This window comes from Bombina bombina, unplaced genomic scaffold (assembly GCF_027579735.1).
Source record: "Bombina bombina isolate aBomBom1 unplaced genomic scaffold, aBomBom1.pri scaffold_568, whole genome shotgun sequence".
Classification (NCBI taxonomy): Eukaryota; Metazoa; Chordata; class Amphibia; order Anura; family Bombinatoridae; genus Bombina; species Bombina bombina.
The window spans coordinates 230-72,318 of NW_026511100.1; the positions used below are offsets into that span (position 1 = coordinate 230).

At 38.3% G+C, this 72,089-nt stretch overlaps 1 long non-coding RNA gene across 1 annotated transcript; it reads left to right on the forward strand.

Annotated features, from left to right (window-relative positions):
* The first annotated feature begins 892 nt into the window (after positions 1-892).
* On the forward strand, positions 893-44,718 carry LOC128643602 (uncharacterized). Its single transcript, XR_008399843.1, has 4 exons — positions 893-1,080; positions 6,033-6,058; positions 10,030-10,071; positions 44,642-44,718. It is a non-coding gene; the product is annotated as an uncharacterized LOC128643602 (long non-coding RNA).
* The last annotated feature ends 27,371 nt before the right edge of the window (positions 44,719-72,089 follow it).

A 72,089-nucleotide genomic window follows, 5' to 3' on the forward strand; every position in this document is an offset into this window, starting at 1 on the left:
AAAACAAAATTAAAACCTAAGCTTAAACTAAAAAAAAAAACATTACTTAATTAATATTTAATTAATAATAAAAAAAAACCCTACCCTAACAAAAGGAAAAAAACTACCCTTACAAAATAAATAAAAAATTATCCAAAAAAATTACAAAAAACACCCCAAATTAAAAAAAAAACCCCTAATCTACAAATGAACTACCAATAGCCCTAACAAGTGCCTTTTTGTAGGGCATTGCTCTAAAGCTAACAGCTCTTTTGCATAAAAATACATCAATTAACCCCTAATATTACAACCTTCCCCCAACCCCACAAAATAAAAAAAATCCTAACTAAAAAATCCCTAATCTACCCATTGCCCCAAAAAGGGCATTTGAATGGGCATTGCCCTTAAAAGGGCATTCAGCTCTTGTTGTGCCCATTAAAAAAAAAACTAATCTTAAAAAAAAAAACACTAACACCCAAAATTGGTACTCACCAATGATGAAGGGCGGCACTCCATCTTCATCCATCATGGGGCCATCTTCTTCAAACTTCATCACAGCCGCGGTCCATCTTCTATCTTCAGCCAGGCGACACGGAAGTCCTCTTCATGCGATCTCCAACCGCGCACTGAAGATTGAATGCAAGGTACCCCTTTTATATAGGGGTACCCTTGCATTCCTATTTGCTGATTTGATTCTTCAAATGCAAGTCAGCCACTAGGATGAAAGCTTTTTTCTTTTAATCCGGGCCACAGTGTGTACTGTCCCTTTAACACCATTTGCATAGCGGCATTATATAATAGTGATTATTATAGCATTATCTTTATTACTCCTGTAGCTTTTATCTAATGTAGATTTGCTGACCTCATATACTCATATACTTTTAGATAAAGAAACCTGCTGGAATATCTCAAATCAAGTACAAAACCGAAGTGCAAATGAGCAATTCAGTCAACAGATCAATTCAACGCCCTGCTCCTGTAGAGAACTAAGACCTGTAATGATCAGTGTGTCATTGGCTATTATAACTGTGGTTACCATGGGAATAATTGTATATGGCAAACAATGTCACTTAGTGTCTACAAAAAGCCAACAAGCAGTGGGTAAGTACATTTTAAAACTTAAAATAAACCAGCAAGCAGTTGTTAATTACCCTAAAGACATTTTTTAATGTTGTTATTTATCCTTTAGCTGCAGAATTGACACGTGGTCTGTAGTAAAACATTGTAGCTTTTTTGGCAGTTAAAGGGTTAATAAGCAGTGTAATTCTTCAGTTTCTCATGGAAAATATATCACAAATATAAGAATAATATATTAGCTAAACAGTTATTGAATAGTCTTGTTTTCTTAAATAGACACTACACACAAACACACACATATATATATATAACACACATGACTCTAGACTATGAGATCCAAAACTTAAAGGGACAAAATACTATGATAAATACCGTAAAAAAAACTGACTAGTAAATATCACCTGAACATCTCTATGTAAAAATGGAAAATATTTTAACTCAAAATGTATTCAGCTGATAATAATAAGTATCATAGTAACATGTGCAATTCATTTAATCAGAAACATTTGTTTTGGGTTTTTCCAGATTTTTTGTCCAGACGAATTATGTACATATAGGCATTCATTTTGGATTTGGATTCATTACAATTATTTCCAATGGGAACAGCGAATATAGACACTAATATTAAGAAATATATTACACTATAGGCTTTGAACAATTAAAAGAACCTATCTTTCAAAGGTAACAGAACATACAACTCTCTGACTGAATTGGAGTCAATGATTAGCTCACAGATGCACATAAGTCACATATAGCTGTAGTCAAAGGACTAGATTTGGAGTTTTGCGGTAGCCGTGAAAACCAGCGTTAGAAGCTACTACGCTGGTTTTTACCGCCCTCAGGTATTTGGAGTCAGTGATTAAAGGGTCTAACGCTCACTTTCCAGCCGCGACTTTTCCATACCGCAGATCCCCTTACGTCAATTGCGTATCCTATCTTTTCAATGGGATCTTTCTAACTCCGGTATTTAGAGTCATGTTCTGGAGTGAGCGTTAGAAATCTAACGACCAAACTCCAGCCGCAGAAAAAAAGTCAGTAGTTAAGAGCTTTCTGGGCTAACGCCGGTTCATAAAAGCTCTTAACTATTGTGCTCTATTACAGTACACTAACACACATAAACTACCTATGTACCCCTAAACCGAGGTCCCCCCACTTTGCCGCCACTCGATTAAAATTTTTTAACCCCCTAATCTGCCGACCGCCACCTACGTTATCCTTATGTACCCCTAATCTGCTGCCCCTAACACCGCCGACCCCTATACTATATTTATTAACCCCTAATCTGCCCCCAACAACGTCACCGCCATCTACCTACACTTATTAACCCCTAATCTGCCGAGCGGACCGCACCGCTACTATAATAAAGATATTAACCCCTAATCCGCCTCACTCCCGCCTCAATAACCCTATAAGAAATAGTATTAACCCCTAATCTGCCCTCCCTAACATCGCCGACACCTAACTTCAAACATTAACCCCTAATCTGCCGACCGGAGCTCACCGCTATTCTAATACATTTTTTAACCCCTAAAGCTAAGTCTAACCCTAACACTAACACCCCTCTAAATTAAATATAATTTAAATCTAACGAAATAAATTAACTCTTATTATATAAATTATTCCTATTTAAAGCTAAATACTTACCTGTAAAATAAACCCTAATATAGCTACAATATAAATTATAATTATATTGTAGCTATTTTAGGATTAATATTTATTTTACAGGTAACTTTGTATTTATTTTAACCAGGTACAATAGCTATTAAATAGTTAAGAACTATTTAATAGCTAAAAATAGTTAAAATAATTACAAATCACCTGTAAAATAAATCCTAACCTAAGTTACAATTAAACCTAACACTACACTATCAATAAATTAATTAAATAAAATACCTACAATTATCTACAATTAAACCTAACACTACACTATCAATAAATTAATTAAATACAATATCTACAAATAAATACAATGAAATAAACTAACTAAAGTACAAAAAATAAAAAAGAATTAAGTTACAAAAAATAAAAAAATATTTACAAAACATTAGAAAAATATTACAACAATTTTAAACTAATTACACCTTCTCTAAGCCCCCTAATAAAATAACAAAGACCCCCAAAATAAAAAAATGCCCTACCCTATTCTAAATTACAAAAGTTCAAAGCTCTTTTACCTTACCAGCCCTTAAAAGGGCCCTTTGCGGGGCATGCCCCAAAAAATTCAGCTCTTTTGCCTGTAAAAAAAAAACATACAATACCCCCCCAACATTACAAACCCACCACCCACATACCCCTAATCTAACCAAACCCCCCTTAAATAAACCTAACACTAAGCCCCTGAAGATCTCCTACCTTATCTTCACCACGCCGGGTTCACCGATCGATCCAGAAGAGCTCCTCCGATGTCTTGATCCAAGCCCAAGCGGGGGGCTGAAGAGGTCCATGATCCGACTGAAGTCTTCATCCAAGCGGGAGCTGAAGAGGTCCATGATCCGGCTGAAGTCTTCATCCAAGCGGGAGCTGAAGAGGTCCATGATCCGGCTGAAGTCTTCTATCAAGCGGCATCTTCAATCTTCTTTCTTCCGGATCCATGTTCATCCCGCCGACGCGGAACATCCATCTTCACCGACGACTTTCCGACGAATGAAGGTTCCTTTAAGGGACGTCATCCAAGATGGCGTCCCTCGAATTCCGATTGGCTGATAGGATTCTATCAGCCAATCGGAATTAAGGTAGGAATCAGCCAATCAGAATCAAGTTCAATCCGATTGGCTGATCCGATCAGCCAATCAGATTGAGCTCGCATTCTATTGGCTGATCGGAACAGCCAGGTTTTTTTTCAGCTCAAACAGCCCCATTGTTTCCTATGGGGGAATCGTGCACGAGCACGTTTTTAAGGCTGGCCGCGTCCGTAAGCACCGCTGGTATCTAGAGTTGCAGTGGCGTTAAATTATGCTCTACGCTCCCTTTTTGGAGCCTAACGCACTGAAAACCCTGCCATTCTGTGAACTCTAAATACCAGCGGTATTTAAAAGGTGCGGGGGAAAAAAAGCATGCGTAGCTAACGCACCCCCTTGGCCGCAAAACTCCAAATCTAGGCCAAAGTGATTAAACATGTCTGAGCATCCTCTAGTCTCCCACCTCCCTATGCTAGGTTTAGGCTTGATCGGACATCCCTATATGTCTAACATCTAACATTTAGTGCCGGACTGGCTGTCCCTAACATCAGTCATTATTACTATGGTAGGATTGAACAGGGGAAGATGGACACATAAATGGTCATACCCCACGTACATAATTAAAAACAAACAAAAGCTGATTAACCAAACAATATAACTCCTTTCCTATAATTACTTTATAACAAAGTAAGGAATCAGAGCATGGGATTTTACTTTAGAATGTCCCTTTATATGTGATACTAAATGCCAGTCTTTGGTGCTACTTTAAGTATATAAATGTATTATCACCCTCACATTAAACATATGTTCTTAAAGGGACAATACAGTAAAATTAAACTCCTGTGATCCAGATAGAACATGTAATTGTAACAACTTTACAACTTATCTTTACTATCTTATTTGCTTTGTTCTCTTGGCATCTTTTATTGAATAGCATACCTAGGTAGGCTAAGGAAAAGCCTTTTTATGGGTTCATCTGATGTGTCCAGCTAGCTAGAAGTGCATTGTTTCTCCAAGGGATATCAAGAGAATGAAGCAAATTTTATAATAGAAGTAAACTGGAAAGTTGCTTAAAACTGTATCTGTAGTTCTAAATGAATTGTGGAAGAAATGTTTTGACAGGCCTGGCACCAGTGTAAGGCATCTTAGTAGCCGCCTTAGGGTGCCCCCAGCAGGGGGGTGCCGGATCTGCCTGCCGGCATTGGCAAATCAGCTTAAGTTTTTGAAAAATGGATGCGCACACAACAACGCTACGGCACACACTGTTCACTGACAGTGACTGTCACTCAGTCAGGACACAGTCTGTTGCAGCAGGGGCAGCATTATGCATGATGGGCATTTGGCAGCTCAGGGGTCAGGAGGGTGCTGGGCATGTGTGGGCACTACTGGGCAGTTCAGAGAGCTCGAGTCACTTGTCACTTGCGCTGCTGCGCATCGGCACTCCACTGACTCATCACTAAGAGTGCGTAACTGACTGAGAGACTGTCAGACATTGACGTGAGAGAAGCTGGAGGCGGCTTAGGCAGTGGAGTTGTGAGAGAGAAAAACACGTGATGGTGCCTCGTGACTACTTGTGTCACACTATCTACTATGATTTTGAAATTGAGGCTGAGGGAGCCACGTAAGGCTGCTGGGAAAAAAACATCAGTTTTGCATGATCATGTACATGGGTTATGGAGTATAATACATTAAATAACAACTATATACATATAAATTGTTATGCAGCACAGCCACTGTCTGATTTGCTATGCAGCACAACCACTGTCTGATTTATTATGCAGCACAATCACTGTCTGATTTGTTATGCAGCACAACCACTGTCTGATTTGCTATGCAGCACCTACACTGTCTGATTTGAACTTAGCCAACAATATGGAAGTGCTACCCATGCGCTGAACCAAAAATGGGCCAGCTCCTAAGTTTACATTCCTGTTTTTGAATACAGATACCAAGAGAACGAAGAAAAATTGATAATAGGAGTTAATTAGAAAGTTGCTTAAAATGTCATGCTCTAAAATGTTTTTTTTTAGTTTTTTACATCCCTTTAACTAGGATGGTATGTAATTGGGGGGGGGGGGGCAGGAAAATGTGTCCTTGCCTGTGTAGCCAAAAATCCTAGCACCAGCCCTGCATTTTGGGTTTCATGTCCCTTTAAATCTGCATAGCTCAAGAAGAGTTTTTTCTCATCTTCTGATAGATGATGTATCACTGTACACAACCCATCAGACATGAACTGAAGTATATTATACATGTACTGCATATGGTCATGTTTCAATGTAAAATTATTATCTTTTTCAGAAATGCAGAGGATGCCATTATAGGAGGTAAGTTGCTTCATTTTACAATTTCATCAGACCAGGGTGCCATGCAAAACACCATTGATAAATATCTTCTGTTAAAGATTAGTGCCTAATATAGGACAGATTACAAGTGGAGCGCAAAATATCGCTTTCGCTAAATCAAAATTTGCGCTCCACTTTGTAATACCAGCACAAGCAAATGTGCGCTGGTATTATGAGTTAGGTACTATACTAACACGACCTCGCGTTCACATTGTAAGCTTTGTTCTCACGAGAGCGTGCTTCCATAGGAGCAGTGAAAGGGGTAAGTTGCGCAGAGATGGGCCGCAAATGTAAATATATATGTATATGATTATTTACAGATATATTTATGTGTTAATATGTGTATATAAGCATATTAAGTATTAACACATAAATATATATGTATATCAGCATATACATATATATTTACAGGGAACACACAGTTCCCATAGACTGCAATGTAAAGGAACTTTTCAGTACCGTTTTTTTCCTAACACCCCACACCCACCAACTTGCTACCGCAAGCTCACTTGTAATGACTGGTTATTTATTGCACGCACTCAAATGGGCAAATTTGCCGGTTTGCGGGTACGCGATAAATTAGTACTCCACTTGTAATCTAGCCCTATATCTTTTGTAAATCTCCTAACCTTTAAGGGGTAAATGATGATTTGGAATAGCTTCCTGCTTCAAGATTTAGGGTCACATTCTCTACAACTCGCTGGAATGGAGTTAAATATCGCAATGAACCTCACTTTACACTACAATTAAATAAATTTAATTAATTACCTAAAATTACCTACAATTAAATAAAATTAACTAAAGTTAAAAAAAAACACTAAGTTACAGAAAATAAAAAGTAAATTACAAGAATTTTAAACTAATTACACCTAATCTAAGCCCCCTAATAAAATAAAAAAGCCTCCCAAAATAATAAAATTCCCTACCCTATACTAAATTACAAATAGCCCTTAAAAGGGCTTTTTGCGGGGCATTGCCCCAAAGTGTTACGATCAGCCAATAGAATGTGAGGTCAATCCTATTGGCTGATTGGATCAGCCAATCGGATTGAACTTCAATCCGATTGGCTGATTGCATCAGCCAATCAGATTTTTCCTACCTTAATTCCGATTGGCTGATAGAATCCTATCAGCCAATCGGAATTCAAGGGACGCCATCTTGGATGACGTCATTTAAAGGAACCGTCATTCATCGTTAGTCGTCAGGATCAATGGATGCTCCGCGTCGGATGTCTTCAAGATGGAGCCGTTCCTCATCGGATGGAAGAAGATAGAAGATGCTGCCTGGATGAAGACTTCTGCCCGTCTGGAGGACCTCTTCTGGCCGGATTGGATGAAGAATTCTGCCCATCTGGAGGACTACTTCACCCGGATTCGTTGAGAACTTAGGCCCGGCTGGGTGAAGACGGCTCAAGGTAGGGTGATCTTCAGGGGGTTAGTGTTAGGTTTTTTTAAGGGGGGTTTAGGTGGGTTTTAGAGTAGGGTTGGGTGTGTGGGTGGTGGGTTTTAATGTTGGGGGGGTTGTAATTCTTTTTTTAAAGGTAAAAGAGCTGATTACTTTGGGGCAATGCCCCGCAAAAAGCCCTTTTAAGGGCTATTTGTAATTTAGTATAGGGTAGGGAATTTTATTATTTTGGGGGGCTTTTTTATTTTATTATGGGGCTTAGATTAGGTGTAATTAGTTTAAAATTCTTGTAATTTATTTTTTATTTTCTGAAATTTAGTGGGGGGTTTTTAACTTTAGTTAATTTTATTTAATTGTAGGTAATTGTAGGTAATTAATTTAATTTATTTAATTGTAGTGTAGTGTTAGGTGTAATTGTAACTTAGGTTAGTATTTATTTTACAGGTACTTTTGTATTTATTTTAGCTAGGTAGTTATTAAATAGTTAATAACTATTTAATAACTATTCTACCTAGTTAAAATAAATACAAACTTGACTGTAATATAAAAATAAATCCTAAAATAGCTACAATGTAATTATTAGTTATATTGTAGCTATCTTAGTGTTTATTTTATAGGTAAGTATTTAGTTTTAAATAGGAATAATTTAGTTAATAATAGTAATTTTATTTAGATGTATTTAAATTATATTTAAGTTAGGGGGGTGTTAGGGTTAGACTTAGGTTTAGGAGTTAATAACTTTAATATAGTGGCGGAGGTGTAGAGGGGGCAGGATAGGGGTTAATAAGTTTAATGTAGGTGGCGACGGTGTAGGGGGGGCATATTAGGGGTTAATATGTATAATGTAGGGGGCGGTGGGCTCCGGGAGCGGTGGTTTAGGGGGTTAAACAATTTATTTAGTTGCGGGTTGCGGCGGGGTCCGGGAGCAGCAGTTTAGGGGTTAATAAGTATAATGTAGGTGGCGACGGTGTAGGGGGAGCATATTAGGGGTGTTTAGACTCGGGGTACATGTTAGGGTGTTGGGTGCAGACATTTCCCATAGGAATCAATGGGATATAGGGCAGCAGCGAACATGAGCTTTCATGAACATGATTGAAAACCAGATACGCTGGAACGGAATAGGGGCGAGCGTACCTGAGTGTTCTTTGATAACTTCCAAAAGTAGTGACGTAAGCATCGATCTGTGTCGGACTGAGTCCGGCGGATCGTATGTTACGTCACTAGATTCTGCTTTTGCCGGTCTGTAGGGCTTGATAACTACGGCGAATCAGGCTCGCCGCAAATACGCTGCGGAATTCCATTTTTCCAATTCATATATATATATGTCCATGTGTGTGTGCATATGTATTTATGTTTTAATATGTGTATATATGTATTTACAGACATATATACACATATAAATACATATGTATACACACACACATATATATATATATATAAATACTCAATGTCCATAGGGCACTGCACGCACTTTCAAAGGTTAAGGCTGCCCGGGGTGCATTCAATCAAATGCATATAAACCACAGAAAATAGGAGCGCACTCGCCGGGTCTTAATGAAATATTATTTATTCAAAGTGACGTTTCGGGGTTGTTAGCCCCGTCAATGGTCTGAGGACGGGGCTAACAACCCCGAAACGTCACTTTGAATAAATAATATTTCATTAAGACCCGGCGAGTGCGCTCCTATTTTCTGTGGTTTATATATATATGCATTGGGGCCCTTTGCAGTTAGGTAGATGAAAACAGGAGAAAACCTATTTATGCAGTATTCATATTTAATAAAGTTGTTTTCTACTGTGTATTTACTGTAAACATTTTGCATTCCAATGTTCTGCACATGGCAGAACATGTTCTAAATATTTATAAATAGATATTCCTATATATATATCTATACCTATATATATCTATACCTATATATATCTATACCTATATATAATTACAGTATCTCTATATAAATATATATTGTACCAAAAATCCATTAGATATTTATAGAATATGTATTTATGAATAAATAAAACATATTATTTTATGTGCAGAACATAGGAATGTGAAATATTCATATTTTCATGTCGGGTTAGCATGCAAGAGAATATGCGATCGGCTTTGCACGAGAGTGAGTTGTTTGTTTCCACTTTTTTTCCTCTTTGACTTCTATTTGGGGAATTCGTGAACGTGTGCGTGATATTTGGCTTCAGCTTTTTTTCACTTGTCAGCTTATCGCACAAGCGAAAAGAGTTTACTTTCCACTCATAATACGAGCGTACCCTTACGTGTGCAAACAGCTTACTTCTAGAGCAATTAACGCTCAAGCGGGAGTATTAATTAGTGCTCCACTTGTAATCTGACCCTTTGTGTGTTTATATTAGCTACTGGACTGAATAGGAGAACATGTTCTTCAGTATAGGGGTTACTATGTTGGTACGTTAGACACATACCCTGGTTCTTGTATTTTGTTTTACTTTTTTTTCTCCAATATGTGGGTTAAATACAAATAGATGGAGCAGTAATTTATAGTTCACAACCCTTTTTATTTCTTATGTGTTCTTAGGATCTTCATAGGAATGCCAACAAAACAGATCTAAAATCCAATGTAAGAGATTTCGGTGAGTTAAGAATAACACAATATAAACTTGTTTTCCATCTCTTTATAAACAATTTCTCCTTTACATGCATGCATATGCCTAAGTATAACTAACCCTCGCCTAGATTATGAGTTTTGCGCTATAGAGGGTGCGAAACCAACACAACAAAAGTTGCGTTATTTCACCCTCCATAGTGTTGCCATTACAAGTTTCTGAAAAGTCTCCTTGTGCATGCGATATGTTGGCATCAAGCTCCATACCGCATAAAATCCAAGGGCTGAGAATACATGCTCATGCACACTTTCCCCATAGACATCAATGGGGAGAAGGTGTTAAAAAAAAGACAAACGCCTGAAGCGTGTTATGGCTATCGCCGAAATGCAACCCATTGATGTCTACGGGGAAAAAAAAGTTACGTTTAAACCTCACACTCTAACATAAACCCTAAGTCTAAACACCCCTAATGTAAGGGGTCAAGCAGTGAGTTGGAGGACAAGAATTGAGTTCCCTATTGTCTTCTTCACACCTCATTACCTGCCCACTTGACCCTATCCCTTCACATCTAATACCTTCTCTGTCTTCTACCCTCACTCCAGCTCTTACTCACATATTCAGCCTATCCCTTACTACCGGTTCATTCCCATCTTCCTTCAAACATGCAAAGGTCACCCCCATCCTCAAAAAAACCCTCCCTCAACCCCAATTCTACTGCAAACTACCGCCCCATATCACTGCTTCCGCTAGTTTCAAAAATCCTGGAAAAACTAGTCTTCGATTGGTTAACTTCTTGTCCTCCAACTCACTGCTTGACCCCTTACAATCTGGCTTCGGTTCCCAACACTCAACTGAGTCTGCCCTCACCAAGGTTACCAAGGTTACTAATGATCTTCTTTATGCTAAAAAAACGGCCACTACTCAATATTTATCTTACTTGATCTGTCTGCTGCCTTTGACACTGTTGACCATCCCCTTCTCCCACGGACTCTCAGCTTCTTTGGGCTCTCTGACACTGCCCTTTCCTGGATCCACTCTTATCTCTCTAATAGGTCCTTTGCTGGCGACTCCTCCTCTCCATTGCCTCTGTCTGTTGGAGTACCTCAAGGCTCTGTTCTGGGTCCTCTACTCTTCTCTATTTATACATCCTCACTGGGTAAACTTATTAGTAGCTATGGCTTCATCTACCACCTCTATGCTGATGATACTCAGATCTACCTATCCACCCCTTCACTCTCTCCTTCTGTCCTTTCTCACATCAGTGTCTGCTTATCTGGCATTTCTTCTTGGATGGCCTCTCACCACCTAAAAATCAATATATCCAAGACTGAGCTCCTTCTAATTCCCCCCTCTAATTCTACCCTGGTTCCTAACTTTTCAATCACTGTTGGTGACATCACTATCTCCCCATCACCCCAAGTCTGCTGCCTAGGAGTTACACTTGACTCCAATCTGTCCTTCATACCCCACATCCAATTGCTCTCTTCCTCCAGTCCCAACCACCTACACACTATCTCCAAAATCCATCCATTTCTCGGTGCTAAAACTACTAAACAGCTAATCCACTCCCTCCCTGGTAATCTCCCGACTTGACTACTGTAATAACCTACTAACTGGCCTCCCTCTCTCCCGCCTCTCCCCTCTTCAATCCATCCTAAATGCCTCTGCTAGGCTAATCCACCTCTCCCAACCCTCTGTATCTGCTGCACCTCTCTGCGAGTCCCTTCACTGGCTACCCATCCACAGCAGAATTAAATTCAAAATTCTCATCCTGACCTACAAAGCCCTTACCAACGCAGCCCCCCCCACCTGTCCTCACTCATCAACAAATATACTCCAGCCTGCCCCCTATGATCCAACAATGACCTGCTCCTTGCACCTTCTACCATCACCTCCTCCCATGCTAGGCTACAGGACTTCTCTTGTGCGGCACCAACCATCTGGAATGCACTTCCTAGAGCTGTCAGACTCTCCCCTAACCTTTCCTCCTTTAAACGCTCCCTAAAGACCTTTCTGTTCATGGAAGCCTATCTCCAAATCAGTAACAAATGAGTTCTACTTGCCTAACTGCTGCCCCATTTAACTCCACACTAACATCATTCTCACCTTTGCAGTCCCCACCTCCTGTTTCTCGCCCTCCTACCATCTAGATTGTAAGTTCCCACGGGAACAGGGCCCTCAATTCCCCCTGTATTTGTTTGTTAAACTTTGGTGTCTTTTACAGTGGGGCAAAAAATTATTTAGTCAGCCACCAATTGTGCAAGTTCTCCCACTTAAGAAGATGAGAGAGGCCTGTAATTTTTTGATGAGAGAGGCCTGTAATTTTTTGATGAGAGACAAAATGTGGAAACACATTCAGACAATCACATTGTCTGATTTGGAAAGAATTTATTTGCAAATTATGGTGGAAAATAAGTATTTGGTCATCTCAGTACTGTCATTGCCAACAAAGGATATATAACAGAGGTCAAACGTTTTCTGTAAGTCTTCACAAGGTTGTCACACACTGTTGCTGGTATGTTGGCCCATTCCTGCATGCAGATCTCCTCTAGAGTAGTGATGTTTTGGGGCTGTCGCTGGGCAACACAGACTTTCAACTCCCTACAAAGGTTTTCTATGGGGTTGAGATCTGGAGACTGGCTAGGCCACTCCAGGGCCTTGAAATGCTTCTTACGGAGCCACTCCGTTGCCCGGGCGGTGTGTTTGGGATCATTGTCATGCTGAAAGACCCAGCCACGTTTCATCTTCAATGCCCTTGCTGATGGAAGGATGTTTGCACTCAAAATCTCACGATACATGGCCCCATTCATTGTTTCATGTACACGGATCAGTCGTCCTTTTCCCTTTGCAGAGAAACAGCCCCAAAGCATGATGTTGCCACCCCCATGCTTCACAGTAGGTATGGTGTTCTTTGGTTGCAACTCAGCATTTTCTCTCCTCCAAACACGACGAGTTGTGTTTCTACCAAACAGTTCTACTTTGGTTTTATCTGACCATATGACATTCTCCCAATCCACTTCTGGATCATCCAAATGCTCTCTAGCATACTTCAGATGGGCCCGGACATGTACTGGCTTAAGCAGGGGGACACGTCTGGCACTGCAGGATCTGAGTCCCTGGCGGCATAGTGTGTTACTGATGGTAGCCTTTGTTACGTTGGTCCCAGCTCTCTGCAGGTCATTCACTAGGTCCCCCCTTGTGGTTCTGAGTTGTTTGCTCACCATTCTTGTGATCATTTTGACCCCACGGGGTGAGATCTTGCGTGGAGGCCCAGATTGAGGGAGATTATCAGTGGTCTTGTATATCCTCCATTTTCTAATTATTGCTCCCACAGTTGATTTCTTCACACTAAGCTGCTTGCCTATTGCAGATTCAGTCTTCCCAGCCTGGTGCAGGTCTACAATTTTGTTTCTGGTGTCCTTCGACAGCTCTTTGGTCTTCACCATAGTGGAGTTTGGAGTGTGACTGTTTGGTTGAGGTTGTGGACAGGTGTCTTTTATACTGATAACAAGTTCAAACAGGTGCCATTAATACAGGTAATGAGTGGAGGACAGAGGAGCCTCTTAAAGAAGAAGATACTGGTATGTGAGAGACAGAAATCTTGCTTGTTTGTAGGTGACCAAATACTTATTTTTCACCATAATATGCAAATAAATTCTTTCCAAATCAGACAATGTGATTTTCTGTATTTGTTTCCACATTTTGTCTCTCATAGTTGAGGTATACCTATGATGAAAATTACAGGCCTCTCTCATTAAGTGGGAGAACTTGCACAATTGGTGGCTGACTAAATACTTTTTTGCCCCACTGTATATTGTATTGTACTGTACTTTTATCTTTGTACCCATGGACAGCGCTGTGGAATCTGTTGGCGCTTTATAAATAAAGAATAACAATAATAATAATTTGTCACACCCCTAATCTGCTGCCCCCGACATCACTGACACTGAAATAAAGTTATTAACACCCTAATCTGCCGCTCACCGACATCGCTGCCACTAATAAAAGTTATAAACCCCTATTCCGCCGCTCCCCAACATTGCCGCCACTAATAAAAGTTATTAACCCCTAAACCTCTGGCCTCCTATATCACCGCCACTAAATAAACCTATTAACCCCTTAACCGCCAGCCATACACATCGCAAAAAAATAAATTAAACTATTAACCCCTAAACCTAACAACCCTCTAACTTTATATTTAAATTACAATATCTCTATCTTAAAATAAATAAAAACTTACCTGTGAAATTAAAAAAGTTTAAACTATAAATTAACCTAACATAATTATTATACTAAACTATTATACTAAAATTAAAATAACTACCAATTAAAAAAAAACAAAATTACACATTAAAAAAACCTAACACTCCTAAAAAAATTTAAGTCTAAAATTACAAAAAATAAAAAATACTAAATTACGAAAAATAAACGAAATTATCAAAAATAAAAAATTACACCTAATCTAATAGCTCTATAAAAATTAAAATGCCCCCCAAAATAAAAACACCCCTAGCCTACAATAAATACCTATAGCCCTTAAAAGGGCCTTTTGTAGGGCATTGCCCTAAAGAAATCAGCTCTTTTACCTTGAAAAAAATATGAAGACCCCCCAACAGTAAAACCCACCACCCAACCAACCCCCCAAAATAAAAAACCTAACTCTAACAAAAACCTAAGCTACCCATTGCCCTGAAAATGGGATTTGTATGGGCATTGCTATTAAAAGGGCATTCAGCTCTTTTACATTGCCCTGAAAAGGGCATTCGGCTCTTTTTAAAAAGCCCAAACCCTAATCTAAAAAAAAACCTAACACTAACCCCCGAAGATCCACTCACAGTTTCTGAAGTCTGGACATCCATCCTCATCCAGGCGGCGAGAAGTCTTCATCCAGGGGGCATCTTCTATCTTCATCCAGGGGGCATCTTATTTCTACATCCCGGCAGCATCTTCTATTTCCATCCTGACGGCGCGGAGAGTATCCATCCTTGAAGACATCAGGCGCGGAGCAACCTCTTCATACGGTCACCGCCGTACACTGGAACTTCAATGCAAGGGAGCCTTTTCAAAATAGGCATCCCTTGCATTCCTATTGGCTGATTTGATTCTTGAAATTCAAATCAGCCAATAGGATGAGAGCTACTGAAATCCTATTGGCTGTTCAAATCAGCCAATAGGATGAGAGCTACTGAAATTCTATTGGCTGATTTGAACAGGAGTTTGAGTATGAGCTTTGTGAAAACATTTTTGTTACACAAAATCCACAACTACTGCTCTCAGATGGCGGTATGGATCATGTCTGTATCGGCTGTAACGCAAGCATTTTAGCCTCACCACACAACCTGTAATACTGGTGCTATGGAAATCCCATGCAAAAACTTAATTTTTTTGAGTGCAGGATTGACTTTGCGTTACAGGCTAAAATATATAGCTATACCGACATGACTCGTAATGGCTGCATTACTGTTTTTACTCTGAAATGGCCATTTTTTCAGCGTTGAAACCGTAACACACAACTCGTAATCTAGTTTTATGTTTTCCCTCTTTTTCCCCTCTCTCTCTTTTTTTCTTGTCCTTTCCATCCCAACCTTTACTAGCTCCACTTTCCCCCATAACGACCCTTATCCCCCCAGAATTTAGGGGCTTCTACTCCCATGCATTTGGTTTGAGGTTTCTTCTTTCTATATAACAGTGCATTCAGAAAGTATTCGGACCCCTTCATTTTTGCACATTTTGTTATGTTGCCAAAATGGTTTAAATAGTTTTTCCACATCAATCTACACTCCATACTCCATAATGACAAAGCAAAAAACAGACTTTTGATAACTTTTAAACTTTATTAAAAAAATATCACATTGACATAAGTATTGAGACCCTTAACACGTTACTTAAGTAAAGCACCTTTAGCAGTGATTACAGCCTCAAGTCTTTTTGGGTATGATGCAACAAGCTTTGCACACATGGATTTGGGGGTTTTCTGCCATTCTTTTCTGCAGATCCTCTCAAGTTCTGTCAGGTTGGATTGGGACCATTGGTGGACAGACATTTTCAAATTTTTCAAGAAATATACGATTTGGTCTTTCTAAATCATGTCCAATCAATTGAATTTGCAACAGGTGGACTCCAATCTAAGTGTATAAACATCCGGGAGATGGGTGGTTGGCTCTTCAGTGGAGGGAAGGGAGTGGGAGGGCCATACAATACATGGAACAAAAAATAAAAGGAAGAGTGAGGGAAGGGGCGCTACACTACAGAAAAAATGTGGGGTGGGGGTGTAGGGGGTCCCTAACTATTGATCATGGGATGGGGAGGGGGGAACCACTACACTACAGATTTTTTTAATATAAATAAATAATGACCTTATATAGGTACTGGCAGACAGCTGCCAGTACCTAAGATGGTAGACATTGTTAGAGTTGGAGGATAAGGGTGGATCCTACACCACAGAAAATATATATAAAAAAAATTGTAATTAAAAAAAAGTCTTCCATTTTTATATTGGCAGACTGTTTGCCAGTACCTACGATGGGGGTGACCAGTGGAGGGTGAGAGAGGGAAGGGAGCTGTGTGGTAGGGATCATGTAGGGATCTGGGGGTGTGAGGTGTCAGGTGGGAGGGTGATCTCTACACTAGAGCTAAAATAAACCTTACAAGCTACCTGATTAACCCCTTCACTGCCAGGCATAATAGAAGTGTGGTGCGCAGCTGCAATTAGCGGCCTTATATTTACCAAAAACCAATTACAAAGCCATATATGTCTGGTATTTCTGAACCAAGGGGATCCTAGAGTAGCTTTTGCAATAATTTCTGCTATGATTGCACAAGCATTATGTAAATAATTTCAGTGAGAAACTCTCTCAATCTTAAACACACATGCAATCCAAGTACTCTCCTACTATAACACAAACCACAAATAATCTCTTACACAAACACATGCACTAGTGATATAGAGCAGGAGTTAGGACAAGGGAAAGAGAGAGCGCTAGTTATATAGAGCAGGCGTTAGAACTCAGGGGAAAGAGCTTGCGCTAGTTATAAAGATCAGGCACTAATCAGGGGATAGAGCAAGTGCTAGTTTGTTGTTTTTACTTATGATGTGAAGCTCATTTCCAATTGTTTGTGGTGTTTTCAATAAGAAAATTTTAAAACAGTCAGTGTGTATGACGTGAAAATATCGGGCATATTTATCAAGCTCCATATGGAGCTTGATGCCCCGTGTTTCTGGCGAACCTTCAAAAGACCGCTGCTCCATAACCTGTCCACCTGCTCTGAGGCTGCGGACAGCAATCAACCCGATCAGATATGATTGGGTTGATTGACACCCCCTGCTAGCGGCCGATTGGCTACAAATCTGCAGGGGACAGCATTGCACCAGCAGTTCACCAGAACTGCTTGTGCAATGCTGAATGCCGAGAGCGTATGCTGTCCACATTCAGTGATGTCTGTTGGACATGATCCGCTGATCGGATCATGTCAGACAGACATTTGATAAATAGGCTCCTATGTGTGTGTGAGTTTGTTTGTATGAGTTAGAGAATGTGCGAGTGTGTAAATGACGGTGAGTGTGAGTATGTGTGTCTGTGAGAGATAGTGTGAGTGTAAGAGAGAAAGAGTGCATATGTGAGTGTGGGCCTGATATTAGACGTGGTATTGTAATGTAGGAGTATCTGTTTCACATAAAGTACACTACATAGCAACATAAACATTTCTCAAAATAACATTTGTGTTTATAATTTTTTAAGGTCCTTGCTGTACTGACGAGACTTCTTAAAATATCTTGTATGAGCGGCAAGGTTTTTATATCAGGCCCTGAGAGAGTGAGTGTGTGTGAGAGAGTGAGTGTGTGTGAGAGAGTGAGTGTGTGAGAGAGTGAGTGTGTGTGAAGCAGAGAGAGAGAATGAGATACTGACGTGATGCAAAGCTACTTATTTTTAGTGTGTTAGAGTGTTTGTGTAAGAGCATGTGTGTGTGTGTGAGAGAGCCTGTGTTTGTGAGTTAGAGTGTGTGTGTGTGCGTGTATGAATATGCATGTGTATGTGAGAGTAAGAATGTGTGTATGTGTGAGACAGTATGTGAGAGTGAGAATGTGTGTATGTGTGAGACAGTTTGTGTGTGAAAGAGGGAGTATGTGTGTTAGAGAAAGAGAGTGTGTGTTTGTGAGATAGAGAAAGTTTGAGCGTGATTGAAAGAGTGTGTGTGTGAGTGTTTGTATCTATGAGAGTGTGTGAGTGAGAGCCTGTGTGAGAGTGTGTGCATGTGAGAGTGTGTGTGCATTTGTAAAAGATTATGGCATCTATTTATCAAGCCGTCAACCGCAAATACGCTGGAATTCCGCAGCGTATTTGTGGCGAGCCTGATTCCCCTTAGATAGGATTGAGCTTGCATTCTATTGGCTATTCCAATAAGCCAATAGAATGTGAGCTCAATCCTATTGGCTGATTGGATCAGCCAATAGGATTGAACTTCAATCCTATTGAATGATTGCATAAACCAATAGGAATTTTTCTACCTTAATTCCGATTGGCTGATAGAATTCTATCAGCCAATCGGAATTGAAGGTACGCCATCTTGGATGACGTCACTTAAAGGACCCGTCATTGTTCAAGAAGACTCCGGATGAAGAGGATGCTCTGCGTCGGATGTCTTGAAGATGAAGCCGCTCCGCGCCGGATGGATGAAGATAGAAGATGCTGTCTGGATGAAGACTTCTGCCTGTCTGGAGGACCACTTCGTCCGGCTTCGTTGAGGACTTCGGCCCGGTTGGGTGAAGACTTCTCAAGGTAAGGTGATCTTCAAGGGGTTAGTGTTAGGTATTTTTAAGGGGGTATTGGGTGGGTTTTAGAGTAGGGTTGGTTGTGTGGGTGGCGGGTTTTAATGTTGGGGGGGGATTTGTGCTTTTTTTTACAGGTAAAAGAGCTGATTACTTTGGGGCAATGCCCCGCAAAAAGCCCTTTTAAGGGCTATTTGTAATTTAGTGTAAGGTAGGGCTTTTTTATTTTGGGGGGGTATTTTGTTAGGGGGATTAGATTAAGTGTAATTAGTTTAAAAATCTTGTAATATTTTTTTATTATTTTCTGTAATTTAGTGGGGGGTTTTGTACTTTAGATAATTTTATTTAATTTTATTTAATTGTAGTTAATTTAGGGAATTAATTTAATTATAGTATAGTGTTAGGTGTAATTGTAACTTAGGTTAGGTTTTATTTTACAGGTATATTTGTATTTATTTTAGCTAGGTAGTTATTAAATAGTTAATGTAATAACTATTCTACCTAGTTAAAATAAATACAAACTTGCCTGTAAAATTAAAATAAACCCTAAGATAGCTACAATGTAACTATTAGTTATATTGTAGCTATCTTAGGGTTTATTTTATAGGTAAGTATTTAGTTTTAAATAGGAATAATTTATTTAATGCTAGGAATATTTATTTAGATGTATTTAAATTATATTTAAGTTAGGGGGTGTTAGGGTTAGGGTTAGACTTAGGTTTAGGGGTTAATAAATTTAATATAGTGGTGGCGGTGTAGGGGGGGCATATTAGGGGTTAATAAATATAATGTAGGTGGCGGTGGGCTCCGGGAGAGGCGGTTTAGGGGGTTAAACACTTTAGTTAGTTGCGGCGGGGTCCGTGAGCGACGGTTTAGGGGTTAATACATTTATTAGAGTTGCGGTGGGCTTCGGGAGCGGCGGTTTAGGGGTTAATAACTTTATTTAGTTGCGGTGGGGTCCGGGAGTGGTGGGATAGGGGTTAAACAGTTTAGTATAGTGGCGGTGTTTAGTGACAGTATACCAATAAAGCTGGGAAAAAGCTGAAGAGCAGCGAGATCGATGACTGTTAGTTAACAACAGTCTGCTGCTCATCGCCCCGTACTTGGTGCGCGGCTTTTTTGACATCTTTTTTGGTAATTTTGGAGAGCGTATTCAGTTCCGCGGCAGCAATGTTAGGCTATCTTAGGCGAGCGTATTGGTGCCGTCGAATGCAGGTAAGTTGACGTCTTGATAAGTAGATGCCTATGTGTAAGAGTAAGTGTTTGTGTGAGAGTTAGAAAGTGTGTGTGTCAGAGAGAGAGAGTTAAAGAAAGTGTGTGTTTTTGTGTGAGAGGAAGAGTGTGTGTGTGTGTGGGTGAGAGAGGTGTGTGAATGTGAGTGTGTGTGTGTGAGAGAGAGAGAAAGTGACTTGCCATTTTAAGCTTGTTTGCAAATGTGTTGCAATTTTTTACTTGCAATTTGAAGGTTATTTCTAATTGTGCTTGTGGTGTTCTTAATAAGGAAAATGTTTTTTTGCTGAGAATCAGCTTTTTGCTGAGTGTGTGTGTTAGTGTATGAGCATGTGAGAGTGCGTGTGTGAAAGAGGGAGTGTGTGTGTTAGAGTGACGGTGTGTGAGAGTCTTTGTATCTGTGAGAGCGTGTTTGAGTGAGAGTGTATGCATTTGAGTGTGTGTGCATTTGTGACAGATTGTGTGTGCGAGAGAGTGTATGTGTGAGAGTTAGAGAGTGTCTTTGTGTGTGTGAGTGAGAGAAAGAGTATGTGAAAGTATGTGTGTGAGAGAGAGTTAGAGAAAGTGGGGGGTAGTTATCAAGCCGTCAACCTCAAATACGCTGCGTATTCCGCAGCGTATTTGTGGCGAGGCCGATACGCCTTAGTTATCAAAGGCTCGAGACCGGCAAAAGTAGAATTTTGTGACGTAAGCTTCGATCCGCCGGACTCAGTCCGACACAGATCGATTCTTACGTCACTCCAGATGTTCCGCACACAAGTGCGGCACATTCTCACTACTTTTGCTAGCTATCAAAAAACTAGCAGGTACGCTCGGCACTTTTACGGCCCAGCGTACCTGGTTTTCAAAGCGCCAGCCTGGAGGCGGCGGATCCCATAGGAATCAATGGGAGTCTGACCATAGCGAAAGTACAAGTTCGCTGCTGACAGACATCCCATTGATTTCTATGGGAGCTGTCTACACCTAACACCCTAACATGTACCCCGAGTCTAAACACCGCTAATCTGTCCCCCCTACACCACCGCAACTAAATAAAGTTATTACCCCCTAAACCGCCGCTCCCGGAGCCCACCGCAAGCTACTCTATACATATTAACCCCTAAACCGCCGCTCCCGGAGCCCACCGCAACTATAATAAATGTATTAACCCCTAACCCGCCGCTCCCTGAACCCGCCGCAACCTATATTAAATGTATTAACCCCTATCCTGCCCCCCCTACACCGTCGCCACCTATAATACATTTATTAACCCCTAATCTGCCCCCCCTACACCGTCGCCACCTATAATAAATTTATTAACCCCTATCCTGCCCCCCACTACGCCGCCGCCACTGTAATAAAATGATTAACCCCTAAACCTAACCCTAACCCTAACGCCCCCTAACTTAAATATTAATTAAATAAATCTAAATAAATTAACTCTTATTAACTAAATGAATCCTATTTAAAACTAAATACTTACCTTTAAAATAAACCCTAATATAGCTACAATATAAATAATAATTATATTCTAGCTATCTTAGGATTTATTTTTATTTTACAGGTACCTTTCAATTTATTTTAACCATGTACAATAACTATTAAATAGTTATTAACTATTTAATAGCTTACCTAGCTAAAATAAAGAGAAATGTACCTGTGAAATAAATCCTAACCTAAGTTACAATTACACCTAACACTACACTATACTTTAATAAATTATTCCTATTTAAAAATAAATACTTACCTGTAAAATAAACCCTAAGATAGCTACAATGTAATTAATAATTATATTATAGCTATCTTAGGATTTATATTTATTTTACAGGTAACTTTGTATTTATTTTAGCTAGTTAGAATAGTTATTAAATAGTTATTAACTATTTAATAACTACCTAGCTAAAAGAAATACAAAATTACCTGTAAAATAAATCCTAACTTAAGTTACAATTAAACCTAATACTACACTATCATTAAATTAACTAAATAAACTACCTACAAAGAACTACAATGAAATACAATTACATAAACTAACTAAAGTACAAAAAATAAAAAAAGCTAAGTTACAAAAAATAAAAAATTAAGTTACAAACATGTTAAAAATATTACAACAATTTTAAGCTACTTACACCTAATCTAAGCCCCCTAATAAAATAACAAACCCCCCCAAAATAAAAAAAATCCCTACCCTATTCTAAATTACATAAATTTCAAAGCTCTTTTACCTTACCAGCCCTTAAAAGGGCCATTTGTGGGGGCATGCCCCAAAAAGTTCAGCTCTTTTGCCTGTAAAATAAAAATACAACCCCCCCCCAACATTAAAACCCACCACCCACATACCCCTAATCTAACCCAAACCCCCCTTACAAAAACCTAACACTAATCCCCTGAAGATCATCCTACCTTGAGTCGTCTTCACTCAGCCGAGCCACCGATGGAACTGAAGAGGACATCCGGAGCGGAAGAAGTTAATCCTCCAAGCGGCGCTGAAGAAATCTTCCATCCGATGAAGTCATCATCCAGGCGGCGCTGAAGAAGTCTTCGATCCGGCCGATGTCATCTTCAAAGAGGCGCTGAAGAGGTCTTCTATCCGGGCGAAGTCATCTTCCAAGCCGGGTCTTGAATCTTCCTTCCGCCGACGCGGAACCACCTTCTTCACCGACGGACTACGACGAATGACGGCTCCTTTAAGGGACGTCATCCAAGATGGCGTCCCCTCAATTCCGATTGGCTGATAGGATTCTATCAGCCAATCGGAATTAAGGTAGGAAAATCTGATTGGCTGATGGAATCAGCCAATCAGATTGAGCTCGCATTCTATTGGCTGTTCCGATCAGCCAATAGAATGCGAGCTCAATCTGATTGGCTGATTGGATCAGCCAATCGGATTGAACTTGAATCTGATTGGCTGATTCCATCAGCCAATCAGATTTTCCTACCTTAATTCCGATTGGCTGATAGAATCCTATCAGCCAATCGGAATTGAGGGGACGCCATCTTGGATGACGTCCCTTAAAGGAGCCGTCATTCGTCGTAGTCCGTCGGTGAAGAAGGTGGTTCCGCGTCGGCGGAAGGAAGATTCAAGACCCGGCTTGGAAGATGACTTCGCCCGGATAGAAGACCTCTTCAGCGCCTCTTTGAAGATGACATCGGCCGGATCGAAGACTTCTTCAGTGCCGCCTGGATGATGACTTCATCGGATGGAAGATTTCTTCAGCGCCGCTTGGAGGATTAACTTCTTCCGCTCCGGATGTCCTCTTCAGTTCCATCGGTGGCTCGGCTGAGTGAAGACGACTCAAGGTAGGATGATCTTCAGGGGATTAGTGTTAGGTTTTTGTAAGGGGGGTTTGGGTTAGATTAGGGGTATGTGGGTGGTGGGTTTTAATGTTGGGGGGGGTTGTATTTTTATTTTACAGGCAAAAGAGCTGAACTTTTTGGGGCATGCCCCCACAAATGGCCCTTTTAAGGGCTGGTAAGGTAAAAGAGCTTTGAAATTTATGTAATTTAGAATAGGGTAGGGATTTTTTTTATTTTGGGGGGGTTTGTTATTTTATTAGGGGGCTTAGATTAGGTGTAAGTAGCTTAAAATTGTTGTAATATTTTTAACATGTTTGTAACTTAATTTTTTATTTTTTGTAACTTAGCTTTTTTTATTTTTTGTACTTTAGTTAGTTTATGTAATTGTATTTCATTGTAGTTCTTTGTAGGTAGTTTATTTAGTTAATTTAATGATAGTGTAGTATTAGGTTTAATTGTAACTTAAGTTAGGATTTATTTTACAGGTAATTTTGTATTTCTTTTAGCTAGGTAGTTATTAAATAGTTAATAACTATTTAATAACTATTCTAACTAGCTAAAATAAATACAAAGTTACCTGTAAAATAAATATAAATCCTAAAATAGCTATAATATAATTATTAATTACATTGTAGCTATCTTAGGGTTTATTTTACAGGTAAGTATTTATTTTTAAATAGGAATAATTTATTAAAGTATAGTGTAGTGTTAGGTGTAATTGTAACTTAGGTTAGGATTTATTTCACAGGTACATTTCTCTTTATTTTAGCTAGGTAAGCTATTAAATAGTTAATAACTATTTAATAGTTATTGTACATGGTTAAAATAAATTGAAAGGTACCTGTAAAATAAAAATAAATCCTAAGATAGCTACAATATAATTATTATTTATATTGTAGCTATATTAGGGTTTATTTTAAAGGTAAGTATTTAGTTTTAAATAGGATTCATTTAGTTAATAAGAGTTAATTTATTTAGATTTATTTAATTAATATTTAAGTTAGGGGGGCGTTATGGTTAGGGTTAGACTTAGGTTTAGGGGTTAATCATTTTATTACAGTGGCGGCGGCGTAGTGGGGGGCAGGATAGGGGTTAATAAATTTATTATAGGTTGCGGCGGGTTCATGGAGCAGCGGTTTAGGGGTTAAACTATTTATTTAGTTGCGGAGAGGTGCGGGATCAGCAGGATAGGGGTTAATAATTTTATAATAGAGGGCGACGGTATAGGGGGGGCAGGATAGGGGTTACTAGGTATAATGTAGGTGGCAGCGGTGTCCGGGAGCGGCGGTTTAGGGGTTAATACATTTATAAGAGTTGCGGCAGGGTCTAGGAGCGGCGGTTTAGGGGTTAATACATTTATAAGAGTTGCGGCAGGGTCTAGGAGCGGCGGTTTAGGGGTTAATACATTTATAAGAGTTGCGGCAGGGTCTAGGAGCGGCGGTTTAGGGGTTAATACATTTATAAGAGTTGCGGCAGGGTCTAGGAGCGGCGGTTTAGGGGTTAATACATTTATAAGAGTTGCGGCAGGGTCTAGGAGCGGCGGTTTAGGGGTTAATACATTTATAAGAGTTGCGGCGGTGTCTAGGAGCGGCGGTTTAGGGGGTAGTAACTTTATTTAGTTGCGGGGGGGCGCCGGTATAGGGGGTAGAACAGTGCAGTTTAGTGTGAGTGCTTAGTGACAGGCTAGCAATAAAGCTGGGAAAAAGCCGAAGGGCAGCGAGATCGGATGAGTGATAACTGTCACAGTCCGCTGCTCATCGCCCCACGGCTTTTTGACAGCTTTATTTGATAACTTAGGCGTATTTTTTCAGGTCCGCGGCGGCGAAGGTAGGCGAGCTTAGGCGGACGTATTGGGCCGGCGAAGCCAGAAAAGTAGACGGCTTGATAACTAGCCCCCAGTGTGTGTGTGTTTTTGAGAGGTAAAGTGTGTGTGAGAGAGAGAGTGTGTGATTGTGTGTTACAGAAAGTGTTTGTGAAAGAGAGTGTGTATGTGTGAGAGTGGATGTGTTTGAGTAGATCAGAATGAGTGTGTGTGTGTGTGTAAGAGAGAGAGAAGGTCTATATGTGTTTGTGTGTGTGAAAGTGTGTATGTGTGAAGATTGTGTGTGTGAAAGAGATTTAATACATTTGTGTGTGAGAGAATGTGTGAATGCGAGTGAATATGTGTGTGTATGAGAGAGAGAGAGAGAGAGAGAGAGAGAGAGAGAGAGAGAAAGAGTGACTTGTTATTTAAGGTTTGTTTGCAAAAGTGCTGCAATTTTTACTTGTAATTTGGAGCTTATTTCTAATTGCGCTTGAGGTGTTAAGGAAAATAACAGGGAGATAGAAAAAGTGTGTGTGTAAGCATGAGAATGTATGAGTGAAAGAGAGTGAGCAAGAGAGAGTGTGTGAGAGAGAGTGTGTGTGTGAGAGAGACAGTGTGAGGGTGTGTGTGAGAGAGGGAGTGTGCACACATGTCATGTGTGTGTGCACGTATGTGTGAGTGAGATAGTGAGTGTAAGATAGAGAAAGTATTTGCGTGATAGTGTGTGAGTGAAAGAGAGTGAGCAAGATTCAGTGTGTGTGTGTGACAGAGTGAGTGTGTGTGAGCTAGAGAGAGAGTGTGTGTGTGTGTGTGTGTGAGAGAATGTGTGTGTGATTGAGAGTGCGTGTTTAGCATTTGTATCTTCGCTTCCTACTTAACCCTTTGTTTGTTGGATTGAACTGCCTTCTTAATACTGACCTTTGTCTGTTATACTGGATTTGTATTCGCTTAACCCTTTGTTTGCTCCCTCGATTGAACTACCTTTTCAATACTGACCTCGACCTGTTATACTCGATTTAGCCTTTCTGCTTAACCATTGTCTGCCTGACTCCTGACTTGCTGGTGTCATTAATGTTTAGTCTACTTCATATAGCAAACACATCAAGTAACAGCTGTGAGCCTTTCATCAAGTTGCTAAAGTTCCATCATTGTAACCTGCATATGATCTACCCACAAACAATATGATTTAGCAACTCAGTTATTTTGTTTATTCAGTAATTCTATGTGTAGCCCGAGGATGCCCAGCCATGATGATGGTCTCTGTCATGTAAACATACCTGATTACACGTGATGACAAGGTGACATAGGCTCTGAGATGCTGGGCGTTATGTAAACATACCTGATTACACGTGATGACAAGGTGACATAGGCTCTGAGATGCTGGGCATTATGTAAACATACCTGATTACACGTGATGACAAGGTAACATAGGCTCTGAGATGCTGGGTGTCATATAAACATACCTGATGACAAGGTGACAAAAACTCTGAGATGCTGGGTGTCATGTGCTTGTGAACCTTCAGTTTCTTATCATTTTCTGTCATTAGAAATCCTGTCAGGCAGTTTACCTTTCATTAGTTTCAGCATCATAAATAGAACAGCAAGTCAACCTCATTGCAGAGCCTTTGTAGCAGTCAATGGTGGCCCAGTAGTTGTGGGGCCCCACAGGTACTTTCTTACACTTATACACATCACTGTGAGCTAGATTACGAGTGCAGCACAATTTAGCCCCCGCTCGAGCGTAAACTACGTTAGACACAGGCTTTATGCGCGCATCTGGTTTTGCATGCAAAAAAAAAAACTAACACCTATACTTGCGCGCTAACCCAACAGGAGTTATGAGTGTAACTGTACTTTTAAATGTATTTTTGATGTGTTTTGAGTAACAGCTAATCAATGCTCTAAAGTCAGACTAACCCAACGCACATTAAATTTGATTGCACTCAAGCAAATGCGTTTTTTTTAACTCATCATATTGACACTATTTCCGTTGCTTGCAAAAATCCGAGAAATACCCCATATCGCTCATGCGCTACAGTTAGCAAGCCACTCGTAATCATACATAGCTTAATTAAACATACACTACAATACATGCAAATACACACACATTTTCCCTTTCCTACATGTTACCTCTTCTTACCCTGTACCCTATAACCTTTCATTTCACTTAACCCTTTCCCTCCCGCAAACAGGACAACTTTCAATAACCATTTCCTTTTGTTTTGTTTTTTTTCTTTTTTTTTTTCTTTTTTGCTTGACCAACTAATAAATCGTAGATGGTGTCCTTGCTACTTCTTTCTTACTTTGATGGGTGATTCTCTTAATCCTGCAATTCTCTTTTTTTTCATCTTTTTTTGTGTTAGGTGTCTTGTGTTTTTTTTTCTGTATTATTTTTTGTCTTTTCCTTAAAAACCATCTATCCTTTTATGTTTGTGCATTTCTTTGTCCAAAGGTTTTTTTTTTTAATCTTATGTTTTTAGATGGAAGAGGTTTTTTGTTTTTTCTTTTTAATTTTTCAATTTATTGATTAGGTAATTGTCACAAATTTGTATTTTATTTTCTAGACTGATTTCTGTTTAGCTATGGATAGGTATTGTGATAGTCTTAGAGGGCCTCTGATTAAGGGCCAGATAAAAAGTTGCTCTTACCCGAGTGCGATATTAGCGCTCCACTCAGTAATACTGGTGCATGCAAATGTGCGTTGGTATTAAACATATTAACACATAAAAACTAGTGTGTACTAGGATTTGCGAGGAGTAGTAATTTTTTATATTGTCATTTAAATAAATAAAATAAAAAAAGTCATTACCTGTTGGTGGTGTCTCCCCTGATGGGGAAGACAGGAGGAGTACATTAGCTTCTGTCGATGTTGACGGTGTTGTTCGGAATCAGGCTGCTGTTCAATCCACTGTTAAAGAAGGAAATAGAACGCATACCACTAGTGATCCAAGTACTGATTTTGCTGTTGGATTTATAGGGCACTCATCTCTTACAGATGTGGACCTGCAGGATATCTCCTCTCCTAGTTTATTTGAGAGTCATTCTGCAGTAGAAAGTCATAGCGAGGGTTTTACAACCTTTGATATTGACTTGTGTTGAAGACTACAGATCCGGGGAGAAGTGGTGTTCCACGCAAGCTTCTTCTCCTGTGGCGGCGGATCTCATCCACTGTTTGTCGTGGTAATTCCCAGCACTCTGGTGTTGCTGTGCCTGTGGAGCCAGGGGTCCACTGCACAGCTTCTCCAACTGTTACAGGTACTACATTTACTTCTCTCACCACCACAATTTACACATCTGCCACTTCATTTCCCTCTTCTGGTGCACTGGTGGCTCTCACAGTGTCTGCTGCATCACACAGAATGCACGATACTGGAGTTCCTACATCCAGACAAAGGGGCTAATTTATCAAAGTGCGAGCAGACATGATACAATGTAGTGTATCATGTCCGCCGCACATCAATAAATGCCGACAGCATATGCTGTTGTCATTTATCATTACACAAACCTGTTTCACCAGTTGCCAATTCCACTCAGCATACACTGAAGCCAGGGTTATCTTTTGACCTTGCATCAGGATAGTGTGTAAGGATGTATCGCCTTTCTGCCCTAGTATGCTGTTTGTGCTGTGCGGTGGTGTCATGTGGAGACGGTAGTGCTTCCAACAAATCATCAGCTTTGTCTGCTCATTTGTCTGAGAAGCACCCTGAGGAGCTCAGGGGAGTAGAGGAGGGCTTGTTGTAGTCATCCCCCGGAAAGAAAAAAAAATGGTGCCTCATTTTAACAGCACTGAAATGGGTCTTCTTATTGTGAAAGCAATTTATAGCTTTCACAACATTAGTGTTATTATTTCCTAATGCCCAGTCCCCCCTCCAAAAAAAATAAAGAAATAACACTCCCCTAGTTTTGTTTTTGCTGCCACATTATTCCCCATTAAAGGGGATTATTTTCTGCTTGCTGTGTTTTCTTTTTTAATTTGTTTTTATTTTATACCTACCTAGCTTCCTACCTTCCACAATTTGTTTTATTTGTTATCTGCCCTGTCCCAGCTCACAGTTTTCTTTAAAAAAAAATCCTCTTTTTCCTCCATAAAAAAAAAACAAAACATTCCATCACAAAACCAATTTCATTCTGCCCTGACTATGCTGGTTAAAATGTTGTCACTGATCAGACACAGCATACGGTTTTAATTAAACGAAACTGTTTAACTTTTTTGTTGCACAAAGCTGTTAACTACAGCTATTGAGCACGAAAAGAATTGTTGTGTAAAAGGCGAATGAACACGTGCAATTGTGATTTTTCAAGACTTGTAATACCTGCGAAATGGAAATTGATTGCAAAAAGACCACATTGTGCGCAGAAAACTCATAGCTCTACTTGTAATCTTGCTGTGTGAGTGACCTATTTTATAATTGTCCATAATTGGTCATAGACAGTCACAGCATAGAAATAAACCAAAGGTACAACAAGGCGGCTCCCTTTTCTTTGAAGACAAAAAAGACATATTATTTTCAGAATAGTATTTTATTTCAATGAATCCTTTATCTAACATTTATTTATTGTTAGAACTTCATACAAAATTCACTTCAAGATAACATCCCCAAATCAGTCATACATGCCTTTAGTCTCACTCACAGCTCTGGTGACAACATTATTTTGTAATTGAGAAAGAGTATATCTTAAAAAAAAAATAATAATAATAGTGACCACAAAAATATTTGTTACAACTTTTGGAAAAAAAAATATACTTCGAATATATAATATTAATCGTTTTTGTCTATTATAATATTTAATACTCAAAGAGGTGAAATATGTTGAGATATATTAAATACATCAACCATAGGCAGCCTGTTTCGCCATCTTTGCGCCTCAGTTTTCATTTTTTTATGGTTGATGTTGAACTTTAATATATTATTATTAAAGTGTTTTTTAGATGAGAATCATGAGATTTCAATCCTCATGTATTCTTTAACTGTTTAGATTTTCATGATAGATAGAGGATCACACGTGAAATAATCTCCAACAGGTGGAATATTTCAAATGGTTACTATACTAACCTTCCTCTATCACCCATCATTTAAATGAACATAAAACCAATTTGTTTCTTTTGGGATTCAGATATAACATACAATTTTAATCAACTTTCCATTTTACTTGTATTATAAATTATCCTTCATTCTCATGGTATGCTTTTTTGAAGGAGCAACATTGCACTATTTGGAGACAACTAAGCATAGCTGGTTAGCAAATTTAAAGAGGCATTTTTGTGCAAACACTAATCAGGATCTAGCTCTTAGCCTCTGAGCCTACCTAGGTATGTTCTTTAACAAACGAAGCCAAGATAGCGAAGCAAATTAGAAAATAGAAGTAAATTGGAAACTTTTTTAAAAATTGTATGATCGGTCTGATTCATAATGTAAACTATTTGGATCTTATGTCCTTTTAATTAATATGATTTCACATGTATTTATCATCATGTTTATTTATTTTTATTTAAATATACTTATTTTTACAATTGTTTGTAATATTTTAAATTGGAGACGCATATGGGCCAAACAGGCTGTCTATGGCTGGTAATGTTAATCACTCAAATAATTATTAATAACTTAGCAACCTAGAGGTATATAATAAATAAGTTATTTAATTTTGAATTATAAATAACACATTAATGGTTGATTGAGTGAAATAATTAACCTACGCCATACTGAAGAGCCCCAATATAGGGCGAAACAGTCTTAAATGGTTTACTGTCATTTTTAATAACAAAATATTAGTGTATGCTAAGCAAAGTAACTAAAATGATCCTCATTATCACAATCACATGTTTTTTTATTTAAAAAAATATATTTTCAAAGTAAAGGCCACTGGGAGTATGATATATGCGACCCTCCAAGATAGTATAAAATTGTCTTCCATTGTTTATTGTGTAAATTATTTATTTTCATTCAAAACAATACAGATGTTTATTAGAGTTCTAAAAGGTGTAAGAAGTTTACATTTTTACAGTTAGCCAATTTAGACTCCAGACACTGCTTGGATAACTGACACTTTATATGCGGTTATACATTTCATGTATAAATTACTTCACTATGCTCTTCTTCTTTAGTATATGGTACTTCAACTTTCAAGTATATATATATATATATATATATATATATATATATATATATATATATTTATCTTGTACATATAGTTAATTTAGAACCCCCCTCAATTCAAGTGGTTGTTTAGGTTACCATGGTAGAAGTACACATGTTCAGTAGCCTCTGGATACAATGAGCTTAGTAATCATCAATCAATGTTTACAATGACAAATGGTGACTTGGAAATTTTTCAGACTTTAATAATCAAATAGATCAACTTAAAAAAAAATTACATAATAAAGTTGTTCTTTAAATCTTTATTTATTGGTTTGTTTATTTTTTTTATTTTACCATTCTTGATTTTTAAGAAAAACAAAGGTATTTCTTTGTGTTAGCAGTTAAATTTATTTATAACTTAAAAATATTGACAGCACACTTCTTCATAAAATACAGACAAGATTTTAGCACAACTCTGGATGGACCAGAAAAGAAGCAATTGTTGGTCCTCAATTCTTAGGGGCCTATTTATTAAGGTGTGAGCAGACATGATGCGATATATAACATTTATCATTGCACTAGCAGTTCTAGTGAACTGCTTGTTCAATGTCGCCCCCTGCTGACCCGCGGCTAATCGGCCACTAGCAGGGATGTCAATCAACCCAATCGTATTCGATCGGGTTGGTTTCTGCCCGTCGCCTCAAGCTTGATAAATCGGCCCCTTAAACAGTAAAACATAGGCCGGCTTGAAAATTATAAAGGATCTTGTATAATTATAAGAAAAAAAAAACAGATTCATTAAGTAAACAGTAAAAAAAAAAATGTTTTTTTCACACAAAAAACACATGCACATTTCTGTAAATGAAAGCCAATTAATTAGTTAAATTAAAGGGGTATTCAAGTCTATCCTTATTAACTTTCAGAGATGGAAGAATAATTTGAGAGACTTGTATCAGCAGCAGCAGCAGTCTTAATAAACAGACAAGTTTTTAGCACAACTCAGGACCAGAAATTAAGCAATTTATGGTCCTCAATTCTTAAACAGTCAAACATAGGCCAGCTTGAAAATCAGATAGGATCTTGTATAATATTAATAAGAAGAAAAACAGATCCTTTAATTAATCACTAAACAAAAATACATATGTTTTTAAAAGAAAGCCAATTAGTTAGTTCAATTAAAGGGGTATGCAATCGTAATAACTTTATCACCTTTCAAAGTTGGAAGAATAATTTGAGAGACTTGCATCAGCAGCAGCAGTCTTCATAAAACACAGAGACATTTTCATCACAACTCTGGACCAGAAATGAAGCAATGGTTCTCAATTCTTAAGCAGTCAAACATAGGCTGTCTTGCAAATCAAAAAATTTCCTGAAAAATAATAAGAAAGCCAGATTCTTAAGGTAAACCATAAACAAAAAACTTTATTTAAGGGACAAATTATTTCAATAACCACTTTCCTACCTTACAAAGATTGCAGATATCTTTGTACATGCAGTAACATAAATAGCAGAAGTTGTCTTCTTTAAATAAGAAAACACATGTTGTGTGCTAAAAAAATTTCAAATTTTCTAATGGTGGTGGTAGTGGTAGATTTTTCCTGTCTCTTCTTCCATAAGAAATATTTTTTTATTTTTTAAAAACAGCAATTGTAGTGGTACATGCCACTGTCTATCTGATTAGAAATCCATCAGCAGTAGCAGCAGTCATAGGTAGGTCAGTCAAGGAAGCAGAAAAAGAACATAAAACATAATAAAAAAAATATGATTCATTTAGAGCATGTAATAATTTCTTTTATTAAAAAAGTCCAATTTACTTTTTTAAATTCAAATATCTTTAATTTACAAATTTGTATTTTTGATATTGCTCAAAGTAATAAACAGAAAACAACTACATTTGATTCAAGTAAATTGGAAAGTTTTTTTTAAGTTTTTTTTAATAACATGTTTAATTTGAGTTATAAAACAAAAACTTTGTTTTTTTTATCCCTAAAATAAATTATATATATTTTTTGGCTTAAATATTTGTATTCTCATCATCCAACACAATTTGGTCTTCTTTTGTCTAGGAGTTGTACTGAAGGTTCATAGTCTATTTCGCTGATCAATCACAACACTACAGCAGCACTAAACACACGCTCTGAACACTTGTTGGGGGACAACTTAAATATTCAACTGCAATATTTGAAAATGCTGGCCATAATATTTTTTTGGTTTTTCAGTGACTAAGGGGATCAAAATGAGGCTTGATAAAAGTGTTATCCAACATATATGCAGTTACCATCTGTACTGAAGAACACTGATTGTCTTCATGTAATCTTGCATCTTGACCTGTAGCCATAATTTAATATTTTGAAATCACCTCTGCCAACTGCATTGTCACGTATTGAGTCAGAACTGTTACAATCTGTTATGTTACGCTTGTCTGTGGAACAGGAAGGTTTATGGATCACAACTGCAGAATTTGTATATACTGAATTGTCCCTTTAAGAACAAGAGTAGTCCAAACGATACAGTGCTGTAGGAGTGAATGTAGCAAGATTTGTAAAGCTGTGAACCTTGGAACAGGTGAAAAAAGAAACACTTGCAATATACTAAACAGAGGATTATAACTGTATACCTTAGTATGCAATCATATATTTGACTGAAATGCATAGCAGAGATGACATAAATAGGAATGATTCACTTATAAGGCAGTCTTACCCCAGAGAGAGTAGATGAACATATTTCTTGTTCACAGCAAAATAGTGAAAATGCTCCATATAGATGACGTCACTAGGGTGAGGAGTCAGGAGTCTGGTCACAGCACAAACAATTGTAGGAATCTTTTCCAATACTTGAAAAACTATGGCGTAGGAAAAAGTAATGTACTCAAGCAACACAGGTATGAAAGAAGTAGAGACAGGATGATACTGTTTGATATATGAGGATCCAAATAATTGCAGCAGTGCTGCAAGCAGCAGGGAGGTAAGTCCTTGATTCAATATCTATAGTACACAGTGCAAATAGTAATAGTCTTGAAAGGGTAGATCCGGAATTGCTAGATACAGTTCAAATGCAAAAGAATCTGAGGAAGAAATGTTTTTGTAATCCAGGTAAAGGAGATACAGCAAAAGTGACTGAACAGCTTAATAATGCTCAATATCTTCACACTCCTTTTTGCTACCTCTTGTCTCTATAACAAACTACATTACTCAATTACTCCTTCTCCCTCTCCACATGCACTGTTCATTAGCCCATCTCTCTTATACTCACCTTACTTTTGTACTCATGAACTTTACCTATTCCTAAACACTCTCTCTCCCCCCTGCACTTCAGCCAAAAAACAGTCTCATTACTGCAAATCTGTATCTCATCTCATGTCACTCTCCCTCTTGCTCATTCTAGCTGCTGGCGACATCTCCCCTAATCCTGGTCCTTCACAACTTCCTAGCCTTTCACATCCTTGTTTGCCTTTCAATAGACTTCATAAACAAAACTCTGGAAACCTTAATCGCATTCCTCTTACATCTAAAACCACCTCCCCCTTCACTTGTGCACTCTGGAACTCTCACTCTGTTTGCAACAAACTCACTTCTATCCATGATCTCTTTACCTCCCGCTCTCTTAACCTTCTGGCTCTTACTGAAACCTGGCTCTCTGCTTCAGACACAGCATCCACTGCTGCACTGTCACATGGGGGTCTCCATTTCAGCCACACTCCTAGGTCTGGCAATAGACAAGGAGGTGGTGTTGGAATTTTACTTCCTCTCGTTGCACCTTTCAACAAATAAAGCCCTTCTCTTCACTCACATTTTCTTCATTTGAAGCACACCTGATTTGTTTATTCTCTCCCCTCTCTATATGTGTTGCAGTCATATACCGGCCCCCTGGCTCCCCAACTCAATTTTTAGATCACTTTGCTGCCTGGCTTCCTTATTTCCTTTCCTCAGACACCCCTGCCCTCATTCTTGGTGACTTCAACATCCCTCTTGACAATCCCACTGCCTCCTCTCACTTCCTCTTTTGGCCTGTCACAATGGACTGACTCTCCCACTCACAAAGATGGTCATTCCCTTGATCTGATTTTCACCTATCGATGCACTATCTCAAATTTAACAAACTCCCCTTTTCCTCTCTCTGACCATCATCTCCTAACTTTTTAACATCACTTCCCTACCTACAACTTCCTCTACCCCTCACACCAAACTTCACAGAAGCATTAAGTCATTAGATCTGCAACAGCTTGCTAGCTCTATCAAAACTCTCCTCTCATCCATCACCTCCTTTTCCTGCCCTGACCAATCTATCTGCCAGTATAACTCCACCCTTACATCGGTCATTGACAATCTGGCCCCTCCAACCATAGCTCAGAAACCACACTCTCATCCTCAGACCTGGCATACTACTCTAACATGGTACCTTCGCAGATGTTCCCGTACTGCTGAGTGACACTGGAGGAAATCTCGCAATTCAGCTGACTTTCTTCACTACATGTTCATCCTGAACTCCTACTTTTCTGCCCTTAAAGGGACAGTCTAGTCCAAAATAAACTTTCAAGATTCAGATAGGGCATGCCATTTTAAACAATTTTCCAATTTACTTTAATCACCACATTTGCTTTGTTCTCTTGGTATTCTAAGTTGAAAGCTTAACCTAGGAGGTTCCTATGCTAATTTCTTAGACCTTGAAGGCCACCTTTTTTCAGAATGCATTTTAACAGTTTCTCACCACTAGAGGGTGTTAGTTCATGTTTTTCATATAGATAACACTGTGCTCATGCACGTTAAGTTATCTGGGAGCAGGCACTGATTGGCTAAACTGCAAGTCTGTCAAAAGAACTGAAACAAAGGGGCAGTTTGCAAAGGCTTAGATACAAGATAATTACAGAGGTTAAAAGTATATACTAATATAACAGTGTTGGTTATGCAAAACTGGGGAATGGGTAATAAAGGGATTATCTATCTTTTAAAACAATAAAAAAGCTGGTGTAAACTGTCCCTTTAATCTTTATAAGCAACAATACTTCTCTAATCTCATCTGTACTTTTTCCTCTAACCCAAAACGTCTGTTCTCCACGTTCAATACTCTTCTCCGCCCACCCTCACCTCCTAATACAACCTCTCTCTCAGCTCAAGATTTTGCCAGCCACTTCAATAACAAAATTGACTCCATCAGAAGTGAAATCCGCTCTCAACATACTACCAATCTCCCACTCCCTCAAAAGCTCACAATCATCCAAAACCCAAATATCCAAAAATGCAGCTCTTTTGCCCCTGTAAACGAGGACAAAGTTTCTGCCCTTATACTGTCCTCCCACCTCACTACCTGTCCCCTCGACCCCATCTCCTCACAGCTACTCCCTTCCCTCTCTTCTACCCTCACCCCCATACTCACATACATTTTCAACCTCTCCCTCAGCACTGGTATATTTCCCTCATCTCTAAAACATGCACTGGTCACACCTATCCTCAAAAAACTTTCCCTCGATCCAACCTCCCCATCCAACTACCGCCCTATCTCCCTACTCCCTCTTGCCTCAAAGCTCCTCGAAAAGCTAGTATACGCACGTCTATCCCATTTCCTTACACTAAACTCTCGTCTTGACCCACTGCAATCTGGATTTCCCTATCACTCTACAGAGACAGCAATTGTCAAGTTTACCCACAACCTACTTACAGCAAAATCCAAAGGCCACTTCTCTCTGCTTATCATCTTTGACTGTCTGCAGCCTTTGACACTGTTGACCACCCTCTTCTGCTCCAAACCCTCCAATTCTTCGGCATCTGTGACACAGCTCTCTTGTGGTTCTCTTCCTATCTGACTAACCATACAATTAGTGTAGTCGTCTCCGAAACATCCTCCGCCCCGTTACCCCTTTCTGTTGGGGTACCTCAAGGCTCTGTCCTCGGTCCCCTTCTCTTTTCAATCTACACATCATCATTAGGTTCCTTAATAAAGTCCCATGGCTTTCAATATAATTTGTATGCCGATGACACCCAAATCTACCTCTCTGCACCAGACCTACCTCCTTCCTTACTAACCCGTGTCACTAACTGTTTTCTCATATCTCATCGTGGATGTCCTCTCACTACCTTAAGCTAAATCTCTCCAAAACTGAACTCCTTATTTTTCCCCCTTCTTCCAATGTCTCCACCCCCAAAATTTTTATAACTGTTGATAATTCCATCATTACCCCTACCCCGCATGCCCGATGTCTTGAGGTCACAATTGACTCAGATCTTTCCTTCACTACTCGCATTCAGTCCTTGGCTAAAGCCTGCCACTTCCACCTTAAAAACATCTCTAAAATTAGACATTGCCTTATACAAGATTTTAATCCACCCTCTCATCCTTTCCCGCCCCAACTACTGCAACTCCGTCCTCTCTGGTCTGCCAGCTGCCGCATAGCTCCTTTACAATCCATTATGAATGCCTCTGACAGACTCATCTTCCTTACCCGTCGCTCTTCATCTGCTGCACCTCTCTGACAATACCTTCACTGGCTTCCTCTTGCCTCTAGGATTAAACACAAAATCCTCACTCTGACATACAAAGCTCTCAACTGCACTGCTCCCCCTTACATTTCAGAACTTGTCTCCAGATACTCTCCCTCCTGTCCCCTTTGATCAGCTCAGGATCTCCTCCTTTCCTCCTCTATTGTTACTTCCTCAAATTCCCATTTACAGGACTTCTCCAGACTGGCCCCCATCTTGTGGAACTCCCTGCCTCACTCCACAAGACTCTCCCCTAGTTTTAACAGCTTCAAGCGCTCCCTAAAAACTCTACTATTCAGGGATGCATACAACCAACACTAACCTTTCCTAACTCCATTGCTTTCCCCTTGAACCCCTTAGAATGTAAGCCTATGAGCCCAGCTGTTTGCAGATCGCCTTCATAAGAGACGACTACAACAGTGAAACTCTTGGCAGGGCCCTCTACCCACTTGATCCCTACAAAAGCTATCCTGTATACCGACTATGTTTACAGCGATGCGGAATCTGTTGGCGCTCTACAAATACCTGATAATAATAATAATAACAGCTTGTGTAGAGCAGAATCAGCATCTGCAAAGATACAGGCAGGAAATCCAAATTACCAAGCACCTGTGGAAAGGTGTTCTGGGAAGTTATAGGCCAGGTTGAGGTGAAAGCTAGTCTTAAAGGAACAGGTACTGACACAATCAGAGAAAGATGGCCTGCCAGTGTCACTGCTGCTAGACTTCTTTAAATTGTTTGAGTTTGCTCACTGATTAATTTAAATTTCTTCCTTGACTTTGGAGATGAGGACTCCCTTGCATCTCTCGACCATATGTTCTTTTCCCTCTACAAAATTACACATCTGACCTTTGAAGCATGGGTCCAAAAGAATAGCAAGAAGGTACTAATCTCTTTTTTTGATAGAGATGATACTTGGATCTTTCAACAAACACATAATTAATTTTCGTGCAAGGGGAGCAAGATAAAACAACTCTATAAGTCATCATCATCATCCTCCTCAGATAGACAGTTATCTTGTACTTGATGCAAGGAGCTCAGTCTATTTTCCAGAAGGACCTAAGGCTTGCATCTTGTTCTCTTACCATTAATGTTGCCTCTTTGATTGGTTGGAGAACCTTGCACACATCACTCATAAGATGCCACTGTGCCAAAGTCAAATGGACTACATCTAAAGGTTCTCTTACTGTCATAATTTAGTCAATTGTAGCCTTGTGTTGTTCATAAGGGTGTTTAAGCATGTCAAACATGCTATTAATGAGTTGTTAAATTATTATTTCCTTGTAATGTTAATAATGAATTTTGGGCATTTTAGGAGCGGTGGAACATGTCAACATATCATGAATGTGTTGAAACAGAAAGAAATTTGTTAACAACCAAATTTAATATATGTGCAAAACAAGGTAAGAGTATCATATGGCCATTCTTGAGTGCACAAAAAATGTTCAAGCCATTGTCTGAAGACACAAAGTCAACCGTGAGGTTGCGTGGCAAACACCAATCATTGGTTACTTTATTTAGCTTTTTGAGAATATTAGCATTTGTATTATTTTGTTCAAAACTATTCATGCAAAGTGTTGTATGCTTATGATAATATATGTGTCCCATTGGCCTTGAGGAAACATGCTCATTACTTTTAACAAATGATACCCAATGTGCAGTCACAGGCATATAGTCTGCACCCTGTGGACTTGTCCACCTGCCGGCAGTACTATGAACCTTGCTACACTCCTGACATTTCTAATTGTTTTCAAACATTTTCTAAAACAAAATTATGAATTTGGGGAACACCTTTTTGTAAGAAATAATGGCAGATTGAGATTTTCCAACAGGGAACAATTGACTGCATTAATTCCCTAAACTATTGGCCTTCAACAAAACTAAAAGGAAGCATATTAATTGCAAGCTTTTGTGAAAATTAATTTAGGGAACACATTCATGATTTGGATGATATTTTTGACCACTTTCAAAGCAAGTTGTAAAGTTGTCTGGCTCTTAGCCACTGCTGTATTCCCAGGAATTGGTAATACGTTTGATGCAAGTTGATTGCTGCTGCTGCATGAACTTCTTGTCTTGGTGTTATTAAAGTCATCATCATTGTCAGTAGCTAGTGGCATAACATTTGGAGTTTTTTTCTGTTGATAACAAAACATTTTTAATTAAATATCCATCCCATATCCCTTTGTGTCTACTATTCATATGAGACCATAAGGAAGTGGTTCCCAAATTACTTCCTACTTTTCCTCAACTTATTTTTTTAGTACATATTTTATATTTTGTTTTACTTTAATCAAGTTTATCAACAGAATAAATATTCCAAACTACACTACCGCCCAGGGTCGGCTCCAGAACGAATTAAATGGGGGGGCATTTTTTTTTCACGAGGGGGCACGCATTAAAAAGCATGTATGAGAGTCAAAATAAGAGCAGACCTACTGTGGCAGTCCAGGGGTTACATTTATCAGATTTCTGGCTGTGCAGGAGTTAGATTTGTTTATATTTCTGGAAGTGCAGCGGTTACATGTGTCATATCTCAAGGAGTATAGGGGTTACATTTATAAGATGTCTGGCAGTGCTGCAGCAGTTACATTTACCAGATTTATGGCAGCGCAGGGGTTACATTTGTCATATCTCAGGAATGTCTCCCACATATGACACAGCCAGTGGACACATACACACGGTATATATGTATATACACACATATATATATATATATATATATATATATATATACACACAAACAATATATATATATATATATATATACACACAGTGTGTGTATTGTGTGTATGTATGTATGTATGTGTGTGTATATATATATATATATATATATATAATAAAACAACCTTGGGGACAAATAGGAGATGTTTTGAAACATGTAAATAATAAACATAAGGCTATTTCACTCATTGTCTCACAGCTACATTTGAAGTGTGTGTATTTGAGCACCTATAATCTGACACACATTTTACACTGATCACTGCAGATAAAGCAGGCACAATGCACACTTGTTTTGTGTGACCTGCAGTGGGGAAACCAAGGAATTCCCAATTTGCTTCTTTATCTGTGGCTGCCAGGATATAAAGCACAATAGGGAAGGGATACTACTCTCACACACACATTGGTTATACAGCTGTGTTTTCACAAACTTCTGCCTTCCCTCTCACTGACTGTTAGCTTCTCCCAGCACTTCCTGCAGAGGTCTGATGATGTCATCATCTCACTTCAGCTCTGTAGTAAGTGGGCTAGCAGGAGGAGGGGCATTGCAAGCCCTAGGTTAACTGCGAGAGCACCAGCAGGGAAATGCAACTTTATTTGTTATCTGGTTGTAAATAGAGGAGAGTAAAGAGATTAGCTGGGCCCTCCAGTGGAGGATCTCCAGGGTCCAGTGGCTGCAAATGGTTGATGCAACATTTGGGACCCTGGACGTTCCGTCACTTTTAAAATGTAAAAAAAAAAAAAAAAAATTTTCTTTTTAAAAAATCACTTATTTTGCCCTGGGGGGCACAGCATTCCATTTGGGGGGGCATTGCCCCCCAAAGCCCCCCCTTAGAGCCGACCCTGCTACCGCCTACTGCACTACGTACTATCACCTAGATTTAGAGTTCTGCGTTAGCCTTAAAAAGTAGCGTTAAGGGGTCCTAACGCTGCTTTTTAACGCCCGCTGGTATTTAGAGTTTGGCAGGTACAGGTGTACCGCTCGCTTTTTTTCCGCGACTTGAGGCTACCGCAAATCCCCTTACGTCAATTGCGTATCCTATCTTTTTAATGGGATTTGCCTAGTGCTTGTATTACGAGTCTTGGAGAAAGTGAGCGGTACAGCCTCTACCTCCAAAACTCCTACCGCATAAAAAAGTCAGTAGTTAAGAGTTTTATGGGCTAACGCCGGAACATAAAGCTCTTAACTACAGTGCTACAAAGTACACTAACACCCATAAACTACCTATGAACCCCTAAACCGACCCCCCCCACATCGCAAACCCTATAATAAAATTATTTAACCCCTAATCTGCCGACCGGACACCGCCGCCACCTACATTAAAGCTATGAACCCCTAATCTGCTATCCCTAACATTGACGACACCTACATTATATTTATTAACCCCTAATCTGCCCCCCCCCCAACGTCGCCGCAACCTAACTACACTTATTAACCCCTAATCTGCCGACCGGACATCGCCGCCACTTTAATAAATGTATTAACCACTAAACACTATAATAAATTTTATTAACCCCTAATCTGCCCCCCCTAACATCGCCGCCACCTACCTACAATTATTAACCCCTAATCTCCCGCCCCCAATGTCGCCGCTACTATAATAAAGTTATTAACCCCTAAACCTAACTCTAACCCTAACACCCCCCTAAGTTAAATATTTAAATTGATTTAATAATTTAAATAAAACTAACTAAAATTACTATAATTAAATAAATTAATCCTATTTAAAACTAAATACTTACCTATAAAATAAACCCTAATATAGCTACAATATAACTAATAGTTACATTGTAGCTATTTTAGGATTTATATTTATTTTACAGGCAACTTTGTATTTATTTTAAGTAGGTACAATAGCTATTAAATAGTTATTAACTATTTAATAGCTACCTAGTTAAAATAATTACAAAATTACCTGTAAAATAAATCCTAACCTAAGTTACAAATACACCTACACTACACTATCAATAAATTAATTAAATAAATTAACTACAATTATCTAAACTAAAATACAATTAAATAAACTAAACTATAATACAAAAAAACAAACACTAAATTACAAAAAATAAAAAAATACAAGAATTTTAATCTAATTACACCTAATCTAAGCCCCCTAATAAAATAAAAAAGCCCCCCAAAATAATAAAATTTCCTACCCTAAACTAAATTACAAAGTAATCAGCTCTTTTACCGGCCCTTAAAAAGGCTTTTTGCGGGGCATTCCCCCAAAGTAATTAGCTCTTTTACCTGTAAAAAAAAAATACAATCCCCCCCCCAACATTACAACCCACACACCCCTACTCTAAAACCCACCCGATCCCCCTTAAAAAAAACTAACACTATCCCATTGAAGTTCACCCTACCTTGAGCCGTCTTCAGCCAGCCGGCCACCGATGGGACAGAAGAGGACATCCAGACCGGCAGAAGTCTTCATCCTATCCGGGCAGAAGAGGACATCCAGACCGGCAGACATCTTCATCCAGGTGGCATCTTCTATCTTCATCCTTCCGGAGCGGAGCGGAGCCATCTTCTATCCAGCCGACGCGGAGTCATTCTCTTCTTCCGACGGATTAACGACGAATGAAGGTTCCTTTAAATGGCGTCCCTCGAATTCCGATTGACTTCATTCGTCGTTAGTCCGTCGGAAGAAGAGGATGGCTCCGCATCGGCTGGATAGAAGATGGCTCCGCTCCACTCCGGAAGGATGAAGATAGAAGATGCTGCCTGGATGAAGATGTCTGCCGGTCCGGATGTCCTCTTCTGCCCGGATAGGATGAAGACTTCTGCCGGTCCGGATGTCCTCTTCTGTCCCATCGGTGGCCGGCTGGCTGAAGACGGCTCAAGATAGGGTGATCTTCAATGGGGTAGTGTTAGGTTTTTTTAAGGGGGGATCGGGTGGGTTTTAGAGTAGGGGTGTGTGGGTGGTGGGTTGTAATGTTGGGGGGGATTGTATTTTTTTTACAGGTAAAAGAGCTGATTACTTTGGGGCAATGCCCCACAAAAAGCCCTTTTAAGGACTGGTAAAAGAGCTGATTACTTTTTAATTTAGTTTAGGGTAAGGAATTTTATTATTTTGGGGGGCTTTTTTAATATATTATTTTTTGTAATTTAGTGTTTGTTTTTTTGTATTATAGTTTAATTTATTTAATTGTATTTTAGTTTAGATAAATGTAGTTAATTTATTTAATTAATTTATTGATAGTGTAGTGTTAGGTGTATTTGTAACTTAGGTTAGGATTTATTTTACAGGTAATTTTGTAATTATTTTAACTAGGTAGCTATTAAATAGTTAATAACTATTTAATAGCTATTGTACCTAGTTAAATAAATACAAAGTTGCCAGTAAAATAAATATAAATCCTAAAATAGCTACAATGTAACTATTAGTTATATTGTAGCTATATTAGGGTTTATTTTATAGGTAAGTATTTAGTTTTAAATAGGATTAATTTATTTAGTTATAGTAATTTTAGTTTGTTTTATTTAAATTATATTTAGACTCTGGGTTCATGTTAGGGTGTTAGGTGTCGACTTAGAAAGTGTTTCCTCATAGGAAACAATGGGGCTGCGTTAGGAGCTGAACGCTGCTTTTTTGCAGGTGTTAGGCTTTTTTCAGCCAGCTCAGCCCCATTGTTTCCTATGGGGAAATCATGCACAAGCACATTTTTCCAGCTTACCGCTACCGTAAGCAAAGCTGGTATTGAGGGTTGAAGTGGAGCTAAATTTGGCTCAACGCTCACCTCACTTTTCTGAGGCTAACGCAGCCATTCAGAAAACTCATAATACCAGCGTTGTCTTAAGGGTGTGCTGGAAAAAAAAAGGCTTGTTAGCAACGAACGGCTTTACCGACAAAACTCCAAATCTAGGCGTATGTGTTTTGGGAGTTGGAAAGGATGCTGATGATGAAATTTCCATTACAGCAGCACAGGCTACTCTTACTTCACAACTTGCAACTTGTGGTGGTCTAGCATGTAGTGGTAATGGAAATTGATTTTCAATTAGGGAAATTTGTCTTTTTTTGGCAAAGACCCCATTGGCATTAGAATCAATTTTATTTGACTGTGACTGCAACATTGGTGTTTCTTTGGATGGAATAGCATGTTTGAGATGCTTTTTGAACAGTGGATACATAGAAGTACTGTGATCTGAATCATCAGAATGACAATGATGTGTTGGAGTATAAGCTGATCCTTATGATACATCATCTTCAAAATCAGAATGATTTTCATTTTCTACAGAGATGCTGCTAATGCTGCTGCCATTCCTTCCAGAAGTTTTGTGACTTATTTCAAGATCATCTACTCCAATACAACCGGCTGGCATTTTAGATAATACAGTGGAAGAAGTGGATTGTACTGCTGCTTTCAGAGAACACTGCTACTACTCTGCATTTTCAGATATAATAATTGTGTGGGTTTTTTTTCACAAAGAAGGCATGAAAGAGGAAAATCTGTAGATACAGAAAGGGGGATGGAGCGCAGCCAAGGGGGAAACACCAATCTAAGTGCAGATTTTTAAAAACACTTAGCACTTTATTCACATAAAATACACATCAAAATGCGCACTTACAGACTGAACCCTCAAACATATGAGGTATGTAATTACAGATTCATACAGATGTCCACCATAAAACGATACTTCACATCCAGAGATGTAATATGACTCCAATGACCCCTTGTCAAGCAATGTGTTTACAGTTCACTATATCGTAACACTGACCAGGGTTCTTTCCTTAATGCTATTATGTTTAGAAATAGCCTATAGCATTATATACCCACAGTCAGAATATCAAAGTTGTTCACAGGGCTGTGCAGGGTTCAAGGGACAAAGTCAGTTACGTGTCTAAACACAGGAGGAGGTAAAAAATACAGTGGCAGCGAGTATCCTGTATAAGCTGGCTTGAATCCGCCGCTGCTCACAGCTTACCAGTAACCTCCGTATATGAGATGGGCGTGGCCTTACGCGTTTCACTGGGCTCCTCCCAGCTTCGTCAGAGGCAATACCCATCTTTCCTCCTGACGTGTCATTTATAGGGAGACCCGGTAAAATGCTCAACCAATAGGATCACACCTACAAAGGACACGCCCGCATGTGTTGATCGCCGTGGTAACAGCCACCGATAATGTTTGGAAATATTGCTAAGTGAAAACCATATTAGACTTTAGAATGAAAAATACCATTTGTACCTAGAAGTTTATCACAGTGATAATGATTAGTTAAAAATAGCACATGTTTAAAAAAGGAGCGCACATTTAAAACAGGCACATATTTAGAAGAAAAACAATATATGTTTAAAAGAGTTAATCCTACGAGACACATATATTAAAAACATAAAACAGCATAAAAGTGAATATTTGAAAACTTTTTCAATGTACATATAAAAGTTCCCAAAAATGATATAAATATAAATAACCAGTCAGGAAACATCATTTTAGTCCCTAATGTATAAAGCTCATATTTCTTGTGTAAAACATAAAAAATAGTAATAAATACACATACACAAAGGGAAATTATATCGCTCAAGTGTGACCCCTGGCTAAATATTACCCATATATGTGAAAATACCCTAAATAGGAACGACTCTCATTCTTTAGATATAAAGAAAGGCAGCTAGATCAATATCACGATTGAGACCTCCTGGACCCATAGAATTCAGTCTATGGATCCAGTATGTCTCTTGTTTCCTCAATTCTAGTAGGCGATCACCTCCTCTCACTTTGCCTTTGATATGTTCAATGGCTACAACAGTCAGCCCATTGCTGTCCCTATTGTGATGCTCAAAAAAATGGGCCGAGACCCCATGGCTGTCCAATCCATTTTCTATGTTCCTGAGATGCTCCCAAAACCTTGTCTTTACTGGGCGTTTTGTACGACCCACATAAATCTTATCACAGGAGCACCTCAGGAGATAGACAACATAGCAGGTCCTGCATGTCATCAGATCTTTAATTTTATAATTATTGTCTCCCTTGGCAATGCCAAAGGATTTATTTTGTGGATTTATGTGAGCGCAGCACTTGCAGCTTCTCCTACCACATTTAAAGAAACCGTTTGTATGTTTCTTCAGCCAGGTGTTTATACTTGAAGACCTCAACATACTTGGGCTAACCCTATTTTTTACATTGACTTTTCTCTTAAACACTACCTGTCCCCTTTCATTAATGGATTCTTTCAACAGTGGATCTTGCATTAAAATGGGCCAATGTTTTCTAATAGCCTTTTCAATATCTCTAGTGGCTAAATTATATCTTGTCACTAGTTGTATTTTCCTTCTACCTATTTTTTTTCTCCCTTTTCTGTATACTTCTGAAAGGGGACAGACTCTTTTTTCTCAACCTTCCCTTTTATAAGGGTTTTTCTATCCATCTTACCTACTTTTTCCTGAGTAGCCACTAACATGGTTTCAGAATAGCCCTTTGCCAGGAATCTGTTTTTAATTACTTCCGCTTCTCGTAGGTAATCCACCTCTTTCGCACAGTTTCGTCTAGCCCTTTGAAACTGTCCCAAAGGGATGTTCCTCTTCCATTTGTTGTGATGTCCACTCTGGGCATGTAAATACCCATTGGTATTGGTGGGCTTCTTATATAAGCTAGTGTATACGTTTTCACCTTCCTGTATTAATACCAAATCTAAAAAAGTAACCCTTTTTGTGCTATGCTCCATAGTAAATTTCAGATTCATAGTATTTTTGTTTGCATATTCCACAAACATTTCCAAATCTCTTATTGAACCTTGCCACACTATCAGTATGTCATATATGTAGCGATGCCATCTGATAATGTGGCTTTTATGTGGGTTCTCGCCATTGTATATGAACAGGTCCTCCTACCACCCCATGTAGAGGTTTACAAAATTGGGGGCAAATTTCGTCCCCATTGCGGTTCCTCTTGTCTGTAGGAGGTACCTGTTCTCAAACACAAAGTAGTTCCTGGTCAAGATGAAATTCATTGCTAGATCCAGAAAAGCACTTTGTGTTTCATTTATATATCCACATTTTTTCGAAAAATATTTCACAGCTGTTATACCTAGTGAGTGAGGAATGGAGGTATATAATGCACACACGTCCATGGTGACCCACATATAGTCCTCTTTCCATTCAATTCCCTCAATCAGTTCTAACAGGTGGGGTGTATCCCTCACGTAAGATCTTAGACATGGTACCATGGGTTTCAATATAATATCTACGTATTCTGATAACCTGGTGGTGAGTCCCCCTATCCCCGATACAATGGGCCTTCCTGGGGGATCGGTAAGACCCTTGTGAATTTTTGGTAGATGATAAAAAATCGGTAGGACAGGGTTCTCCACCACCAGGTAATCAAATTCCGTTTTGGTTAGAACTCCTAATTTCTTCCCATCCCTAATAAGTTTCTCATATTCCTCTAGGAATATTTTTGTGGGATTTTTATCCAATACACGATATGTATCTTTATCTGATAATAGGCGATAGGCTTCCTTGACATATTCCTGCCTGTTTTGTATCACTATGCCTCCGCCTTTATTGGCATTGCGAATTACTATGTCCTGATCTTCACTAAGTCTCTTAAGGGCTTGTTTTTCCTATTTTGATAGATTTCCCTTCCTATGTCTCTTTTGTTTATTTCTATTACAGATTTCTCTAATCTCCTTATCCATTAGGGATTCAAAGACTGGAATACAGTGACCCTTGGACTGTGTCGGAGAGAAGGAGGATTTTTTCTTTAGGGAACTGTTCTTTATTGGTATACTTTTAGCTTCATTCTCTAATTCCTGTAAAGCCTCCAAGACTTCACTAATTGTATTTGGGCAATCACTTTCTGCTTCCAGGCTTACTAGAGCCAGTAATGATTCATCCCCATATCCCTTTTCTTGTCCCTCCATACTCTGTCCTTATTTTATCTGAAAATGTCTTGCAAGGGTAAGTTTTCTTACAAGTTTTTTCATATCAATAAATAACTCAAAATCATTGGGGGTTATGTCTGGTGAGAAAGATAAGCCTTTTTCCAGAAGTTTTTTCTCATCTCCAGTTAATATTCTCTGTGAGATGTTGAAAATATTCTGTCCATGTGTTTTTAATATTGCTTGTCTCTTCCTTTTTTGTTCCTTGACTCTACATACCACCTCTCCTCTACATCCCCTTCTTCGTACTCTATTCCTCTTTTGGGATTTCGATTCCCCTCCTCCTGTGTTTAGACACGTAACTGGCTTTGTCCCTTGAACCCTGCATAGCCCTGTGAACAACTTTGATATTCTGACTGTGGGTATATAATGCTATAGGCTATTTCTAAACATAATAGCATTAAGGAAAGAACCCTGGTCAGTGAACTGTAAACACATTGCTTGACAAGGGGTCATTGGAGTCATATTACATCTCTGGATGTGAAGTATCGTTTTATGGTGGACATCTGTATGAATCTGTAATTACATGCCTCATATGTTTGAGGGTTCAGTCTGTAAGTGCGCATTTTGATTTGTATTTTATGTGAATAAAGTGCTAAGTGTTTTTAAAAATCTGCACTTAGATTGGTGTTTCCCCTTGGCTGCGCTCCATCCCCCTTTCTGTATCTACAGATTTTCCTCTTTTACACCTCATCTCTCATGGAGATCACACCAGTGATTGGAAGGGAGCTGCACGGAGGACACCAAAAAGAAAAGGAACATCACTAAAAGGGAAGTTTGAAAAGCTTATCTGACTTTATTTATTACTTTATATATATTTATATTTTTTTCCAGAAAAGACACTGAATGAGACTTTGGAAACTGATAGGACTACTCACCTATACTGTGTGATTGTGTATTATCCGGTGCTGATTTTAACCTACTCAACGGTATCAGCAGCCTTTTTTGTTTTTTTCCTTCTAAGTGTGTTAAAATCTCAATGGTACATTTTTATTAGTACTACATGTAATTTTGGGCCTTTTTTTCCTTTGAGAACTGGCATTACTCACACATATACTACTTTGTGGCGCTACCTAAGTATTGTATGCTTATACAATACTTTGTTTCTTCTTGTTTGTTTTTAACAAAGAAGGCATGAACTGCAATTCTTTGACGACCACTATGTGTTGGTTCCAGACACTATCTTTTGTTTGACTACTTCTACTACATTTTCATCTCCATTTGTCTGCCTCAACTGCTGCTGCTGCTGTTGTTGACTTCTGATGCTGGTAGCAGAAAGAAGTCTTCTAGAAACATTTTTATTTAACATCTTGGTATGTAGGGTTCAATTGAAGAGGACACACTTATATTTTTCGGTAATATTAAACTTTGATGACTGACAAAATACGGTTGCATTCCTGTGTCTTTCTGTCTTGCTGCTGCAGCCATATGAATCTTCTCACTCTATAAGTAAAAATGTATACATTTAGGTGGATGAAATTCAAACATATAGACAAATATAATACATATACATATATATCTACATTTATGTATAGTCTAAAAACAAAAAGTTATGAGAAAACTAGAAATATATATATACACAAATATAATACATATAAAACTACATATGTATGGTATATAAAGAAAAAATAATAGAAATATATTAATTGTTGTCTATTAGCTGTGACATTTATGAGCTGGACAAATTCCTTTATTATCAGAGCATGGTAAGTGGGTAATTGTAGTAGCATAGTATAGCACACTACAAGTTTATACCGCTATACAATACTACTTTGCTTTATCTATAAAGAACATTCAAAATCACATATGGCTAGATTTTGAGTTTTGCGTTATGAGTGAAAAAGCAGCATTATGCTTCATAACGCTGCTTTTTCACTCCCGCTGCTATTACAAGTCTTGTCAAAATAGCTGCACCGCACACTTTTTTGGCCATACCGCAAATCAACTTACGCAATTTACGTAAAGTCTATTTTCAATGGGACTTTCATAGTGCCGGTATTTCAAGCTTTTCCTGGGAGGCCAAAAAGTGAGTGGTACTGCATATCCCGCCAAGCTTCGTAATGCAATCTAAAGTCAGTAGTTATGAGTTTTACGCTACAAAGCTGTAACATAATTAAAGTGTTACAAAGTACACTAACACCCATAAACTACCTATTAACCTCTAAACCGAGGCCCTCGCAAACACTATAATAAATTTATTAACCCCTAATCTGCCACTCCGGACATCGCCGCCACTATAATAAACATATTAACCTTTAAACCGCCGTCCTCCTGCATCGTAAACACTAGTTAAATATTATTAACCCCTAATCTGCCGCCCCTAACATTGCAGCCACCTACCTACATTTATTAACCCCTAATCTGCCCCCCCCAACGTCGCCGCCACAATACTAAATTTATTAACCCCTAAACATAAGTCTAACCCTAACCCTAGCACCCCCTAACCTAAATATAATTAAAATAAATCCAAATAAAACCTACTACTATCATTACCTAAATAATTCCTATTTAAAACTAAATACTTACCTGTAAAATAAACCGAAGCTAGCTACAATATTACTAATAGTTACATTGTAGCTATCTTAGGTGTTATTTTTATTTTACAGGCAAGTTTGTATTTATTTTAACTAGGTAGAATAGTTAATAAATAGTTATTAACTATTTACTTAATACCTAGCTAAAATAAAGACAAATTTACCTGTAAAATAAAACCTAACCTGTCTTACACTAACACCTAACCTCACACTACAATTAAATAAGCTACATAAATTAAATTACAAAAAAAAACAAACACTAAATTACACAAAATAAAAAAGACATTATCAGATATTTAAACTAATTACACCTAATCTAATAGCCCATTTCAAAATAAAATTTGCCCCTCCAAAATAAAAAAACCCTAGCCTAAACTACCAATAGCCCTTAAAAGGGCCTTTTGCGGGGCATTGCCCCAAAGAAATCAGCTCTTTTACCTGTAAAAAAAAATACAAACAACCCCCCCAACAGTAAAACCCACCACCCACACAACAAACCCCCCAAATAAAAACCTAACTAAAAAACCTAAGCTCCCCATTGCCCTGAAAAGGGCATTTGGATGGGCATTGCCCTTAAAAGGGCATTTAGAGGCCCAAACCCTGCTCTAAAAATAAAACCCACCCAATAAACCCTTAAAAAAACCTAACACTAACCCCCGAAGATCCACTTACAGTTTTTGAAGACCCGACATCCATCCTCAAGAAGCCGGCAGAAGTCCTCAACGAAGCGGCAGAAGTCATCATTCAGACGGCATCTTCTGTCTTCATCAACCTGGCACGGATCGGGTCCATCTTAAGACATCCGGCGCGGAGCATCCTCTTCAATCGATGTATTCTTCCGAATGAGGTTTCCCTTTAAATGACGTCATCCAAGATGGCGTCCCTTAGATTCCAATTGGCTGATAGATTTCTATCAGCCAGTCGGAATTAAGGTTGAAAAAATCCTATTGGCTGTTGCAATCAGCCAATAGGATTGAGCTCGTATTCTATTGGGTTAAACATAACTTTTTGTTTCCCCATAGGAATCAATGGGGCTGCGTTACGGAGCTTTATGCTGCTTTTTTGCAGGTGTTAGACTTTTATTTAGCCGGCTCTCCCCATTGATGTCTATGGGGAAATCGTGCAGGAGCACGTAAAACCAGCTCACCGCACCTCACCGCAGCACTGGTATTGGAGTGCGGTATGGTATGCAATGGAGCTTAACGCTTAACGCTGCCATTGCATAGCACGCTATTTACAAACCTGTAATACCAGCGCTGCAGTGAGGTGAGCAGTGACAATAACTTGCAAGTTAGCACCGCACCGCTCATAACGCAAAACTCGTCATCTAGCCCAAAGTCTATTATACTTCAAACAGCAGAGCTCAATCACAACCAGAAAGAAAATATTCAACAATACATGAAGCAATTTCAATATCTAGTAGAACTGTCTGCCAATGCTCCTGTCATTTTTCCATACTGTTGCATACCTTCCCTCCCTCTCCTTCCATTTAATACAACAGTAGGACACCATAGTTACAAATTCAAATTTAACATCACTAGTAGATAAATAAACACCTGTATTAGAAATATTAATATAGATGTTAATTTTGGTGAATTTCAAAATTATTAACATCTACTATTGGTGTGAAATTCAAATTTGAATTAGAAAATAACACCTCTTTTTAGTTAAAGCTACTAATAGTGATAAATATGAATTTTTCAATAGTAAACATGAATATAATACATTTTAAAGTGCATCTAATTTTTAATACGAATAGAGGCTAATACCATAAATTAACCTTCTACATTTCAATTCAAATTAATTATTCATAAGTAGAAATTTTTAATTTAATTTCAAATTAACACCATTTAATCTTTAGTTAATAGACAGCCAGATTACGAGTTTTGCATTATGGCTGGCTCCCTAATTACCTGTACTTTATTTTCACCGCTCACCTTTAATAGCGCTGCTATTACAGGTTTTCAAAAAACGGCTTGTGTTGAGCTCCATGCTTCACCCAAATACAAGCAGTGTTTTGACGTGCTCGTGCATGATTTCCCCATAGACATCAATGGGGAGAGCCGGCTAAAAAGAAGCCTAACACCTGTGATCGCAGAATGAAAAGCTCTGTAACGCAGCCCCATTGATGTCTATGGGGGGAAAAAATGTATGTTTAAACCTAACACCCTAACATAAACCCCACGTCTAAACACCCCTAATCTGCTGTCCCCGATATTGCCACCACCTACATAATGCTATTAACCCCTAATCTGCCGCCCCCGATATCGTTGCCACCTACATACATTTATTAACTCCTAATCTGCCGCCCCCTACACCGCCGCCACCTACATTATATTTATTAACCCCTAATCTGCACGCCCTACACCCGCCGCCACCTACATTATATTTATTAACCCCTAAACTTAAGTCTAACCCTAACCCTACCCCCCATAACTTAAATATAATTTAAATAAATTTAAATAAATATTCCTATAATTAACTAAATGATTCCTATTTAAAACTAAATACTTACCTATAAAATAAACCCTAAGATAGCTACAATATAACTAATAGTTACATTGTAGCTACCTTAGGATTTATTTTTATTTTACAAGCAAGTTTGTATTTATTTTAACTAGGTAGAATAGTTACTAAATAGTTATTAACTATTTAATAACTACCTAGTTAAAATAAATACAAAAGTACCTGTAAAATAAAACCTAACCTAAGTTACAATTACACCTAACACTACACTATAATTAAATTAATTACCTACATTAACTACAATTAACTACAATTAAATAAAATTAAATAAAATTATCAGCATCCTTCCTGGCCGACGACTACCCGACGAATGAAGGTTCCTTTAAGTGACGTCATCCAAGATGGCGTCCCTTCAATTCCGATTGGCTGATAGAATTCTATCAGCCAATCGGAATTAAGGTAGGAAAAATCCTATTGGTTGATGCAATCAGCCAATAGGAATCCTATTGGCTGATTGCATCAACCAATAGGATTTCCCTACCTTAATTCCACCTCCAGGGCGGCGGATTGAAAACCAGGTATGCTTGGCCGGAATAGTGCCGAGCATACCTGCTAGACATTTGTTTACTAGCAAAAGTAGTCAGATTGTGCCGAACTAGCATTTGGAACATCTGGAGTGACGTAAGCATCGATCTGTGTCAGACTGAGTCCGGCGGATCATATGTTACATCACTAAATTCTACTTTTGCTGGTCTGTAGGGTTTGATAACTAAGGCAAATCAGGCTCGCCACAAATATGCTGCGGAATTCCAGTGTATTTGCGGTTGATGGCTTGATAAGTAGAGGCCCTAATCTGCCGCCCCCAACGTCGCCACCGCCACTATACTGAAGTTATTAACCCCTAAACCTCTGGCCTCCCACATAACTAACACTAAATAAATATATTAACCCCTAACGTAACCCGAAGTCTAACCCTAACCCTAACGTAACCTTAATCTAACCCTAACCCCCCAAACTTAAATAAAATAAATCTAAATAAACCTTACAATTATTACCTAAATAATTCATTTTTAAAACTAACTTTTAAAAAAAAACTAACGGCTAGATTTGGAGTTTTGTCGGTAAAGACCCAAAAAACTAACGCCGGCTTTTTTCTGGCCGCACCATAAAAATAACTCTGGTATTGAGAGTCCAAAGAATGGCTGCGTTAGGCTCCAAAAAAGGAGCGTAGAGCATTTTTAACGCAGCTTCAACTCTCGATACCAGAGTTGCTTACGCAAGCGGCCAGCCTCAAAAACGTGCTCATGCACGATTCCCCCATAGGAAACAATGGAGCTGTTTGAGCTGAAAAAAAAACCAAACACCTGCAAAAAAGCCGCGTTCAGCTCCTAACGCAGCCCCATTGTTTGCTATGCGGTAACCCTTCCTACGTCTGCACTTAACACTCTAACATGTACCCCGAGTCTAAACACCCCTAACCTTACACTTATTAACCTCTAATCTGCCGCCCCCGCTATCGCTGACACCTACATTTTATTTTTAACCCCTAATCTGCCGCTCCGTAAACCGCCGCTACTTACATTATCCCTATGTACCCCTAATCTGCTGCCCCTAACACCGCCCCGACCCCTATATTATATTTATTAACCCCTAATCTGCCCCCCACAATGTCATCTCCACCTGCCTACACTTATTAACCCCTAATCTGCCGAGCGGACCTGAGCGCTACTATAATAAAGTTATTAACCCCTAATCCGCCTCACTAACCCTATAATAAATAGTATTAACCCCTAATCTGCCCTCCCTAACATCGCCGACACCTAACTTCAATTATTAACCCCTAATCTGCCGACCGGAGCTCACCGCTATTCTAATAAATGTATTAACCCCTAAAGCTAAGTCTAACCCTAACACTAACACCCCCCCTAAGTTAAATATAATTTTAATCTAACGAAATTAATTAACTCTTATTAAATAAATTATTCCTATTTAAAGCTAAATACTTACCTGTAAAATAAACCCTAATATAGCTACAATATAAATAATAATTACATTGTAGCTATTTTAGGATTAATATTTATTTTACAGGCAACTTTGTAATTATTTTAACCATGTACAATAGCTATTAAATAGTTAAGAACTATTTAATAGTTACCTAGTTAAAATAATTACAAAATTACCTGTAAAATAAATCCTAACCTAAGTTACAATTAAACCTAACACTATACTATCATTAAATTAATTAAATAAAATACCTACAATTACCTACAATTAAACCTAACACTACACTATCATTACATTAATTAAATACAATACCTACAAAAAAATACATTTAAATAAACTAACTAAAGTACAAAAAATAAAAAAGAACTAAGTTACAAAAAATAAAAAAATATCTACAAACATAAGAAAAATATTACAACAATTTTAAACTAATTACACCTACTCTAAGCCCCCTAATAAAACAACAAAGCCCCCCAAAATAAAAAATGCCCTACCCTATTCTAAATTAATAAAATTAAAAGCTCTTTTACCTTACCAGCCCTGAACAGGGCCCTTTGCGGGGCATGCCCCAAGAAGTTCAGCTCTTTTGCCTGTAAAAAAAAACATACAATACCCCCCCCAACATTACAACCCACCACCCACATACCCCTAATCTAACCCAAACCCCCCTTAAATAAACCTAACACTAAGCCCCTGAAGATCATCCTACCTTGTCTTCACCTCACCAGGTATCACGATCCGTCCTGGCTCCAAAATCTTCATCCAACCCAAGCGGGGGTTGGCGATCCATCATCCGGTGGCTGAAGAGGTCCAGAAGAGGCTCCAAAGTCTTCATCCTATCCGGGAAGAAGAGGCGATCCAGACCGGCAACCATCTTGATCCAAGCGGCATCTTCTATCTTCATCCGATGACGACCGGCTCCATCCTGAAGACCTCCACCGCGGACCCATCTTCTTCCGACGACGACTTCCCGACGAATGAAGGTTCCTTTAAGGGACGTCATCCAAGATGGCGTCCCTCGAATTCCGATTGGCTGATAGGATTCTATCAGCCAATCGGAATTAAGGTAGGAATATTCTGATTGGCTGATGGAATCAGCCAATCAGAATCAAGTTCAATCCGATTGGCTGATCCAATCAGCCAATCAGATTGAGCTTGCATTCTATTGGCTGTTCCGATCAGCCAATAGAATGCGAGCTCAATCTGATTGGCTGATTGGATCAGCCAATCGGATTGATCTTGATTCTGATTGGCTGATTCCATCAGCCAATCAGAATATTCCTACCTTAATTCTGATTGGCTGATAGAATCCTATCAGCCAATCGGAATTCGAGGGACGCCATCTTGGATGACGTCCCTTAAAGGAACATTCATTCGTCGGGAAGTCGTCGTCGGAAGAAGATGGGTCCGCGGTGGAGGTCTTCAGGATGGAGCCGGTCGTCATCGGATGAAGATAGAAGATGCCGCTTGGATCAAGATGGTTGCCGGTCCGGATCGCCTCTTCTTCCCGGATAGGATGAAGACTTTGGAGCCTCTTCTGGACCTCTTCAGCCACCGGATGATGGATCGCCAACCCCCGCTTGGTTTGGATGAAGATTTTGGACCCAGGATGGATCGGTGATACCTGGTGAGGTGAAGACAAGGTAGGATGATCTTCAGGGGCTTAGTGTTAGGTTTATTTAAGGGGGGTTTGGGTTAGATTAGGGATATGTGGGTGGTGGGTTGTAATGTTGGGGGGGGTATTGTATGTTTTTTTTACAGGCAAAAGAGCTGAACTTCTTGGGGCATGCCCCGCAAAGGGCCCTGTTCAGGGCTGGTAAGGTAAAAGAGCTTTTAACTTTATTAATTTAGAATAGGGTAGGGCATTTTTTATTTTGGGGGGCTTTGTTGTTTTATTAGGGGGCTTAGAGTAGGTGTAATTAGTTTAAAATTGTTGTAATATTTTTCTTATGTTTGTAGATATTTTTTTATTTTTTGTAACTTAGTTCTTTTTTATTTTTTGTACTTTACTTAGTTTATTTAAATGTATTTTTTTGTAGGTATTGTATTTAATTAATGTATTGATAGTGTAGTGTTAGGTTTAATTGTAGGTAATTGTAGGTATTTTATTTAATTAATTTAATGATAGTATAGTGTTAGGTTTAATTGTAACTTAGGTTAGGATTTATTTTACAGGTAATTTTGTAATTATTTTAACTAGGTAACTATTAAATAGTTCTTAACTATTTAATAGCTATTGTACATGGTTAAAATAATTACAAAGTTGCCTGTAAAATAAATATTAATCCTAAAATAGCTACAATGTAATTATAATTTATATTGTAGCTATATTAGGATTTATTTTACAGGTAAGTATTTAGCTTTAAATAGGAATAATTTATTTAATAAGAGTTAATTTATTTCGTTAGAATAAAATTATATTTAACTTAGGGGGGTGTTAGTGTTAGACTTAGCTCTAGCGGTTAATACATTTATTAGAATAGCGGTGAGCTCCGGTCGGCAGATTAGGGGTTAATAATTGAAGTTAGGTGTCGGCGATGTTAGGGAGGGCAGATTAGGGGTTAATACTATTTATTATAGGGTTAGTGAGGCGGATTAGGGGTTAATAACTTTATTATAGTAGCGCTCAGGTCCGCTCGGCAGATTAGGGGTTAATTATTGTAGGTAGCTGGCGGCGACGTTGTGGGGGGCAGGTTAGGGGTTAATAAATATAATATAGGGGTCGGCGGTGTTAGGGGCAGCAGATTAGGGGTACATAAGGATAACGTAGGTGGCGGCGCTTTGCGGTCGGCAGATTAGGGGTTAATAAGTGTAGGCAGATGGAGGCGACGTTGAGGGGGGGCAGATTAGGGGTTAATAAATATAATACAGGGGTCGGCGGTGTTAGGGGGAGCAGATTAGGGGTACATAAGTATAACGTAGGTGGCGGTCGGCAGATTAGGGGTTAAAAAAATGTATTCGAGTGTCGGCGATGTGGGGGGACCTCGGTTTAGGGGTACATAGGTAGTTTATGGGTGTTAGTGTACTTTAGAGTACAGTAGTTAAGAGCTTTAGAAACCGGTGTTAGCCCAGAAAGCTCTTAACTACTGACTTTTTCCCTGCGGCTGGAGTTTTGTCGTTAGATGTCTAACGCTCACTTCAGAAACGACTCTAAATACCGGAGTTAGGAAGATCCCATTGAAAAGATAGGATACGCAATTGACGTAAGGGGATCTGCGGTATGGAAAAGTCGCGGCTGAAAAGTGAGCGTTAGACCCTATTTTGAGTGACTCTAAATACCGGCGGTAGCCTAAAACCAGCGTTAGGAGCTTCTAACGCTGGTTTTCACGGCTAACGCCAAACTCCAAATCTAGGTCTAAGCTAGCTACAATATAACTAATAGTTACATTGTAGCTATCTTAGGTTTTATTTTTATTTCACAGGTAACTTTGTATGTATTTTAACTAGGTAGACTAGTTAGTAAATAGTTATTAACTATTTACTAACTACCTAGTTAAAATAAATAAAATAAAATAAATACAAATTTACCTGTAAAATAAAACCTAACCTGAGTTACACTAACACCTAACATTACAATTAAATTAAATTAATAAAATACAATTATCTAAATTATAAAAAAAAAAATGCTAAATTACACAAAATAACAAAAGAAATTATCAAAAATAAAAATGAATTACTCCTAATCTAATAGCCCTATCAAAATAAAAAAAAAACCCTAGCCTACACTAAAATGCTAATGGCCCTTAAAAGAGCATTTTGCGGGGCATTGCCCCAAAGAAATCAGCTCTTTTACCGGTAAAGACAATTACAAACAAACCCCCAACAGTACAACCCACCACCCACCCAACCAAACCTCCCAAATAAAACCCTATCTAAATAAACCTAAGCTAACCATTGCCCTGAAAAGGAAATTTGGATGGGCATTCCCAATAAAAGGGCATTTAGCTCTTTTACTGCCCAAAGTCCATAATCTAAAAATAAAACCCACCCAAAAAACCCTTAAGAAAACCTAACATTAACCCCCGACGATCCACTTTTTTGGAAGACTGGACATCCATCCTCATCGAAGCGGCCGGAAGTCTTCAACCAAGTGCCAGAAGCGGCATCTTCTATGTTCATCCATCTGGCACGGAGTGGGTCCATCTTCAAGACATCCGGCATGTAGCGTCCTCTTCTTCCGAAGGTCAACAAAGAATGAGTCCAATCCAAGATGGCGTCCCTTACATTCCAATTGGCTGAAGAATTGTATCAGCCAATAGGAATTAAAGGGTAAAAAATCCTATTGGCTGTTGCAATCAGCCAATAGGATTGAGCTTTCATCCTATTGGCTGATCCAATCAGCCAATAGAATGCGAGATCAATCCTATTGACTGATTGGATCAGTTTTTTTGGGTGGGTTTTATTTTTAGATTAGGGAATTTAAGCAGTAAAAGAGCTAAATACCCTTTTAAGGGCAATGCCCATCCAAATGCCCTTTTCAGGGCAATGGGTAGCTTAGGTTTATTTAGATAGGGTTTTATTTGGGGGATTTGGTTGTGTGGATGGTGGGTTTTACTGTTGGGGGTTGTTTGAATTTTTTTTACAGGTAAAAAAACTTATTTCTTTGGGGCAATGCCCCGCAAAAGGCCCTTTTATGGGCCATTGGCAGTTTATTGTAGGCTAGGGTTTTTTTATTTTGGGGGGCTTTTTTATTTTGATAGGGCTATTAGATTAGGAGTAATTCATTTTTATTTTTGATAATTTCTTTTGTTATTTTGTGTAATTTAGTGTTTATTTTTTTTGTAATTTAGATAATTGTATTGTATTAATTTAATTTATTTAATTTTATTGTAATGTTAGGTCTTAGTGTAACTCAGGTTAGGTTTTATTTTACAGGTAAATTTGTATTTATTTTAACTAGGTAGTTAGTAAATAGTTAATAACTATTTACTAACTAGTCTACCTTGTTAAAATAAATACAAACTTACCTGTGAAATAAAAATAAAACCTAAGCTAGCTACAATGTAACTATTAGTTATTTTGTAGCTAGCTTAGGTTTTTTACAGGTAAGTATTTGGTGTTAAATAGGTATTATTTAGGTAATAAATCTAAGTTTAATTTAGATTTTTTTCAATTATATTTAAGTTGGGGGGGTTAGGGTTACGTTAGGGTTAGGTTTAGGGGTTAATAGGTTTATTATAGAGGTGGTGTCGGCGGACGGCAGATTAAGGGTTAATAACATTTAAATAGTGTTTGCTATGCGGGAGGGCGGCGGATTAGGGGTTAATAATTTTATTAAAGTGGCAACGATGTCGGGGAGCGGCGGAATAGGGGTTAATACATTTTTTAAGTGGCGGCGATGTCTGGAGCGGCAGATTAGTGGTTAATAATTTTATTATAGTGTTTGCGATGTGGGATGGCCTCGGTTTAGGGGTTAATAGGTAGTTTATGGGTGTTAGTGTACTTTGTAGCACTTAAGTTATGAATTTTATATTACGGCTTTGTAGCATAAAACTCATAACTACTGACTTTAGATAGCAGTACGGATCTTGTCATTTTAGGCTGTACTGCTCACTTTTTGGTCTCACAGCAAAACTCGCAATACCGGCGCTATGGAAGTCCCATTGAAAAAGGACTTTTCTTAAAATGCGGTACTGACGTTGTGTGACGGCCAAAAAAGTCTGCGATACAGCTATTCTGACAAGACTTGCAATAGCAGCGGTAGGGAAAAAGCATCGTTATGGGCCATAACGATGCTTTTTGAGTCATAACGCAAAACTCGTAATCTGGCTGAGAGTTACTAAAAGTGTTAAAATTCAAATTTTAATAATGTATCTACTATTGGTGTGAAATTTGAATTTGAATTCAATGTCAAATAGAGAATAACAAATTCAAGTGTTTAATAGAAAACATAAATACAATACATTTTTTTACGCACATTTAATTATGAATTTGAAAAAGTATTTATACCACATATTAACCTCCTACAATCAAATTTATTATTCATTAGTTTAAAATTCAAATTCAAAATTAACATCATTTATAACTATATTAGCAGAGAATCCAAATTTTAATTCAAATTTTACTTTGAAATTAACACCACTTAGCTAATATACACCTAAATGACACGTTTCGCACTAAACCTGGTGAGTAAATAACGCTAAAAAATTAGCGGTATCGCACTTTCCATAGTTACAAAAAAAAATTCTTGTGTTCTGCGTTATGGTGCATCAAGCTCTATACCACACAAAAGCCAAGTCCTGACTTGACGTGCTCGTGCACGTTTTCCCCCATAGACATCAATTGAACGCCAAACACCCACATTGTGACTACCTAAATAAACATATTAACCCCTAAACTGTTGCCCCCCACATCACGACAAACTAAATTAAACTATTAACCCTAAACCTAACACCCCTTAACTTTAATTTAAAGTTACAATATAACTACCTTCAAATAAATAAAAACGTACCTGTGAAATAAAAAATCCTAAACTTAAACTATAAATAAACCTAACTATAAGCCAGATTACGAGTTTTGCGTTATGAGTTAAAAAGCATCGTTATGGCCCATAATGATGCTTTTTCACTAACGCCGCTATTACAAGTCTTGTACCGCACAACTTTTTGGCTGTCACACAAAGTCAGTACCGCACTTTTAAAAAAGCCCTTTTTCAATGGGACTTCCATAGCGCCGGTATTACGAGTTTGCCTGGGAGGCTAAAAAGTGAGCGGTACAGCCTAAAATGACAAGATCTGTACCGCCATCTAAAGTCATTAGTTATGAGTTTTATGTTACAAAGCCGGAACATAAAACTCATAACTAAAGTGCTACAAAGTACACTAACACCCATAAACTACCTATTAACCCCTAAACCGAGGCCCTCCAGCATCGCAAATACTAAAATAAAATGATTAACCCCTAATCTGCCGCTCCGGACATCGCTGCCACTTAACATATGTATTAACCCCTATTCCGCTGCTCCCCGACATCGTCGCCACTATAATAAACCTATTAACCCCTAAACCGCCGCCCTCCCACATAGCAAACACTACTTAAATATTATTAACCCCTAATCTGCCGTCCGCCCACACCACTGCTATAATAAACCTATTAACCCCTAAACCGCCGCCCTCCCACATAGCAAACACTACTTAAATATTATTAACCCCTAATCTGCCGTCCGCCCACACCACTGCTATAATAAACCTATTAACCACTAAACCACAACCCCCCCCCCACAACGAAATATACTAAATTAAACTATTAACCCCTAAACCTCTGGCCTCCCACATCAGTATATAAATATATTAACCCCTAAACCTAACCCTAACGTAACCCTAACGTAACCTTAAGCATAAGTCTAACCCTAACCGCCCTAACCTAAATATAATTAAAATAAAGCTAAATAAACCTTACAATTATTACCTAAATAATTCATATTTAAAACTAAATGCATACTTACCTGTAAAAAAACCTAAGCTAGCTACAATATAACTAATAGTTACATTGTATCTATCTTAGGTTTTATTTTTATTTCACAGGCAAGTTTGTATTTATTTTAACCAGGTAGAATAGTTAGTAAATAGTTATTAACTATTTACTAGCTACCTAGTTAAAATAAATAGAAATTTACCTGTAAAATAAAACCTAACCTGCCTTACAATAAAACCTACAATTACAAAAAAATCAAATCGTCAAAGCAGCGCTTGTATTTGGGTGAGGTATGGAGCTCAATGCAACCATATCGCCCACGCAAGCCTGCTTTTTGTAAACTTGTAATAGCAGCGATATATGGAGGTGAAATAACGCTTTTATGTCGCTCGTTAAAATCCCTATATCGCTCAAAATTCATAATATGTCTGATTATTATTTAAAAAAAATATACCAAAAATTTACAAAATAAAAAAAACACTACAAAAAAAACACAACTAACATTAGAAAAAATAACAAAGTCTAAAATGACGGGGGAAAAAAACTAACATTACAAAAAATAATAATGAAATTACCCAAAATAAAAAAATTAAACCTAATCTAATACCCCTATAAAAACAAAAAAGCCACCGCAAAATAACCCCCCCAATCTAACAATAAACTACCAATAGCCCTTAAAAGGGCCTTTTGTAGGGCATTACCCTGAAGAAATCAGCTCTTTTACTTAAAAACTACAAATTACTACCTAACAGTAAAACACCCTACCCACCCAACCCATTTGTATGGGCATTGCCCTTAAAAGGGCAACGAGCTCTTTTGTACCCGTAAAAAAAGCCCTATTAAAAAAACACACCCAAAAAACCAAAAAACTACAATAACCCAAAAAATGTATTCACCGTTCCTGAAGTCCAGACATCCATCTTCTTCCAGGTGGAGAAAAGTCTTCATCCAGGCGGATCCACCTTAATCCATCGTGAAACCCTCTTCATTCTTCTTGCCAGAGGTGCATACACTGAACATGTATTGATGTTGATCCACTATATCGATGACCTTTTCATCTTGTGGAAAGGGGACACCACCCTGCTGAGTGATTTCATAAAGATTCTAAATACTAATTACTTCAATTTGAGATTAACAATGAAAGTGGATCCAAATTAAACTGATTTCCTTGATCTAAAAATCAGAAGGGGGGAAGATTGAAATATAGTGACAGACCTATACAGAAAAGGGATTTTTACTAACGCTCTCCTGTGGTATGAAAGAGTCATCATCATTCTACCAAAAAAGCAGTTCCCTTTGGTGAATTTCTGAGAGGAAGAAACTGCTCAGATATTAGTGATTTCAGAATTAGGGCCAATGAATTGAAAGACCACTCCAGGGAAAGGCGATACCCAAGAAAGCTGGTAAAAAAAACCCCGCCTACTAGAACCTTTATAACACCTAGAGAGAAACTACTGACACCTAAGAAATGTGTGGATAAACTGCTTGATACTAGAACACTTTTTATTGGTACCTATAATTCAAATTCTTATGTAGTTGAGAGAATTCTGAATAAACATTAATATTTTGAAATGCGAAACTATCTTTGTAGAATCTTTGGGTAGAACAATTCAAACTATCTGCTCCTTCTGTGTTTACATGCTTAATGTAAAAACTATTAATATACATCCCACTGGGGTAAGAAAGAACAATAGTTTGTTCAACTGTCGGTCTAAAAATATCATCTATTGGCCTCTATCTATCAAGCTCCGACTGGAGCTTGATGGCCCCTGTTTCTGGCGAGTCTTCAGACTCGCCAGAAACAGCAGTTATGAAGCAGTGGTCACAAAGACCGCTGCTCCATAACCCTGTCCACCTGCTCTGAGCAGGCGGACAGGAATCGCTGGAAATCAACACGATCGAGTACGATCGGGTTGATTGACACCCCCTGCTGGTGGCCGATCAGGTCCGCCAGACCTTGTTAAATAGAGGCCATTGTCTACAATGCAACTGCAATTTGAAGTAAGTAGGAATGTCTACAAGATAGAGTCTGTCTTGTCTACAAGTTAAAAAAAGATGAGAACACATTAATAATATTAAGAATGCTGCTTAAGACCTAGAAAAAGGCAAGAAATTATCCTCTGTTGCGAAACATTTCCTCCAGAAACACAAGAGTAAACCTGACCTCAAGTGTTTCGTTCTGCAGGGCATTCACCTTGGCATTAGAGGGGGAGATATAGAGACGTAATTCCTCCAGGCAGAGAGCAGATGGATTTTCTGGCTAAATACATTACAACCAAATAGCCTAAATGAACAGATAATATACAGCTCCTTTTTGTAATCCCATGATTTCCCACTCTCAGAATAGCCTGCCAAACATTATAAAGAACTACTTAGAATTTAAGACTTGAAAATTAAAATCTAAAACGTAAATCAAGCACTACAGCTTATCAGACTATAGCGTATGTGGTGAGTAACTATATCTATGTAACCATACTGAGTATGATACTTAATAATATAGCGATATTAATGATGGATTGAAAGCAATGTATCCATAGATAATATAATTTGATGTTATGATCCTCTGAGAAGAGTGTATCAATCTGTGGACTAGCGCAATACTGGATATATACTATACCATACCGCTCACTTTGGTTTATAATCTGAGAAATATCAGTGTTATATATCTATGGGTGTCAATGATCCTTGCATATATGTAATCGTGTTTGCATTAGGTGATTAATATTGTGTGGCACAATAGATTTAGAATTACTCCAACTACCAGTGTAAATTTACACTCTAACTATAGCTAAAGGATTAGTGTAGGCGGATTACGACATTAATGGCTGTGTGTTGAGTTATTTTGAGGAGACAGCAAATTTACACTGTTATACAGCCTGTTCATTTACTACTTTACATTGTAGCAAAGTGTAATTTCTTCAGCGTTGTCACATGAAAAGATATAATAAAATATTTACAAAAATGTTTTGTGAGATACTGTATATATATATATATATATATATATATATATATATCACACCTAGATTTCAAGTTTTGCGCTATAGAGGGTGCTAAATGAATGCAACAAAAGCGCTACCATTACGAGTTTTTGAAAATCTGCCTTGTGTGTGCGATATGGTGGCGATGAGTTATATACCGCACAAAATCCAAGCGCTGCTTTGACATGCTCAACACATCAATGGGGGAGAGAGTGTTAGAAAAAAAAACACCTGAAGCGCGAAATCAAAAGCTCCTTAACGCAACCCCATTAATGTCTATGGGGAAAGTTACGTTTAAACCTAACACCCTAACATTAATCCCTAGGGGCCCATTTATCAAGCTCCGAACGGAGCTTGTGGGCACGTGTTTCTGGCGAGTCTTCAGATAAAAAAAGACAAAAGTGTGGACATATTCCCCCTGTATATGCAATTTCACATCTTTATAGATATTGATTCAATGTTGATATATAACTTTATGTCAGTATATGCTCTATGTATAGCTATATATTTCCCCTGTCTGTTCTCCTACACTGGACACTGTCTGCCTGTTACCTAAGCCCCCCTCATGATTTTTGCGACACCTCCTCCTCTCCCTGCACTTTCTGTCTTCTTAGCTATTCTGTGTTTTAAGATACAATCTGTAAATTCCATTGAATTGATCAGTATTGCTTTAGACTTGATAAAGGAAGGAACTCTTCCGAAAGCTTGTCAACTTATAAATGTATAGTTAGTCCAAAAAAAAAAGTATCATTGCTCAATGCAATACTCTTGTTATTTTGATATATATATATATATATATATATATATATATATATATATATATATATATATATTTATATATATATATATATATATATATATATATATATATAAAGTATCTCACAAAAGTGAGTACACACCTCAAATTTTTGTAAATATTTCATTATATCTTTTCATGTGACAACACTGAAGAAATGAAACTTTGCTACAATGTAATGTAGTGAGTGTACAGCCTGTATAACAGTATCAATAACTCAACACACAGCCATTGATGTCTAAACCGCTGGAAACAAAAGTGAGTAATGTCCAAATTGGGACCAATTAGCCATTTTTCCTCCCCGGTGTCATGTGACTCGTTAGTGTTAAAAGATCTCAAGTGTGAATGGGCAGCAGGTGTGTTAAATTTGGTGTTATCACTCTCACACTCTCTCATACTGGTCACTGTAAGTTCACCATGGTACTTCATGGCAAAGAACTCTCTGAGGATCTGAAAAAAAGAATTGTTGCTCTTCATAAAGATGGCCTAGGTTATAAGAAGATTGCCAAGACCCTGAAACTGAGCTGCAGCATGGTGGGCAACACCATACAGCGGTTTCACAGGACAGGTTCCACTCAGAACAGGCCTCGCCATGGTCGACCAAAGAGGTTGAGTGCACTTGCTCAGCGTCATATCCAGAGGTTGTCTTTGGGAAATAGACGTATGAGTGCTGCCAGCATTGCTGCAGCGGTTTAAAGGGTGGGGGGTCAGCCTGTTAGTGCTCAGACCATATGCCACACACTGCATCAAATTGGTCTGCATGGCTGTTGCCCCAAAAGGAAGCCTCTTCTAAAGATGATGCACAAGAAAGCCTGCAAACAGTTTGCTGAAGACAAACAGACTAAGGATATGCATTACTGGAACCATGTCCTGTGGTCCAATGAGAACAAGATAAACGTATTTGGTTCAGATGGTGTCAAGTGTGTGTGGCAGCAACAAGGTGAGAAGTACAAAGACAAGTGTAGACAAAAGAGTGCAACAGCACTACACTAGTATGTGGGAGATGCTACTATCGAAATTGGATTTATTTCCTTGGCTTGAGTGCTTATGCATGAATTAACTAAAAGAGCAGGATCAACAAGAGGTTGAAAAAGTATGCATTTCTTTAGCACTTCATTCTCCCCTTAAATTTATGTATAGAACACCTTTAGTAGGATGAAGTGGTGATTTAAATTAAAATTTAACCTTTATTGGTTTTATTAAAAAAACAGAACACACAACATAAAGAGTTAAAAACACAAAAAGTAAGGGCCCATAGGACGAGTATATCAAATTACTCAGTGCAGTTAACAGTATTATGAATTCAAAAGTGTGATCACTTGGCAATGTACTTGATAAAGAGATGGAATATATTGAAATCTCTTAAGAGAAGATAAATAGATACAATATGAGTAAGTTTTGCTGAGTATAAAAACTAACTCAGCAATCGGTTAGGTACTCAGTTGTTTATCAGATAGGTTTTCTTAAGTCTATTGAATTTGTTCAATTTAAGAAAAATGTGCTCAGATGGATGAGCAATTATTTATGAGAATAAATATCAGTGAAGTAACCGATTTTTATATTTTTTAGATATCTTTTATCATTGGCTCATGTGCTTGAATTGCCTTGTGCCTACAATCAGTACTTGATTTATAATTTATGTCTGTTAATACAAAATAATATACCAGTACTGGTTCTCAATCTGTTGGTTGACTTTATTAACAGTCTGGTATCTCTTGTCATTGGCTCATGTGCTTAGATTGCCTTGTGTCTGCAATCTGTACTTAAATTATAAGTTGTTGTCTGATCATACAGGATGGTTGGCACATACTTTATAAATCGATTAGTTGGCTTTTTTAACGGTCAGTCACTCTCAGAGAGTGATGTGGCCAAATATCTGTATGGTATATACTAGGTTTATTATGCTCAGTTAAGATTATAACACCTTGTATAGGGGAATACTGACCACATTGTTACAAATATATAATGTATTGTAACTAATATGGTTGTGTAGTTACAAAGTATCACTATTCAAAGTTCAATTTGATTGTTTTAACTCGGGCTGATTGTGATTGCAGCCTGAATATTCCCTGAGGGTGTTAGCCTTGGTTTTTTGTGTTTATGGTAACCGATGCATGCAATGCCCAGTATTTTCTGAGTTGCTCAAATAGCAGCTGATATCAGTTGATCGCTACATTAGATTATCATCTGCATAATAGGTTAAACCTAGAATACTTGAAGAGTATTAAAATGTATTAAAGATATACTTTCTCTGGAAAGCACTTTTAAGTACTGGTTTTGTGATTAAATAGATCCTGTAGTTTGTTAATACCTCACTTTGAAATTAAAGCGGAGGTTTTTTAGGCACTAGACACACACTTGTATCATTCAGATTCACATCTCATTTTAAGTTAAATTCTAGAAAAAGTTTTTTCAAGCATAACGCAGATTCACACAAGTTAAAGTTAAATAAAGACCTAATTGGAGGATGAGGTAGTCAACATAAACTAGTACGGTGAAATACATGATTGTGAATAAGCATATTAAGATTAGAGTGATGATTGTTAAAAGGGGTGAATTGTACTGGAAGAGGAAGGGGTTTTTGTGGAAAAAGAATAAAGAAAGTTTGCAAATGTGATTGCATCTCATAATTGCAAATTGATTTATATTATATTATTATAATAATAACCTAGTGTACGTGAATGGAATTGATTTGTGTATTGATCTATGTGTCCTATATAGGCGAACACTGAACTATGAGGTGATTATTAGTGGTGTAAGAAAAACAAAATGTGATGAGATGATGGGGGTGGGGGAAGGGGGAATGGGGAATATAGGGTTGAAGCAGCTAAATATAAGAATGTAAATATCTATGGATAATAAAATCTATTAGAAAAAAATTATTAATTTAATTGGTTGTGATGATTTTAGTTGAAAAAATAGTTATGTTATTGTATATAAGGAGATTTAGTTTATCTACTAGAACATCACTCCTGTATGACCAGGCTGGATTCTGTAAGTTTAATTATTAAACAGAGGTTTTAATGATTGTTTTAAATAAACATAGAATAATTATTTAATTCGTTCATTCCTTTAGGATATACACAATCCATCAGATAGATCCATTTGGTTTCCATTTTAAGGAGTGAATTCTCCAAATCACCCCCTCTCAGTCCCAATGAAATCTTGTGTATACCATAACATTGCAATTCTGAGGTCTTGGATTGATGGTGTTTCATAAAGTGTGACGCTACAGAAGTAATTTTTTTGTCTTTGGACAAATCTTTGGATGCATTCCTGATATTGCGGAGATGCTCCATAACTCGTGTATGTAGTTTTCTCGTCGTCATCCCTATGTAGGTCTGCAGGCAGGTACATTGTAGAGCATAGATAACTCCCATGGAGTTACAACTGATGTACATTTTTATGAGATGTTGGTTGCCAAATCTGTCAATGATAGTCTTTTTCTTATTGATCATATGACTGCATGTAGAACAACTACCACAAGCAAATGATCCCTTTTCAGTTGGTCTCCGCTGGGGATTTTTCTTGGTGTAATGACTTGGAGTAAGTAATTCTTGAAGATTACATGAACGTCTATATCCAATGTCAGGTTTGTCCCCAATAAATTTGGCTAGATTTCCATCTAGTTGTAGTAGATGCCAGTTTTTACGGATTATATCTGCAATCTGATTAGACTGATCATTGTATGTCAAAATCAGGCGAGTTTTTTGGTCAGTTTTCTTAGTTTTGACTTTTAATAGATCAGCTCTGGGAGTGTGATAAGCTCTACTTTTGGCTTTCTGAATCGATCTTCTGCTGTATCCTCTGGCCAATAGTCTCTTTTCTAGTTCAGATGCTCTTGTTTTAAAGGTTGCCTCATCAGAGCAATTCCGTCTCATTCTAAGAAATTCGCCTACTGGTAAGGACTTGGTGGTGTTGGGTGCATGAGCACTTGTAGCATACAGAACATTGTTAGTGGCAGTTTTCTTCCTAAAGAGATCCGTGCTTAGACAACCATTGTTTTCTTTATGGATTCGTAGGTCCAGAAAGGAAATTTCAGTTTGGCTCTTTTCATAGGTTAGCCTGATATTCAAATTGTTTAGATTCAGACTTGATAGAAACTTCCAAGTCATTTGAAGTACCCTCCCATATGAACATGACATCATCAATATATCTTATCCATAGAGGGATATTTTGGATATATTGATCATTGGTGTCTGTGAATACGTTGGTTTGCTCCCACCAGCCAAGAAACAGGTTGGCATAGGTGGGAGCCCAGGCTGTACCCATGGCGGTACCCTGTGTTTGGAGATAGAATTTGTTATTGAACAAAAAGAAATTTTTGGTAAGGACAAACTGTAATAGATCCATGACAAATTGATTGTGTTCATCCCTTTCAGAACTTTCCATATTCAGAAAGTATCTGACTGCATTGAGTCCTTGTTTGTGATTAATGCTGGTGTAAAGCGATTCCACATCCGCAGTCACTAACCAAGCATTTTTGGAGATGTTAATGCCTTCCAATTGTTGTAATACTTCCATCGTGTCACGGACATAGGATGGGAGTTGCGTCAAAAATTGTCTCAATCTGAGATCAATATACATGCTTGCCTTCTCTGTAAGATTTTCATTACCAGAGACAATAGGGCGACCTGGGGGTTGTTTCTGGTTTTTGTGGATCTTGGGGATAAGATAGAATGTAGCTATCTTAGGGTGTGGAATGGTCAAGAATTTTCTTTCTTTGTTGGTGATAATGCCACTTTTCTTAGCCATCTAAAATTGTTGATAATAGAAAAAGGAAGTCTTTTTTAGAGGAAGATTCAAGCACAGATACGGAGCCACCAGAAGAGGTGGGAGGTACAAACAAAAGACACACAAGAACCCACAACAAAAAACAGAACAAACAACAGACAAACAAACCGTACAAAAGGAATCCCAGTCCATTCTCAACGATGAGAATGAAGAACTAAGAATAATCAATCTATCCAATCGTAGTCTATCTGAACATCATCTGAATGTACTATCAAAGGGTCTATCATTCTGCCCTAATGCTCAGTTGGATAAATTTGAAACCATAAAAGATATACAGCTATTCCTACGCAAGTTATTATTAAGAAAACATTTCGATACCAAACAACACCAGGATGCTCCTCCTAACCTAACAGAAGATGAGCTTGAATCTCTCCAAAATCTAGAAGATTTATTAACGGAACAAGTGCCATCAGTACAATCTGATTGGCGTACCCTCCTAAAAGTCAAATCTAAGTTCACCCCCTCTAACAACACAAGTTCCAGCATAGATACCTTTAATCAAGTGGTGTGCCAGTCCATAAACCAAATGAACATCCTTCCAAAAACTAAAAACTTAAACTTTCAAGAACGCAAGGCTCTAAAGGATATGGAATCCTGGGAAGATGTGATCATTAGGAATGTGGATAAGGGTGGAAACATTGTGATATGGCCAGAAGAGATGTATGTAAAAGAAGCTATCACACAACTTCAAAATCGAGATTGCTACAAGGAATTATGGGGAAATCCCATGATACAATTCCATCAACAATACAACACAATGATTGAGATGGCTAAGAAAAGTGGCATTATCACCAACAAAGAAAGAAAATTCTTGACCATTCCA